This window comes from Cryptomeria japonica, chromosome 8 (assembly GCF_030272615.1).
Source record: "Cryptomeria japonica chromosome 8, Sugi_1.0, whole genome shotgun sequence".
NCBI lineage: Eukaryota > Viridiplantae > Streptophyta > Pinopsida > Cupressales > Cupressaceae > Cryptomeria > Cryptomeria japonica.
Window position 1 is genome coordinate 36,864,289 of NC_081412.1, and position 72,089 is coordinate 36,936,377.

General features: G+C 35.4%; 3 protein-coding genes across 4 annotated transcripts; 1 reads left to right on the forward strand and 2 right to left on the reverse strand.

The window, feature by feature from the left end:
* Positions 1 to 18,373: 18,373 nt before the first annotated feature.
* Positions 18,374 to 23,181, reverse strand: LOC131064584 (disease resistance protein L6). Of its 2 annotated transcripts, none has more exons than XM_059210006.1 (5): positions 22,543 to 23,181; positions 20,789 to 21,900; positions 20,437 to 20,661; positions 19,334 to 20,314; positions 18,374 to 19,163 (listed from the first exon to the last, which is right to left on the reverse strand). In XM_059210006.1, the coding sequence occupies exons 2-5, from the start codon at positions 21,197 to 21,199 to the stop codon at positions 18,525 to 18,527; spliced, it is 2,256 nt and encodes a 751-aa protein (XP_059065989.1). In that variant the 5' UTR covers positions 21,200 to 21,900; positions 22,543 to 23,181; the 3' UTR covers positions 18,374 to 18,524. The 2 variants fall into 2 exon arrangements, with proteins under 2 accessions (XP_059065989.1, XP_059065988.1); XM_059210005.1 differs by having other exon boundaries at positions 20,437 to 20,673.
* A 10,063-nt stretch (positions 23,182 to 33,244) lies between these two features.
* LOC131064564 (disease resistance protein Roq1) lies at positions 33,245 to 38,504 on the reverse strand. Its single transcript, XM_057998740.2, has 5 exons — positions 37,763 to 38,504; positions 35,707 to 36,829; positions 35,309 to 35,578; positions 34,203 to 35,189; positions 33,245 to 34,031 (listed from the first exon to the last, which is right to left on the reverse strand). The coding sequence occupies exons 1-5, from the start codon at positions 38,302 to 38,304 to the stop codon at positions 33,324 to 33,326; spliced, it is 3,630 nt and encodes a 1,209-aa protein (XP_057854723.2). The 5' UTR covers positions 38,305 to 38,504; the 3' UTR covers positions 33,245 to 33,323.
* A 3,953-nt stretch (positions 38,505 to 42,457) lies between these two features.
* LOC131064563 (pentatricopeptide repeat-containing protein At3g12770) lies at positions 42,458 to 45,737 on the forward strand. The gene is made up of 2 exons (XM_057998739.2): positions 42,458 to 43,464; positions 43,633 to 45,737. The coding sequence occupies exons 1-2, from the start codon at positions 42,591 to 42,593 to the stop codon at positions 44,526 to 44,528; spliced, it is 1,770 nt and encodes a 589-aa protein (XP_057854722.2). The 5' UTR covers positions 42,458 to 42,590; the 3' UTR covers positions 44,529 to 45,737.
* Positions 45,738 to 72,089: the final 26,352 nt, after the last annotated feature.

Genomic DNA, 72,089 nt, shown 5'->3' on the forward strand with positions numbered 1-72,089 from the left:
CACACACATGCTTGCAAATGAATGTTGTAATGTTGAATGAAGAAGACTTGAATGCTGGAATGCTTGATGATGACCTTGAAATCTTGTATCTTCTCCTTATGCCTATTATATCATATCATGTGTTCCCCTATCCTCCTTGACTAAGGGTATTGAATTCATTTTTATACATGCCTCAAGGATTAATTTTCAACCACCGAAGGCCAACAAAGAGTAATTACAAACCCCAAACATGAGAAATGCATAGGAGATCGGGCAGACCGAACATAGGGTCACCCTAAGGGGTGAGGACAAGGGCACCATGCCCCTATCCTAGGGGGATAGGGGCACCATGCCATTTTCCTAGAGGGGCCCTATTTTGGGGCCCAGACAGGGTCTAAAGTAGACACAAGACATGAAGGAGAAATAATGAAGGGTTGAAAATACAGAAAATAGGTCTCAGTTAGGGAAGGAGATGTCGTCGCCAAGGTGAGGACGCAATATGTGGTTAAAATTGCAGGGGTCGCAATTTTATGACACTATAGTATGTAAGAGTATTGATTCATATGATTTCCCCCATTACTAATATGTGTATCATTAACATTTTGTGTAGAGGTAGCCATAATGGAAGATGTATATGTAGGCGAATTAGGAAAAGACATAGGCTTAGGGATGGAATTGTTGACTTAATTTGTAGGATTGGAGTGATTAAGTACTTCAACACAACTTTTCATTGTCAAAACATTAGTGTCAACATAATTAGCAATGCCAAGTAACAATTCCACACCATGTTCATAACTTTGAATTATTCTCCTCAAACCTTGAATCAAGGGGCTTGTCAGACTATTGGAGTGTTCTTGACCCATCCATTGCTGAGGCCTATCAAACTCATGTTCATGCTTGTCCAATTGCTTAATAGTTACTCAAGTTAAGGAGTCATGATCCTTATAATTTTAGGTGTGTCTTGTGTAGGGATAGAGGATATACCCAAGTTCCCATGGAATAGGTTAGTTAACCCAGGCTCAAACCCCTTAGCATTTAGAATTTGGGAAGCCATATATGCCTATAACTTATTCTCACTAAGGTATTCAACGTAGGGGAAAGGGTAATGAAACTCATACACAATGAAGAAAAAGTTAATAAATATATTTGTACTCACAATGCCTCTCTTACAATTAATGATACAAGCAAAAGATGTGATTAAACAATGCAATTTACCCATAGAATGCTTGATTGACCAGTTAATTAAGAAAAATGAACAATAGATTTGAATAATAAATGCTTCTAAACTTGAAAATAATATGCAATAACAATCAGATCTAAGCATATAAATTAGAAATAATGCAACCCACAAGTCGATTTCATCAAAATATTTATGGTTTTTGTGAATTAGACTTTTAAATTTATGTAATTTAAATGCACAAATGATATATTTTAGAAATAATTACAAATACAAATCAATGTAACACATACAAAGAAGATCTATAAATTAAAATTCAGAATTTATGCAAACATTACGTCAAGTTTACCAAAAATGTAATGTTGAGAAATAGTGTTCACAAGTTTATGCATGCAAATTAGCAATTAAACCCATCTCCAATGATTAAATTTGAAAGGAGAAAGGTTCCACTTCCAAGTCAATCAAAAATTTGATTTAAAAGGGCTTAGCATAAGAAATATTTAGTGTTTCTTGAATTGAGTTGAAAATAAACTATGTAAATGGTGAGAATTGAATGTAAGATCTAGGGTTAACAATATAAAATTGATTAAAAAAAATGAATGTAGTATCAAGTTAGATTTGTAGATATAGAGTACATATTTGGAAATAGGAAGCAAAGAGGAACCCTTGTCTAATATCTGGACTAAAAAATGCCAAACAATAGTGCTAAGGGAATCCTTGTATAGTAGCTCAAATGCAGACAACACATGTCTTTTTATAATTAGGATGTTGTTCTGAGTGTTTCCTTGAATTTTTGGTGGAAAACTATTAGACAAAGTCACTTGGAGTGACCTTGTTGTCCAATTTTTGCCTTTGCAAAATTTGAATTTGTGTATCTCTAATTTCTCTTCTTGAATCTATAATTTTTGTCTCCTAAATCTGTCACCTTCACATAATAGAAGTAAAATTATGTTGTTGATAGGGTTTTCCTAGGTCAACCCTAGGTTTGGAATTAACCTAAGAATTGAATTGAAATTGTAATAAAAATAATGCCTCAAAAAAGGGTTAAAGGCTAGATCTAGAATTAAAATATTGAAATTGGAATGTTATACATTCACGAGTCTCCTTTGTATTTAAGTACTCATAGATATTTTCTCATGTAGGAATGAAAAAATGTCTTCATGATATCTTGATCGTGGGTGCCACTTTGAATGCTTTAAATTTTCATGCTTAACTTTTCCTTCACTACCTTGATAATGCTTGATTGCTTGTTCACTTGGATTTGAATTCAATCTTCAGAGGTGTAAGATGGAAGTGCAAGGATGTCTCAAATGAGGGGTTAAGGCTTTCTTTCACATCTCACCTCATGAAACATTTTTGAATTTAAGAAGCAGGTCAGCACAGGAAAGAAATTCCCACCTAATTTTTTTAACCATCAAAGGATCCTAAATTAGACCCTTTTAGCTTAGACAAGGGCCCTTGGGACACTCTTGTCTAGCCTATCAAGGCTAAACAAAGGACCAAACAACAAGGTTAAAATGAGGATTATAGATTTGAAGTATGTGTAAGAACAATCAAGCATAATCGAAGCAGAGAAGGCCAAAATACTAAATCGAGGCCTCAGTGAGTATGAAATTGTATAAGAATACAATTTATGATGCTACAATAATAAAACTCTTTGATTCCAAACACCATACACTTCCTCAATACCTACAAATGATGGTCTATAGCCCTCCAAAGAATTATATCATTATTAAATTTAATCGATTATTGAAAGCATTATAGGTTGAGACAATTTAAGATTTTATGATTTAGGTATTTTCTTGGTAACAATCCCACAATATATATCCCTTGCCCTTGAAAAGATCATATCTTTTATTGCATCTTCTGAACATCATTATCCAAGAATTTATTAGTAATAAAATGGTTTGGAAGATAAACCAAAAGGGGAAAGGATTGTAACATGTCTAATAAATTAGAGAAAAAAACAAAAAGCACCTATGAATGGAAGATGAGCCTTTGGGATTGTGGAAAAAAATTTCCTTATCAATGATATCTATGATACATTATTCTACACTGGGGCATTTCAAGATGAAAACTCCTTGCAATGAGCTCGATCAAAAGGCCCTTAGATGGGATTCTCCCAATTGTGAACAAGAATTTTGTTTTTGTAGTTGTGAGGCTGGTAGACCTGGAGGGTCTTAGGGTGAATTTTACTTGAGGGCACCATTGTTAGGGTAGTTGAATTCTCTCAAATCCTTGATAATCTTCAGAGTGAAATGATAAAATGAAAGGGGACCATGAATATATCAACCCATAATACATACAAAATCTCCATAGTATCCACATGAATGATGTAAGTAATGGTACTATTTGGTGCATTGAGAAGGTAATAATTTGGTGTCACCTTTTGAAGCATGTTAAAATAATGCCAGTGTTATAGATGTTGATGCAAGATGGTGCATAAAAAAAAAGTCCCTTTAACCTACAAGAAAATCAATGAGTTAGTACAAAAAACCTATATGGGTCTCTTTGTAAATGATGTTAGTTGCTTGTTGATGTAGGAGGATGGAAGAGTGGGAGAATAAATTGGCATTCTCTAAATAATCACAACCAAAGTTGGCAAGCTAGTCAGCAAGAAGATTATTTTCTCTATAACAATGAAGTAGTTCATAGGAACGAAACTCATCAAGTAAAATTTATGCTTGTGATTAAATGTATTTTATTCTCCAATTCAGAGAGTTGTTTGATATGTTGGCATTAATGGTATTGAGGGAGTCCCCTTCAACTTGTATTTTTTTAATGTTAGGGATTGGTGAGGGCTGAAAAATGTTTGGAAATGGGAAATATAGTGCACAACCTACAATCAATGAATTTGTAGGTATGGATATAGAGGGGAGGACAACCCTTGTAAAAAGAATAATAATTTTTTATTTGATTTTGAATAAAAATTTTACAACATGTAAATTTTTTTGTTAATAATTAAAAAAAAAAATTAAGAATAGATTCACATAATTTTTATTTTATTTTATAAAATCCATAAAAAATTCTCCAAAGCCCCAAAATTGATTTTCACCAAATATAGGCAAATTTATACTCGATTTTCATGAGAATGACCTCTTGGACTCAACAATGAGGTTGAAATCATTGTATGATGCCTCCAATACATGTATCTCCTCAGATCCAAAAAAGCATGCTCCAAAATGTCTCCAAATAGACTACTCAATAAAGCCCCAATGACTCTGATACTATGTAAGAATTTGTCAAATATAGCCAATATCTAGAGTATAATGAATAAAACAAAAGACATACAAAAGATTTGATAAGAATCAACTATATTTTAATCAAGATTCAAAATAAGATCAACCGGATCATTAAAATTAAATACAATATAGATGAGCCTATTTAAAAAGGCAAGGCCATATAGATATGTGATAACACAATAATGACATGTGGCTCAATGAGAAAAAAGGGTAGGTGGGAATAGGTAGGAGAAATAATAAAATATTCCACAAGAGGTGGATCACCCATTGAAGATGGAATTTAACAACAAGATAAGACCACAAAAGGTGGAATTTCTCCTACATGCAACTGAACCCTATGTGCACACTTCCCTAAGTGTCTCATATGCAAACTACTACGAAATGCATTATCCTAAGTCAACTTTAGTAAAGTGTAATTATGAGGCATAATTCACACCAACAAAGACTCATATTAATTATTTCAAATTTTTGTTTCATATTACAAGATTATCTAATTGACACTCTTTGCCATATTATTTCCCTTAAAGTTTGAGCATAAAGTTATCCAAGTAATTAATCCTTGATCATAGTAAATTATTGATTATAAATCTCTCATAATATGTTAAGCTCATATAAATTATTTAGTGTCAATTTAAATTTAGATGATATAAATATTTTCTTATAAAGATAAATTTGATGCATAGATGACATCAGTTGTCTTAGAATATTCTTAAAGTTGTTGTAAGGTCTCCATTTAGATTTGATTTTTATTCTTATAAGTTCTATTGAAATATCAAACCTCAATTAGAATGATAACAAGCTCTAGTATACATTAAAATGAGACAAATACAAGTTAACAATTCCACTATATTGTCAATCAATCCTTAACTTCAGGTTTGATACAACTTACTATTTCTTGTTAAATAACTCTAAATCTCTAAAGTTGATGATGTTTTATTTAACATACAATGAGATATTAAAATAAACTTAAATATCATATTTAATAGATCACTAGAGCTTGAAGATGAGTCAAGGTAACCAAGGTATTAAACATTGACAAAGCCTCCTGAGGTAAAAATGGTAGCATCACCAAATTCAAAGTGATAATATTTTTGCTACCCTTGGGATCTAATCCATGCATTTTCACCATGACTCCTGCTTTCCAAACACCCTCCTCCATTTTCCTTTATTCTATCTATATTACTTGTAGCATCATAAATTATAGCCTTATACAATTTTGTCCTCACCTAACCCTCACATTGGCATTTCAACCTTCAGTGCTCAGTGTCTGCTTTGGTTCTTCTCACACCCTCTTGAAGTTTTCATTTTCAACTCTTCCTCCATCCCTTGTCTCATTTTGAGCCCCGATTTATTAGACTAGGATGCCTTGGGCTAATTTATAAGACCAAGATGCCTTGGGAACCCTAGTCCTAGCTTAGGACCAAGATGCCTTGGGTATGTTTTCTTGTCATCTAACAATTTAAATCCCTAAGGCTCTCTCTCCATATTTCTCTTTCTCCCTCTCCTTTACCCCCCCCCTCTCTCTCTCTCTCTACTTTCCCCTTCCTCCTCTCCCTTCCCCCACCTCACTTCCCCTATCCATCGAGCTCTTTCTCAACATCTCTCCTTCTCTCTCTTTCTATCAACATATAATATTAACATATAATTTAATTAGTCACAATTCAAATGATATCCATATTCAATAAAAATCGTGAATGAGAGGTGTGCAAAACATAACATTGTATAGCATTGTAGGCCAAATGAAATGGTTGTAAGGGTGACATCATCAACTTGTGAAATCCAGACCACTGTCAACACCAATCAAACCCATCAAAAACATATATTACTAAGTTTTTTATTAGTGTAAAATGGGTTTTATAGGGAACTGAAACCGATACAAAAAAATAGTATTTAAAGACAAACTAGAAGGGAAACTATTGTGGGCCAGTAGGGTTAGTGCAAGAAGTTGAGTCCACTTTTTGGCCAAAAAGTGGAAGTGTTTTCCCTGATTTTCAGATTTTGTCTCATTTGAGCTTAAATTTTGAAACACTTGGAGATTGAATCTTGGAAAAAGTCAGTGATATAAAAGATAGCCCTATGAGTATAATTTCCAAATATTTAATTTATTTTAATACCCACATAATAAAAAATAACTTTTGGAATGGAGTTCTAAAAACTATGTTTTAAACATGCTTGTTTCAAGACCATACCATGCATGTGTACGACCCACACCTTTTGACACAATTAAAATTATTTTCTCAAACCGTTTTGGGAAATGGTTTGTGACACACTAAAGATTCATGAGCATATTTTTCTGTAATTTTTTTTAAAATATTTTATTTTTAATTAATTTTTTAATGACCGTAATTATCTTTTTTAAAATTTGACATGTACAACCCACATAATTTGACGTAAACTTAACATTTTATTATTATTATTTTTAAATAGAAAAGAATTTTGTGTAGATTGATGACATATAATTTTTTTTTTCAAAATTCATTAAAATAAAAAAGTTATTAAATTAACAAAATTAGTTAATATTTCAAGTTTATGGACCCGATTTAGTATAAATTCAATGAAAAATAGTTAAAATAATCAATTTTTAAATAAATTTACATATTTAGAATCTAGACAGTATAATCTGAAATGGGTTTTAATTTCGTTTAAAAATTCTCTAATTACAGGCACGTAAACTATTTCGGAAGTTCATATTTGTGCTTTCATTCATGGAGATTTGAATTTGTAGGTCCATGTCTTAGGTGTGGCCATCCCAGGCCTATCTCAGGCCTAATCCTGAGCCAAGTGGTGGGTTGTGGAATCGACATCCACAGAATGGGGCCTCGTTTTCAAACAAGGGCGGCTTGTGAAAAAAATGGTAAAATACGATTTAGAAACGAGGGCCCATTTTGTTTAAAAGCGGGCCCTCGTTTTAGAACAAAATGGGGGCCCATTTATTTTCCCTTCAGGCCCCTGTTACCTTTCGGCTCGGGAGCCCGAATCATAAACGGGGCCCTATTTTTTGAAAATGAGCCCCCGTTTTTAAGAGTGTGTTTTCCAACACGTGAACTTCCACGAATTTGTGACTCATTACCTTGCACTTGCCCAGTAGAAACATAAACAATAGAAAACAGGGTCTAAAACCCCAGAAATTAAACAGTTCATTTATAATTTTAGCAATCTTAACATTTTTCTCAATAAAATCCCTATTGATATCATCTAGCTCCTCCATATCAGTGGTTTTAGCCTGCTTACCTTTATCCCTACTTCGGGTATGAGTTGAAGGTCCCTAATTAGTTTGGGTCTTGCAAGTTCTTGGATGAGCTCCTTTATCTTTCCTTTGTCATAGAATGAGATTGAGGGAGAGGCATTACTGACCAAAGGACAAACATTAAGAGATTGAGCCTTTTTTATTTAGCCTCCAAGGGCCCTCTGTGCTATTGGTCATTGTAGTTCTGCTCACTACAATGACTACTCTTAGCTTCTCATTGATCCTATCCATAACCACCTCCAAGTTCAGTATTTTTTCTTCATGATCATTCTTCTTGGCTTTGACATTTATCACCAATTTTTAATTGAGTTCACGTAGGTTGATCGTGTCGTCTAAAGAAGGGAAGGAATTTTGTCTTGCAATGAGGTAATTGATCGTTCTTTTCAAACTAGAGATCTCTGCGACCACCCAATTGAAAAAACTAGTTTGGCCTTCCATAGCCACTTTCACTACAACTTCTCTAGCCCAAAATCGACTACAAAGGAGTTCATATCTTTACCCATAGGGTTTTCCTTGCACTACTCAACTAGGATTTCAATGTGAAAATCCAAATTTTTTTATCCCCAACAATCCTAGTCATGTTTTCAGTCACTTTGATCTTGGGCATTTTAAGTCCTTGAGGATTATTGGAGGGGAAAGGGAGTGGGGGGGTTGTTATTTTCACACTAGAGGTAGAGCCTAGCTCAAAAAACCTATTATTGTCTTAAGAGGTAGGAGGCCGTGGGGCTTTACCCTTTTTAGCAAAGCTTGAGCTATAGGAATGAGGAAAAAACTCATCTGAAAGGGTGTAGTCAGAATCATCCTTATTAGATAGATCCTTTTTAGAAACAAAACCCTTACCCTTAGAAGATTTGTTTTTATGGGTTCTTAGGTGGGAGGAATCTTCATAAAAGGTTTTAGACTCTGATGACTTATCTATGTAGTGCCAATCAACATTTTGGCTATTGAGAATATTTTTATTTCTAGAGGCCAAGGGATGGGGCTTAATCTCAAGGGATTTGGCATACTTGAAAATCAAAAGAATCAAGACCTAGTGGAGAAAAAGGGAGCTCTTGCTCTTTCTTAAAAAATATTATTTGAATGAATTCAAGGTCTTATTCTATTTTTACATGCTATAAAATGTTTACCTCTGATGAAGATGCAACTGCACCAATTGTCACAAGAATGGCCAGTGATGTACCAAAATTTGTTGTTACATCCTGAAATGCATAATGTTTCCATCAATTTAATTTGATCTATAATTAAAAAAATATTTGCATTCATGAATTTGAAGTATTTAATAAATAAAAAGATATAAATTCAATTCAATATACCTACATCTAAGTGGAGAAGATCCAATCCTTCAAGTCATTTGTAAGCACCACATCATCCAATGCACCAACCCGACAACTAGCTATGCAATGTGTACACTAATGGGAGGTCAAACCATCTCCATGTGAAATGTTATCTACCCCAAAAGCATACATGGTAATAGGTGGAGCACTGATGGGACCTAGGAACAATAGAGGTAGATGATCTAGCTACTACACCATCGTCTGTTGTTGCACCATCATCTAGGCCAAGAGGCTAGGATAACTAATGCATGTGTTGGATGATGGTGTCAGTCAAAGGTGCAACTATGAGAGTTGAGAAATACAACCCCACAAGAACTTAAAGATCTTCTACAAGCTAAATAATCTGTTACAAGGAGAAGCAAGGAATCAAATAATCTGAAAAACAAAAACACAGAAAAATATGCTCAAAAGATGAGAACTCAATATTCACCAAAAGTGTAATGTAATAATGATACAAGGAAAAGAAAATTAACCTCTAATAGGTCAAAAAACCCTAAAAGGGAAAACCTAGGCTTGCACATAATAATTAATTATTATGCACCTAATGTTAGCTTCAGTGTAAAAAGAGATAATAGGGAACTTAAAGAATTAAACAAATATTGTTTTATTAATCAAGTAAAGACCTGATTACTCTAACACCCCCCCTTAAGCTAGACTTAGGAAGAAGCTAAAACCTAGAATAGCTACTGAAAGCAGGAAAGATGGGTCCCAGCAACAAGGCCTGGTCAGGTACCCAAATACAATGAAATCTCTATGAAACAGAGAAAAAGGAGAAAACCCAGTGGGAAAAAGCTCCTCTCCAAAAAGAGATAAAAGAACATGCTAAAAGAAGAAGAAGGAATGAAGGCCTCATAAAGACCCCACAAGGAAAACTTCCTTCACCCCAAGCATAGGGCGCAAATGAAGATAGTGTGGTGATGCAAAAGGTTTCGTGAAGATGTCTGCAACCTGCTCGGCAGTGGGAATGTACTCCAGAATGAGAGAACCATCTTGAAGCTCAATGTGCTTCGTCCACTGATGCTCTACCGGGTTGCGGGAAATATGAATAGCACTTTGATTGTCACACCAAAGAACAGTGGGACTATCAAGAGGAAAACCAAACTCAGTCATCAACTGTCGAAGCCATAATATCTCTTGACTGGCAAGCACAACAGCTCTATACTCAACCTTTGTAGATGATAATGCATGAGAAGTCTTCTTCTTGCAAGACCATGTGATAGGACCAGAGCCAAGACAGAAAACAAAGCCAGAAGTGGACTTCTGATCAGTGACATCACCAACCCAATCGGAGTTAGTGTAGCCAACAATGTAAGGCTCCCCTGATGTGTAGTGAATGCCATGAGAACTAGAGCCCTGAATGTATCACAAAATGCGTTTGGCAGCTTGCCAATGACTCTCATGAGGATCATGGGAGAATCGAGAGACAAGGCCAACCACAAAGGAAAGATCAGGATGGGTGTGAGTCAAGTACAACAAACTAGCAACCAGCTTCCTGTAAAGTGTAGAATCTACTGAAGGAGTCGAACAAGTAGGAATCAAAACAACCCCTGACTGAAAAGGAGTGGGAGCAGGCTTGCAATCAAGCATACCAAAGCATCGAAGCATGTCAAGGGCATACTTCTGCTAGTAAATGTAGATCCCATCAGAATACTGAATCACCTGAAGACCAAGGAAATAGTGTAGAAGACCAAGGTCTGTCATCTCAAACTAGTCCATCAAGGCTCACTGAATATGCTAAATCATAGAGGATGAGCTACCTGTGATGAGGAGATCATCAATATAGAGCACAAGAATCAAGATCTCACCCTCAAGAAGATGAATATACATTGTGTGATCAGAATGACTATGGGTGAAACCAGTGGAGAGCAAGAAAGAATCCATCTTCTCATACCAAGCCCAAGGGGCCTGTTTGAGACCATACAACAAACGCCTAAGTCTGCAAACCAAAGAACTGTCCAACACAAATCCTTGAGGCTGCTCCATGTAGATTTCCTCCTGTAGGTCCCCATGCAAGAAGGAACTCTTCACATCCATCTAAAAAATAGGCCATCCCCGAGAAGCTGCAAGAGAGAGTAGTACAAAGTGAATAGAGTTCATCTTGGCGACATGGGCAAAGGTCTCAGAGTAATCAATACCCTCAACCTATGAGAAACCCTTCGCAACAAGATGTGCTTTATACTTATCAATTGAACCATCAACAACATGCTTAGTGCGATACAACCAGCGACACCTAACCATCTTTCTGCCCTTAGGAAGAGGAAAAAGATCCCAAGTATGATTCCTCATCAAAGAAGAATACTCCTCCTCCATAGCACAATCCCACTTAGGGTGTCCTATAGCCTCTAAAAACTTCTGAGGATCATCTAAAATGGCATGGCTCAAAAGACTAGAACCCATAGTATGAGAGTGGGTGCGACAAGTATCTGAAGGATCACCATCCATAGAACCTACCGCCTCAACAGTAAAGCGAGCCCACTTGGGCATCTGAGGTGGAGCAAGTGGAGGTGGGGATGGTGGATCATCAACACCATCATCTGAATCATCCTCAAAATAATCCTAAAGAGATGCTGTGGAAGGAGTAGGCAAAGGGGTAGACACTAGAGTCAGGGTATCCACTGTGAGAAGGCGCTCATCAAACTGAACATCCCGTCGAAACAAGACTTCTCTAGAATCGGGATCAAATAACCTGTACGCCTTAACATCCTCATAGTAGCTAACAAAAATGAGGGGTCGACTCTTTTTCTCCATGGCTTTCCTCTGAGCATCAGGAATAAAAGCCCATGCCTCACTGCCAAATACTCAAAAAAAAGAAACATCAAGCTTGTCATGAGACCAAGCCTCCTCAGGAGTCACACGTCAAATAGCCTTGTGAGGCATCCGATTCTGAATATAGTTGGCACAATTGAGTGCCTCACCCCAAAAAGATGAATCCATGGACCTAGACTAAATCATACAATTTGCCATCTCTCATAAAGTTTTGCTCTTGCGCTCAGTGGCACCATTCTGCTAAGGGGTGTAGGGAACAGTAAACTGATGCTGCAAACCATACTCAATGCAAGAATCTCTGAAATCCTGATTCACATACTCCCCCCCATTATCTGTACGTATCCGCCAAATAGAACAACCAGACTGCTTCTCTACAAATGTCTTGAAGATTCGAAATGAATCAAAGACATCAGACTTGTACTTAAGAAAGTACACCCATGTGCGTCTGGAGAAGTCATCAATAAAAGTGAGTACATACTTGGCCCCAGAAAAAGGAGTAGTGGGAAATGACATGAGATCACTGTGAATCGACTCCAAGGGTGCCAAAGCATGAGAGGCTCTTCCCTTCGGAAATGGATCTCTGTGATGCTTGCCAAGCACACAACCATGACAAACACCATTAGTGCAGGAAATCTGTGGGAGCCCAAGAACAAGTGCCTGTGTACTCATCTGCTAAAGATATTTGTAATTAACATGGCCCAAGTGCTCATGCCAAAGCTTATTCACTGAATCTGCATGTGCTATAAGAGACAAACCGACACCCACAAAGGGCTCAAATCCATCAAATTCGTATAGACGAGATGCAGTATCCACACTCCCAGTAGCCACAACTAAATCAGAGTCATGGAGGTCCTAAATAACCACATCATATGGTGAGAACTCAACTATCTTACCAGAGCCAAAACCAAAACATCCTACAGGGTACCCCCATCCAAAGAGATAGAACTTGAACCCATGACTGAAAGCTGAACTGAGTCACCCACTGCAATCTGTGAAGTGCCACAAGAGGCAAGAGAAGTAGCCAACTGCTGAGTGTGATTCATATGGCGAGAAGCATCAGAATCTAGTATCCATGTGGACCCATAGGTCGAAGCTTGAGCAATGAGATCATGACCTTTCCCTGTGGAAGGAGAAGACGCTTGAGGTGAGGAGATGTGATGTTGTTGCATGGCTTCCTCTAAAGCCTCTAACTGTTTCCAACACCTGGAAATTGGATGTCCTTCCTTGCCACAAAAATTGCAAGTGTCTCCTGATTTCTTCTTAGTCTTGGAGGAAGACTCACCAGACTGTGAAGATTTCCCATGTTTTGGAGGAAATGGTGGTTTAGAATCAGACTTAGGAGCACGCTTAGAGGGATGCTCACTACCTGCAGAAGGACTTCTTTGGCTTCAATTTCTTCTTTTGTTTCTCCTTAGAGGATTGAGTAACCAATGCTTTGTTTTTGGATCCTGAGAGCATATCCAGCTGAGAAAGATGAGACTGCTCACGAGATAGACACTCACAAAAAACATCAAAGGTAGGCATGGTGAAATGAGCACCCAAGCCATCCATGGTGGAGTAGAAAGAAAAGGTAAAAAAATGAAAATGACCCCGAAGGTTTGAAAGAATCAAGTGAATGCACTTTGTGTCTGTCTTGGTCTTGCCACATCCCTGAAGAACAGATCTGGTAGTCTTGAACTTGTTCAAAAAATCCTCAATGGTGGGAAAGGAATCAAGTGACAAAGAAACCAACTCAGCCTCAATTTGTAATGCCTGAATCTCATTCACCTTCCCGAAGAGAGACTCAAACTTCAACCACATAGCCCAAGGAGTAAGCAACTAATCAAGGTGAAATAGAAGACTGTCGGAGACATGCAAAGAGAGAAAACCCATGGCCCTATCCATCTTGTTTTTGTGCTGAAGAAGCTCATAAGGATGCTGCAAGAGAAGTCAAACCTCATCCAAACAAGACCACAACCCTCATGCTCGGAGAAGCCTCATGATGCAGGGCTTCCAGGTGTGATAGTTGTGTGAAGTCAACAACTCAACTAAAGGATCTGCCATGAAAAAAAAAATAACTGCACTTGCACTTGGTTGTTGGTTTTTTTATTATGGGATCTTTCAGAATAGACAAAAGATGTAGAAGGCTTTGTTTGTTTGGAGAGTTTTTGTGTTCTTAATTTCTGATATAAATGACAGAAAGCGAGAAAAAAACACCCCCCCCACAATAGATAAACCCAAACCCAAGTACATACTAATGAGAAGGAAGTAGTGCACAAGCAAAAATAATTCAAACTGAAATCTCATGTACCTGATAAAAATTATGAGAAATAAGATCACATATCTGAATAGATCATGCTGAGAGATTTCTGACGCCTATTCGTTTCGAAAAACGGAGTCCGTTTGCCCAAGCTACGACCCCAAAAGTGCAGAAAAGAGGCCCGACTTTGACTAGAAAAAGTACAGTCAAACAACAGATTCATAAAAGAAATCCAACACCATGAGGTCTAGCTCGGAACCATTTTTTTGATGCCTATTCGTTTTCCAAAAAATGACTTTGTATGCTCAAGATATAGCCAAAAAATGAACCCCCCCTCAGAAAAGCAAGAGGGTGGTGGTCCGGTGGAGAAGCTACGAGGAGGTGGCGCACGAGCAGCACTCCGGGGAGGAGCAGCGGAGTGGCGAGCTGCGGAGGAGGTGGTCAAGCAGCGGCGGCGCTGGTTGGGCCAGGTGGCAGTGTCAGCTGGGTCGGACGACAGAGGTGCTGGCTAGGCCGACGGGTGGCTGTAGGGTCGGCGAGGGCCGACGGGAGGCAGGAGGGCCGGTGGGGGCCGGGCCGACAGGGGTCAGCAGGGGCCAGACTGACAGGTCCGGTCTACTGTACAACGACTAGACTATTAGGTCCGGAACCCTGCAAAAACGATTCCCCAAACAATTTTTGAAACCCTTTTTTTCCTTTTTCACCTTTGACCTTTTTTTAATTTTTTTTTTATGATTTTTTTTAAAAAATCAAAAAATTGGTTTGCATGCTGTAAAAAGGCATAAAAATAATTTTTTTGAATTTTTTTCTCGATTTGCATGATAGGGTCGTACAACCTAGTTTTGGAGAAAAATTACCCTCAGATGCTTAGGATTCAAAACTAGGAAAGTGTTATATGACTATAGGGGTTTTTGGGCCTTCTAAGCACGATGGTGAGGTCCGTTTAGGCCCAAAGTGCTTAGAAAAAAGGCCTATCCCTAAGTACAAAAAAAAACTTCCTAAAACCCCAGATCTGCTTCTAATGCAAAAATTCTCAAAAACAAAAATAGATATCTGAACTCTGATACTATGTGAGAGTTGAGAAATACAACCCCACAGGAGTTTAAAGATCTTCTGCAAGCTGAATAATCTGTTACAAGGAGAAGCAAGGAAGCAAATAATTTGAAAAACAAAAACACAAAAAAATATGCTCAAAAGATGAGAGCTCAATATTCACCAAAAGCGTAATGTAATAATGATACAAGGAAAAGAAAATTAACCTCTAATAGGTCAAGAAACCCTAAAAGGGAAAACCTAGGCTTGCACATAATAATTAATAAAAGAATTAATTATTATGCACCTAATGTTAGCTTAAGTGTAAAAAGAGATAATAGGGAACTTACAGAATTAAACAAATATTGTTTAATTAATCAAGTAAAGACCCGATTACTCTAATAGAAACTACCTAAAGACTCCCCATCTCCATAGACTCCTTTAGGGCTACAAGGAGCGTGACATGAAAAATAGGTTTCACAGCTAGAGGTATACGATTAGGGTGGTTCTGTACCCATTGAGCCCTTGGTCTATCCTGGGTAGAGACTCCACCTCTACCCTAGAACTCCCTTATATCAAAATAATTAGGCATCTGATTAAGGATGAACTCATAGTATAGTTTTCTCAAAAAAATAAGGTATCTTATAATTATTGCAAGCAGGTTAGTCAAAGACCATCAATAACCTATCCCAAAAATTAGTTTTTATGGGCACATGATTACACCAATGTATAGGAAACCTCTCTATATTAAGAGTTATAGTCTCATTGGTTCGAGGATCAATGAAAATAACACATATTTTTGTTTTTCTTATTTCATTATTTTTTAATTCATCATATGTTAGACCATTTGCATAATAGTCATGACATGAATCCTAAAATATTTTCCAATAAGTTACATTGTTGGAGATTTTATTTGCACTTATATCATTGTTTCTAAGGCTATGGAAAGCAATGCATGGTGTTGGTGTTTTTAGGCCTTTAGCCTAGACACTAATTGAGATATGATCACTCAATTTTGTGCTAGATGACTTATAATTCCTCTTGTGTGTTTTGAGAGTGGTTTATTGGAGGATTTAGAGGGTTTCCCATTTAAGGGATATTATTGGGTGTTTCTTCAAGGATATTAGGAGGCAACTTTTGTTTAGGGGCATTGTTTTGAGCATTTGCTAACAATTTTTAAAAATAAAACAAAGTTAATCAAGAACAATAAAATTCAATGAAATTTTAAATAAAAACAACTAAAAATGTGAAAAGGAATTATGAATTATCTCTATGATGTCATGACATGATGAATTGGTTAATAGAAAGAACACGTACAAATTTCAATGGCTTTTTTGGAAGGGTTTTGAGAAAAATTGTTATGGTTGGAAGGGTTTTGAGAAAAATCATAATAAAAAAAATGCGATCTGGTTAATTTTTCTTTAAAAACTGATTGCGATTTTATTATAAGTTTAATGCATATAGGGTTTTAATTTTAAAACCCCATATGTGTGAAGGCTCGGATTTTCCAAACCATAACACAGTTGAGTTATTTGAAAAATCAAATAACCTGAATACATTACCTGCATTTTTTAGTTTTTTTGTGTGTAGCAAGTTTTTTGTTCACCATCTTGGTGCACATACCCACATCATGTAGTCATGTAAAACCTTTACCATGATATCGATAGATTATCAAAAGTACCAAATTGTAACATTAAAGATATGTTTAGTAAAGTGGGATTGTAATGACATTGAAATAAGTCACCACCATTACTTACCATATCATATGCACATATTAGTGAAGGCTTGTATTAAATATTTCTTACTTTTGTTTCATATTATAAGATTATTCTACAATGAAAAAATTTGACTTAACATTCTTTGCCATCTTGTTTCCCTTAAAGTTTGAATGTAATATCATTCAAATAATTAAACCTTGATTATAGTAAATCATTCATTGTAAATCCCTCCTGATGAGTTAAGATCATATAAACTCTTTAGTGTCAGTTCAAACTCAAAAGATCACATAAACATTTTCAAGATAAAGTTGATTCATAAATGACAATTATAAGAGTTCAATTGCCTTAGCATATTCTTAAATTTGTTGCAATTATAAGAGTTCAATTGCCTTAGCATATTCTTAAATTTGTTGCAATTATAAGAGTTCAATTGCCTTAGCTAATCTTCCTACATTTTCCTAAGGCCTCTTCAACAAATCTATTCAAATATATTCACTTTCTTGAGAATATTAGTCTTAATTAGACCTTGCATTACTAGAGGATGATATTGTGAGTCTATAATCATCTATGCTCAAGTTATTTTAATAGTTCAAGGTAAGTATAATTCAAAATCTTACTCTTGCAAGGAATCTCAATTGGGTCAATGAGTGAAATCTACTACATTTGTTTCAAAAATCAAATTAAATGTATTATAGATTTTGCCTAATGCAGGTGGTAAAATAAATGTGTAATTTACTGGGTTATCATATCTAGGGTTTTGAATGGTTCAATGAAGTTGGGAGTTAGGTTAGTAGTATTGTTAAATTTTATTGAGTTCTTAAATATGCTTTTAAGTTCAAATAAAATTGGTTTTGATCACAAACAGTTTAAAGATTTACATAAGTAATCCACACACCTTTTGAATATGTTGATGACATCTTTTCTTGTCTTATCAATTTGAATTCTTCAAAATATTTCTACTAGCAAAATACAAATAATGCTTTATTATATACTATTTAAAATTATCAAGATTTAAATAATATTACTTTATTATTCAAAAAAATAATAAATCTCATTAATAAAAATTTTATTGATTATAATAATAACTAATATAATGAAATATATTAATAATAGGATCTTGAATGATTCAACAAATTTGAAAGCAAGCTTGTTTGTCTTGTTAACTTTTATAAAACTCTTATATGATTTAAACTTCATCTTAATAAAAACTCTGTAAGAGTTTGCATCACTTATCTATGCACTTTTTAATTTCGTTGATTACTTCTTTTAATGTCTAAACTGGATGGTAAATTAAATTTATAAGTAATTGAGTTGATATTTTCTAAGATCTTGAAAGGTTCAACTATATTAGGAATAAGCTTGGTAGCCTTGCTAATTTTTATTAAACTCTTATATAATTTCAATCGAAGGAAAACTATATCGCTAAACTCAAACTCTCTTACAGTTTTCAACACTTATTTACACAACTTTAAATTGTATCAATAAATTCTTTTAATATGTATCTTTTTAGTTTAACTTCTTTCTCAAAATACCTCTAGTAATAAAACAAAATACAAAACAATAATTTATAACAATGATCAATATTTAAAAAAATAATTGAATAGAAAAAATTAATTTATTATGATAACGACTCATATAATTATATATATTAATACTACTTTTAAAAATATATAAAATTAACGAATTAATTTTTTTTTAAATACAATACCATCTTCTTCAATTTGAAATTTTTTTATTTAAGATTTCCATAATCTTATTTACAACAAAAAAGAGTGGGATCATGGTATTCTTCAATCTTCATTTTCCTCATCATACTCATCCCAATCATCATCATCAACATGCTTGTTGTGGAACAGACGACCGGAGAAATACTCATACTCACACACTTCCTCAATAAGCCGTTTTTTATCATATTTTCTTTTGCCAACGCATAGCTGAGCAAATAAGCTCTGCAATATGTGGACTGTTTTCCTTTCCTCGCCTTTCTTCACTCCCATTAAAAACGCCTTCTTTAAAGAACAATCACGTTCGTACGGACGACTAAATGGCATCCAGGCGTCAAATTTTGATAGATTTTCTTCATTAACCACGCATGTGTGTATCCACCATGCACGATCACTGGAGAGATTTGCAGGTCTTAGGCAAGGATGCTCCTCAACCATAATCCTACTACGTATGTGAGGACGCCCATAAAACGTAGCACAAAAGATGAATGTACTGGGTGATTGTTGGGTTCTACGAAATGAATCGATCATCTCCTCTATTTGAGTCTGACTCTTCTCCTCACAATCTATTTCACAGAAACTATCTGCCATAGTCAATGTGTTGCCAATTTTGTCTGCATTAAAATGTGATTTGGACCATCTCTTTGGGAAGCGAACTTCATCTCCAAATTCCCACATTAGAATTGTAAGCTCCCACGGCAATCTCTGAAATCACAGGGCGAATTATTTTTAGAATTATAGATGGGAAAACGAAAACACAATATTTAGAAACACTATGCAGCCGTTCCCGAAAACAAATATAAAAAATCGAAACAGACCGACTGAATTTAAAAGAGAAAAAATGGACAACTAATGAGAAAATGCACATATAATACCTGCAATCTTTCAACGCAACTTATTATAGGACTATCGGCAATAATCATCTCCTCCAGTCCTTTCAATTCTGCAATACCCCTTATACTCTGTAGCTTCGGGCATTCAGCAATGGTAATGCTCTCCAAGCTTATTAAAATTTCAATGCCTTGTATATCCAGCCGCCCTGCACAATGCCCAATGAAGATTCTCTTTAACTGCTTCAATTCTTTAAAACAAATCACACCCTGCAGCTGTGTACAGTGCTCGATCCAGATTCTCTTCAACCCCTTCAACTGTTCGATAGCTTTTATACTCCTCAGCTCTGGACAATAAGCAACCCAGATCCTCTTCAATCCCTTCAATCTTTCAATAGCTGATATATCCTGCAGCTTCCGGCAGCGGCTAATATAGATCCTCTTGAGAAAACTTACGCACCCAAAATTTGGCAACTCTCTCATAGTTAGACATAATTTTATGCGGAACAGTTCTAATTCTGGTAGATCATTGCCCAATACTTTGCTCAACTGTCTACATTTCAACAGCACCAAACATTCTAGTGTGGCCACCCCTGTTAAATCCACTTCAATTAGATCTGCCATAGAATAAAGCTTAAGAGATTTAAGGTTGGGACACAATTGTCCACTAATTGAGACCTTCCTTGTTTTGGATACATCATACAGAGTTATGGCTTCCAGGCTTCTCATACGAAACCAATCATTACTTGTCACTCCCCTGTTTTGTAAATTGAATTCCCCTTCTACCTCAGATGATGCCACTACTAAATTTTTCAGATTGGTGAGTTCTCTAATAGAATTTAGCAAGAAATTCCATTCTAAGATTTGAATGTCAGATCCAAATTGTAGTTGCAGACTTTCCAGATGTTTTAACATTCCAAACGAGCTCACTAGTTCACTTAAATCTGTCATTAACATGTCTTTACTAGAGTCTCGAAAATGACGACCCTTAAAGCAGCAAGATAGCTCTTTCAACTTGAGTGGAACCTGGAATTTACAATCATTTTGTTTCAAATTGCTATTTTTTTCAATGATAAAAAAATCTTAGAAGAACGAGCTATTTGCTGATGCTACCAAAATTAGATATTTGATCAAGAAAAAGCGTATACCTGCTCAGCCCTTTGCCACAATCTCGCGGGTGACACTCCTTCAAGTCTTAAAGTGCTCAAATTTTGTAGAGAGGTCCATTCAGGAATATTCCACTGACGGGAATTAGAGTGAAGTTCAAGCCATTGTAAATCAGTCGATTTCTTTGAGGTCTCCAGAAGATATGTCATCTGCTCAGTTTCATTGAAATATCTGAAAGTCTGTCCTTCGGACTTGCTGAAGATGTTCTGCATTTCAATCTGAATATAAATTTCTATGTTGTTAGAAAAGGTTAATTCCAAGTTTACGTGTAAATGTTTTAACAACATAGAAAATAAACTATTTCTACATGAATTTAAGGAAAGAAACACATACAAGATCTGTGTGACGCATTATCTGCCGACAAGGATGGTTCATTTCATTATCTGCCATTTCTCTCCCCAAGTCGCGGAGCTGGTCATGCATTCTCAAAACAAATGTTGGCTCATATTCATATTTTCTATTCTCATCAAAAACAAGTTTCACTTCAACAAGGCACTTGTCTTTGAGAGTCTGAAGTGCATGTTCAGCTCTCCAACTTGAAGCCTTCCATATACTTATGGCCCTGCCCACATCTTTTCCTATGAAAAAGTACGCTATATCCATAAAGATCTGTTTCTGATCCTCTTCCAAAGCATCATAGCTTATTTTAAGCGTATCTTTTATATCTTTATGTAGCCTTTCCTTAACAACATCTAATTGTAACTTCCAATAAGCCTTGTCACTACCAAAAACAAGCCCACCCATTACTCGAAGAGCAAGAGGTAAAACCTCCACACGCTTCAACAAATTTGTCTACCAAATTCTCAAATCCACTTTCACAGGATTGTTTGTGAAATGCATACCAGCAGAAGAGCTCTCTGCTATGCTTTGGATTCATTGCTTTCATCTTATAACGGACTCTTACTCCAGCCTGTATAAGAAGCCTCTCGTCACGAGTTGTGACAATAACCAAACTTTTGGGGTTGAGGGCATCTATGGGCACTAGGGCATCTAACTGCTTCTGATGATCAGCATCGTCAATAACTATAAGGAACCTTGATTCGCGGTTCCTTTGAAGGTTATCCTGGATATTGGCGATTCCTTCTTCTATACTACAAAATGAATGATGGTTTCCAAGAAACAGATCATTGAGAAGCTTATTTTGCAGAGACGTTAGCTTACCTTTGACATCATGTTCCCGCACATCAAATAGACAAGTTGATCCACTGAATTCTAAATATTTGCAATTGAACAAATATTTGGCAAGAGTAGTCTTGCCAGACCTTCCCATTCCAAAGATACCATTTATTTTATCTCTCATTTCCTCATTTCGCTGGCAATGGCAATAGAAGTCTTTCACAAGCTCATCAAGTCCCACAGCATATTTTGCAACTTGGAAAGGATTTTTTCTTCTTTCTTTCTCTTTAACCACGGCGAATATGACCTCCTGAAGCTTACTCAGATCACTGAAAATAAGAAAAAACAAAAAAATAAATCAAAATGAGGTTTTACGTACTTAATTGAATTTTTCTTCTCAAATTGAATAAAATTATTGAATAGAAAAGGTCTAATATGTAGCATAAGAAGTTGGAGCTCAGAAACGTAATGCACAGCAACAAGCACTTGTATACGAAAACGTACAATTAAAAGGAAGTTAACAACTGGTATTTTCTACCACAATACAACCACCCATATGTAATTTTCAAAGTGCACTAACTAAATCCCGAGAAATTTAGAATTATAGGAAACTTGAATGGAAACAGAGGAGGCTGGAGCCATTGGTAAGTGGCAAAAAGGCCAAAATCCCTCTCCAGACAAGAATAAAAGATATTCAAATCAAACAAGTAGAAGCTGTCTAAACCACGCCCCAAAATCTGGGAAAACACTCGACTTGAACTCATCAGAAAAGGAACTATGAAATACTTTGCAATAGTCAAATTTAGATGAGACCCAATATTTTTGACTCTGTCTACCCAACACTTTCTCTAGGATGAAGTATAAAACCTAAAATAATAAATATAAAAGGAGCTTTAGGCTAATTAAACTAGTTTGTAGAATAGATAATTTAGAAAACATATATCGATGGAAAGCATTTAATGATGTCTTACTCAATCTGCCCGTTGAGTTCGTAGCCCTTGATCCCTGAAACGCTCCGCAGGCATTCTTTCCACTGTTGAATATCATGATAAGGATATCTGCACTTTTCTTCATGTTTGGAAAATGCATCTGCAACTCCATTTTTCATGTAGCGAAAGTCTGAAGGGTGAACATGGTAAAACAGGGGAATAATTCTAGCCTTGGTTCGAAACATTAAAGTTAGCTCAGCCAAACACCAAGCAGACTCTGCGTATCGTGGTGAGAAGATGGGTATGTGCACTGTGGCAGAGAATACGGCATTCTTTATGGTGGAAGAAATTGAGTCTCCCAGTTCAGTCTCTGGATCATCTAGATATGCCCGGATCCCAGCTTGCTGTAGAGAATCATAAAGCTGCCGAGCCAGAGTAGTTTTGACATCTGGACCTCGATGGTTGATAAATACATCAAACTGTTTTGCAGTCAAGGGGGATTTTATCTTTTCGTGGGTAGTTTCAAGAACCAAAAATGGATCGCTTTCCTGTTCTCCTCGACCAGATGTCGAAGTGGAAGCCATTAACAGAAAACTGGTGCTCCGCTGAAAAGGAAAACAACTAAACAAATAATGCAAGAATCGAATACAGTAAAGTGGGTGGATGTGTAAAAAAGCCCTATAGTTGAAAACAAGAAATTTAGTTCTTCAACAGGTAGCAAGTATAGAGGAATAAATAACGGATGAACCAAGAACCCGCATGGGGCCTATGCTTTCCATAATTTAGAAAAAGAAAAGAATATTTTACCCTCAACTTTATTCTTGGTTTGAAATCGAAGGAAGGTATTTTTAAAATGGGTTTAAGGAATATAAATGAGAGCATCTTATAGAAATCACTGGCTTTAAAGTGCGAGAGAATATAAAAAAAATGCAGAAGGAAAGCTTTTGCCTCAAGTTAAAGAAAGGATACCCATGAACTGTATTGATGAGCAGACGCGTGTGCAGTGAATTTCTGTACCGTCCGTGAAGCAGAATTGACTTGCTCACAAAACAGAGGAGCAGTCGAAGAACGACAGAAATTTAATTTGTATGTGTGGAATATTAGGATATCTGAAAATATCAAACTTGAGAAGATAGATTCTTTAGATATAGAGCATTCGACAAGAAATAATATTTCTCTGTATTAACATATATTAGGTTAAAAGTTATCTAAAAGTTAAATTATGATTACTCATACTGTTCGAGATTTGAATTTTGATAGATATTGTAATTAAGAAATATATTATCATTCTTATTATTTGTTTTATAACATATTGATTATATGTATAAATTTGTTATTGTAGATTTTGAAATTTTAAAATACTAATGATATCAAATTTCCAAAATCTATATCAATAATTAGTAATATATTTTTGGATTTGATTGTGTCAAAGATTTTTTTGCATCAATGTTTTGGATCACACTTGTGATCAGTTTCTCCTTATGTTCTCTATTTTCATCTTGATGATAGATCATGGAGTCTGATCCGAAACGTTGATGCAAAAAAATCTTTGACACAATCAAATTTAGAAACATATTACTAATTTAAAATACCGATTATAAAATAAATTGTGATTTATAAAAATAAAGATGAAATAAAAGAAGATAAAATTGGTGGCTCATATTTCAACATTCTTGATAAGAAAATGATAATGATAAAGGTGAAGTTCATATAGTATGCACTTCCATGTTATTGCCTTACAATTTTACAACAATAAAGAAAAGATTAAAATCAACCATTGGTTCAATGAGGATATAATTGGTTAATTGTGCTTACACATTCTTGTAGATAAAAGTCAATTAGATTTGAATTTGTGATAGAGAACATGCATCACTAAATATTAGTGACTCATATATTTGAAAAGGGAAAAAGAATAATCCCTATCTATATGTTAGTCTAGGCTAATCCAATGAAATAAAAATATGAGCATTAATTTATAGACATTATATTGAATAAGGTTCCATAGAAGTGGGTAATTTAAGTGATCTTAACAATATAATCAAAAGTAAATGATAAAAAACAGGTTACACAATTTAGGCAGATTTTTTATATACATATATTTGAGAGGTTTTTTGATTCAAATACTTTCTTATGCTAATTTATTAATTGAGTAAATCTAAATATTATTTAACAATTGATTTGCAATAGGCTACATATGTAATTGAAGATGAAGGCAAAATCTATAGCTCAAAGGTTAATCCCCCTTTTTTTCCTTATCTCATGTACAATTTGGCAACCCAACATACACAATTCTCCATAGATGGATAACAAAATGCAATCTCTCAAAAGATTTAGTAGAGGTCTACATCACTAAATAGTGCATACTAGTATAATCTAACCTAAACTAACCTACAAGATACAATAGGAGAAAAATTTATTAAAAAATTGATCATTTTACCAAAAAAGAATTGATGTCTTCGTCTATCAAGTGACAAAGCCAGTATTTTAAGAAATATGGAAACATCTAAGTAAATTTGAAATAGAGAATCACAAATGTACCTAAAAATTCATCATCTAACTACAATCTTATTTACATGAAATACAAATATTTCAAAAATTTCACACAACCAAATCTATTAGAAAAGATATCTTCAGAAACTTTAAAATGCTTTTAGTTCTACTATGATAGTTAAATAATAAAAATAGCCAATTTATATTACCAAATATAGCCATACAGATACATATATCATCCTTTGATATTCTCAAGTAATTATTGAGATATCTAGATCATGGAGAGGATTTTTACTAGAATTTACCTCTAGATTTCACTGAAAACGAGTGTTATAGAACATAGAGTTTCTGTTTCATTTTTGAGTTCCCATTTTGTGCAGGACCCGTTTGGTGTGAGGATTGAATTCTATCTAGGGTTTGGTAAAATCTGTGCAGGTAGTCCTGGTATCCACCACAATGGCAGAGATGAGGGGTTTCTGATTTTGATTTCTGATGACAATATTAATGAGATTTCTGATGGATCTTTGATAATGAGATGCTTGAGGAGATACTCCGGTTTGGATGCTGTTGTCGAGTGGATTAAATCTACTTGGAGTAACCTTACTACTCCCGTGATTGAGGCTTTGGATTTTGGCCTCTTTCTACTCACTTTTCACTCTGTGGCTGATTGTTCATTCGTGGTGGAGAATGGTCCTTGGTTTTTCGGGCAATCTGGCCTCTTTCTGGCTCCTTGGGCCCCCTTCGTTGACCCAGCTACTATCAGGATTACTAGGATTCCTATTTGGATTAGACTTTACAATCTACCCTTGGTCATGCGGAATGAGGATCTCATCAGACTGTTGATTAATCAGGTGGGCACCTTTGTTAAGTTTGATTTGGAAGATGTTACTTCTCCTCGTTTCGAGTGTGTGCTATGATTAATTTATCTCACCTTCTTTACCATTCTATCTGAATTCAATCTTCCTTTGGTTCTTGGACTCAGTTTTTAATTTACGAAGGGCTTCCTTTTTTTGTTGTTTTCATTGCAATTAGTTAGGACACAAAATTGAGGCCTGCACTCTTCAAAGAGTTGCTGGTTTTAGGAAGGTGTACCTTAAAAAATGGTTTAGAAAGGCTAGATCGCCAGACACTAACTTCATTTGGAGAAATCATGGTAAGCTTATGGATCCTTAGCCTGTGATGGCCCCGGATCCTTCTCAGCCTTTAGTTTCATCTCTTCATGAGCACCCTTCGATACCATCTTCCCTTGTGCTGGTTAATACGGTTGGCATTCCTTCTAGGACCGAGGGGGGGGAGGATGGTTGTGAGCCAGAAGGTACTTTTCCTTTCATGGAGGATATGGATGATATGGATACAGAATTTTTTTATGATGATTTTGTGGTGGCTCTCCCCAGGATATTGGAGATTTCCCAGATGGACAGCAAGAAGTGTAAAGCTGATTATGGGATCCCAAAAAAGAGAAAAGGGAGAAATTCTAAGGCTGAAAAAATTTGTGTTGAATGAAAGGAAACGGTGGAGGAGGGTTCTCAATGGACAATGGAAGCCCTCCTTTCGCGAAAGAGTAAAAACTAGTCTGGCTTTGGTCTATTGTTTTGTGCATGTTGCTAATGTTTGCACCTTGGCAAGGCTTATGTATTCATCTCTAGCTTTCCTTTTAGATTTTGTTACCCTCTTATTAATCTTCTATTCTTTCTTGTTTCTTCTTTTTTGCTTATTGTTTGATAGGCTTTTTGTATCATTTCTATTTATGTGAATAAAGGGAGTGGGCCCTCCTCCCACAATTTATCTAGAAAATAAAAATAAAAATTATATGGATTTTCGTAAGGCCTAATATTTATATACATTATAGAATTTGGCAAAATATCTTTCTGAGTTTAAGAAAAAATTATTTTCTCTAGATTTTGCATGAAATCATAATTTTTCAAATGTGCATGGTTATATTAAAAACATATTATTGAACAATAACCTCTCTACTCAAGAATTACTCTTATAAATTATGTTGCAAACTCAATCAAATAAAATATTCTTGCGAAGAAAGGGAAGATTATTCAACTTTGTATGAATAATATCCCCAAGCACCTAATTATACCAGCTTGTAGCAATAATTTATGGCTAGAAAGTTTCCCATGTACTTCAAGTATTAAAGTTTATCCTTATCTCTAGAAATGGCATAAGCATTGCCAAGATCTTAATTGAATTTCTATCTCCTTCTCAAATAGTAGCATAATACTCAAGTTATATCTACCTATATAGATATCAATCTTGTTACTACTTGGTCAATCAATGCCTCCAACCTCTTAATCTGATCTACTATAGAATATTACCTTTACCAATTTTTATACACTATTATATTGGATTCAAATACTAGGAGACACTTCTATTATCTTAAAAAATCTTATCTCTACCTCAAATAAATGGATATAATAGATCCCTTATACATTGATGGTCATGGGTAAAAGAGATATCCTCAAGATATTGACTTTATAAAGGGTCAATGCATCACTATTGACTAGATGACAAATTACGCCCAAAAATGGAAGATAGATTGTAAACTTTGTACTTATACTAAATCAATCTACAATATAGCACAATTCACTACTACAACTATAACCTTAATTTGGAAATACAATGCTTAATATTTTGTATTAAATGAGTTAGAAATACATTATGATACATGGTATTACAATTTATACAACACAACAAATTATAATGCTTAAACTTATGACCAAAAATTATTTATATGAACTTGATATTTCTAACACCCATTGCCATGAATCTCACTCGTGACATGTTGATAGGTTATTTGACACACTTGCAAACATATATCCAAATTCAAACAAACTCAAATATCTCTTGAAAGGAAATCAAGTCTTTGATTAAATGATGACTACCCCAATATTTTGGGACATTTTGGTTCACACAGTTGTTTGTTGTTTTGCTGCTTTAAAAAGGGACTAATATATTTGTATTTTAAAATTTACACTAATATTTTTTTAGTGATAAGACAATTTAAAACATTCAAAAACCTAACATTGTGTTTCTTGATCTCATAATTGATTCACTGTAAGTTTTCAAAACATTGGGTGGCAAATAATTTTCAGTAGTTGTTTCTTTTATATCTTATTTCTAAATAATTTGTAAAAGAAAGATTGAAAGTGAAAGGGATAAAAAGAGAAATTCTAAATCTGGAACTATTCTTAAATGATAACATGCATCAATGGATCAATATGATAAGCTAAACCAATTTTTTCTTAACCCGATCCCATCATAGCATCACAAAGTCATTGCAATCTTTTGAAGAACTTGATTCATTTGAAATTGTACAAAATCATTAAATAATCCAATTTTGGTGTAGCTTTAACAATTTTTCTCTATTAATGCACAATAATATAGATTAAAAACATTATCATGCATGTGATCATAACATAAATTTCTCTATGAAAAAAAAACCATGAAATCTAAAAAAAATTATTGAAAAAGTTTCATAATGATAACCAACAATTTCTCCTCCCTTTTCAAAGCATAATGAATTACCTTTTATAGAGAAAGTATCAATGACTAGACAAAAAATTAAACATTAGGATCAATTTGGCATGCATTGTTTATATTTATTTTGCATTTACTATTTATATTGACATAAGAAGAGATGATCGATGATCTTAATATTGGATATACAAGGATTCTAGGGGTATATCCTCGATATACTACAAGGGTACATCAGGCCTAATTCATGAAAATAGAAGTGAAATATGTCAAAATTTTAGAAGGAGAGGGTAACCTAATCTTCTCCTTTACTTCCAAGAGGTATAAATTTCTTATAAGGGGGTTTGCCTAAATGAAAAATTTTAACTTCCAAGGGGTCTGTATTTGTATTCACCCCCACTATTTATACTTTTCTAGAGTTTTATCTCTTCAATATTATCCCCTTGGGATGAAATCCAAGGAAATCCCCTTAAAGAAAGGAAAAAATGTGTGTTTTAATTATCGAGATCATGTAACCATGCAAGAGAAGAGCATATGCACCCAACTTATTTTAGATAAAAATAAAAATAAAAATAAATTGTATGGTTTTGATTTGCAAGATAATCTAGCGGTGTGTGAAGAGAGCACATGCACAATTAGGTCCATGAAGAAATGAAAAAATAAAGTTAATCTAGTTCTTTAAGAAATAAGTGCTTAACTAGATTGGTGATGGAAATTATCTTTGACATATAGTGTTGCATATGATGCATTACTAATTTTGATTAAAATCTTCGACAAATAACAATGCGGTCACAAGGTATTAGTAGTTCAAATTTTTGTCTTTGGTATGCTAGAATAACTATAAATAGGGTGTTAGCAATGATAATAAAGCCCCCTAAAAGACTAATAAAATATGTTAAATATAATTGTAAAATATATGTCACCATGATGTTGCTTACATATTTTTTGATAAATTTAAAAATAAAATTGTAGAAAGAATTTTGTCACAAAATACATGAGCATATAAAGTTTAGAGAATAGTTTAACTTCAAATTATGATAGTTGAAATTGGATCATGTTCCTTAACTATTTAGCATAATTTGTTTTAATTATTTTCTTAGACCCTCATAGAAAAATGTAAAATTTAATTTTGGGGTCTACATCTTTTAGAAATAAATGTAACTTTTAAATCTAAGGTTTTAAAACATTATTAAGTGCAGAAACTCTTGGAAAGGAAGCAAACTATTGAATATTTAGTGAAGGAAATCTTTCTTGATTTTGTGATTTTCTTATTACAAATCATTCAAAGGATCATGTGTACTTTATTTTAAATATCATCTCTATTGTTGTTGATGTATTATGTGATTTAGGACCTTTAATTTAATAAATTAGTGAAATGTTAGTAATTACTTAAAATTAGTGGATACTAAACATGTAGAAGGAATCACAACAATACCACCCTTCAAAAGAGGGGAAGAAGCCAAAAACCTAAAGTGGAGGCACACCTCCCTACCAACTAAATGAGGCTCCAAAACCATTGAATCTAAATTTGAAACATCAACTATAAAATATCCACAAGAGGAATCTTTCCATGAAGAGTAAGATCTAGGGACCTTAAGGCATGGGATAAAAGAAGCCAAATACCCCATGGAATTTTAGTGCCTAAAAAAAATTAATGCCCTTATTGAATAGCACCAAGAATGATCCAATGACTGCAAAATGACCCCGGATTGGAGAGGTATAGATAAATCCAATTGAACCAAAATATGGGTAAAGGTGATATATGTGTGAAGTTATACATCTCCTTTACCCATATTTCGATTCAATTGGATTTGTCTATACCTATCCTAGATGAGGTTATTTTATAGTCATTGGATCATTCTTGGTGCTATTCAATAAGAGAGATCATTCAATTAACATTTATAAATTCATGCTTAAGATAAAAATATCCAATGTAATAAAAGTATTACACTAACACCCACCCTCCTTAAGTGCACTTGACATAAAAAAAAGGTTCCTGACAACATAACCATATGTACATACCCATGTACAATCTAAAATAACTCCAAATTACATAGAGAATGTACCCCTCTACTAATGTAATAGGACAAAAGTTCATCTAGGGCAAAAATGTGAAGGAGGACAAGGTAGACCTCCCAAAAGTGAGTGTTTTGAAATCCCATCAAGACAAGGCACATTTGTCACTACAAAGAGGAGATAGAAGAGAAATGTAGAATATCACTTGATGAATATTGGAGTATGTCCCTCTATAACAAATAATTTATAGTAACTATTCTATACATTTCTCATGTATCTTGATGCAAAACTATGAATTTAAAATACAAGATACTCTAAATATAGACCACTTTAGTGTGAAACCTAGACCAATTTGAATGTAGATATGTCAAGTTAGTAGCATGATTTGGAAAAAAGATCAGGAGTATCTAGAATGGGAGATGACGTAACTTGATGAGATCTATTGTCAAAGAGGAGGAAAATGTCTTGAATACTCTTATTAAGATTCGAAAAGTGAGAGTCCATAAATATATGTGAAATTTCTAGTAGGTAGACCTCCCATTGAAGTGGATCATGTAGACATGAAGAACTATATTACAAGGAATATATAGAAGCTCTTATAGAAAAAAATTTAAACTTCGATAAATCAATAGGTGAGGAGGTGTCAAAATGTTTTTCAAATAAGAAAGCCACATATCCTCAACCTTACATGGGCTATCAAGAGGAGGAGAATTAATAGAACTGTCATACATATGTAAAAGATAATCCTAGGAAACATTGCATTTATATGAAGAATCATAATCTCCATATAGTTATTAGATGAAGGTCCAAGAAGTAAAAAAGATCTTAGTGTACTCAATATGATGTATAACTGTTAGACAATTCAAATAACCGGAAGACAATTGAGAGGGGGGGGGGGGTAAATCAGTTGTCACAGATTACCAAAACCATTAGCAATTTAAACTTTAATACCTGAATCCAAAACATTAATATCGGAATGGCAGATAAACCAATTAAGAATAAACAATAATCACAGAATAAATACCATCCACATAACACCAAGATTTGTACATGGAAAACTTGGTAAAGGCAAAAACCATGGTGGGAAGCCTACCCACAGTCAAATAATACTTCTGCAATAAGTATGTGAATGTGAATTACAATGAAGGGGCTTGCACTTGCAAGAAGGCCAACAACCTAGAGCACACTGCTCATCACAAAAGGAGCCTCACTGACTACATAAAAATCCAGACTAGAATTTGGAGGTGTTGAACTGCAAAAGATAGCATCTCCTATGCCTAAGTACAGTTCCGGTTAAGCTCAATATCAGATGACTAAATCCTCTTACATGAACCCAATTTGATCTCCAATGATTGACCAACTCCTATGCCTGAATGATATTACATTATTCGCACATTACATTCCTTGACCATGACCTCTAACAATAACCATGATGATCTACAGTGAGATCTTACATCTATATATACAAACCCTCGACCATAAACAATCAGGTCGACCACCAGATAATAAACCAATTACATAATTATAAAACATGTTGTCCTTAGACCAAACAAATAATATCAACACATAAGACATCCAAGAAATACATCAATAGGTCTTATCCACACTTTATATTAAAGTCGGTCCATAACCTAGATCAACCAGGACCCAGTATAGGTCAAAACGCTTCAGCAATGATCTCCATCCACCAAGTCTCGAACATGATCACCAACAGCATCCTGAAACTCCATCAGAAGCAACACCAACACCACTTATTTAATTCATCAAATATCCCCACCAAAAGCTCTGTCAGTGAAACCCTTGCGGGAACCAGAAACCAAGCTTCTAAGTGAACAGGATAGCATCCGATCACCAGACCAAAACCAACTAACCAAATATGAGCATGAGTATCATGAACAAGCTAATTCCATCACCAGACTATACCAGAGCCTATTGGATCATGTAGGATCCAAGTTAACTAGAAACCACTCAACCTACCGGGACCAGAAGGGTGTCGATAAAGCATCCAAGCATCTAGTGTTGGCATCAATGACAAAACACCAATGTAACACATAATCAATTCCACCAAATGGCCAACAATAACATCCTTAGAGAAAACACTTGTCACTAACCATATAATTCTTAAACCATGCACAGCTCTATTCACAACCACTTGGTTTATGATAAAGTTCAAGGGGATAGGCTAATAGAGCCTAAAAAATGAAATGATATGGCATACCTTACTTCTCGAACAAATAGTCTCTATATTTAGGCTAAAAAATATATGGTTAAACCCCCCAAAATGAAACTTTATCTTTAGTTCATTGTTACACATTTCCTATGTATAATCTCCCTAAGACTAGTACATTAGATTTATACTTTATAATTTTAGGACACAAACATTAGAAACCCCCTAAATTAATCAATTTTAGCACTTTAGTTGCTCAAGAACTCTCCAACATGTATAATGTTTAGTTGTTTATGTTAGTACCATTGGAATGTAATATTCTAGATTTAATTCATTTTTATAGGGGACAAAAGTAGCCAAAGTATTAGAAATATTTTAAGATTATGAAATAGAAATGAATAATCTACAAACTATGTACAACTAAAATAATGACATTTAAAAAAAAAAATATCACTTAAAAAAAACTCATTTATGAAAATTATAAATAATTGATGATCCAAAAACCATTTTAGCTAGAAAAATCACTTGAAAAATTAAAGTTTTCAAATCAATATGCATCAAATTAAGAAGCCACTAAAGAACATGAAATTCTACTTCAAATAAAAAATTTACATGACTAAGAATGGGCCTCAAAAATCACTTACATTATCTTTTACAGTATTTTCAATTAGAATTCGCTCACATTATCATTGTAATCACCATCATCATATTCTTCCTCGTCATCAACATAGTCAACCAGATCATCATAATCAATACTATCACTGTCCTCAAAATCATCGTCCAAAAACTCATTATTGTTAACAAGCATACCATGCCGCAATTCTTGAGCATATTCACTATTGTCAACGTATAGTTGAGCAGATAGGCTTTGCATTATGTGGAGGGTTTTCCTTTCTTCTCCTGCTTTCACTCCTATTAAATACGCCTTCCTTATTTTACAGGATTTGGGCATCCAGGACTCATATTTTGAGAGCCTTTCTTCATTAACCACGCACGTATATATCATGGAATATATCAACGTATTTTCAAAACAGAGAGATAGATGTCTTAGGCAAAAATACGAATCAAGGATAATATTGCTCCCATTACAAATATCGCTCCTTGTGTGAGGAGACCCATAAAGCAAAGCGAAAAAGATGAAGGTGGTGAGAGAATGTTGGGTTTTATGAAAGGAATGGATCATCTCCTCTACTTGTTCCTTACTATTTCCCTCCCAATCTGTTTCACAAAAAGCATCCGCCATAGACAATGCGTTGCCAATTTTATCTGTGCTAAAATATGACATGGGTGATCTGAATCTGACGCCTTCCTCATCTTCGATTAAATTAGGCATCTTCGATCTCCCCACTAGGATTGTAAGCTCCCACGGCAATCTCTGAAAACACAGTACTCTCGCTAAATTATTTTCAACATTATATATGAAAAACAGGAAACAGAAACTTTAGAAATAGTTTTGCAAAAGTTCCAAAAAATCGCAAAAGAACAACTAAATGTAAAGGAAATAATAGACAACTAATGAGTAAGAATACATGTTTTCATTGAATACCTGCAACCTGTTAACGCAACTCATAATAGGACTATCTGCAATAATCATCTCCTTCAGTCCTTTCAATTTTTCAATGCCCTTTATATTCTGCAGTTTGAGACAATTAGCAATGATAATGCTCTCCAGGCATATCAAAAATTCAATGCCTTTTATGTTCTGCAGACTTGGACAATCCCCAATGAAGATTCTCTTCAACCTCCTCAATTCTTTCCAACAAATTACACCCCGCAGCTGTGTACATTCCTGAATCCAGATTCTCTTCAATCCCTTCAAGTTTTCAATAGCTTTTACACTCTTTAGCTCTGGACAATAAGAAATCCAGATCCTCTTCAATCCCTTCAATGTTTCAATAGCTGATATATCCTGCAGATTCCGACAGCGGCTAATGTAGATCCTCTTGAGACAACTGAAACACCCAAAATTTGGCAACTCTCTCATATTCCAGCATAATTTTATGCGGAACATTTCAAGTTTTGACAGATCATTACCCAATACTTTTCTCAACCTTCTACATTTCAACAACACCAGACATTCCAGTGTGGTTACCCCTGTTAGATTCACTTCAATTAGATCTTTCATAGAATAAAGCTTAAGAGACTTAAGGGTGGGACAGAACTGTCCACTAATTGAGACCTTTGTTGTTTCCAATGCACCACACAGAGCTATGGCTTCAAGGCTTCTCATATGGAACCGATCATCAGTTGTCTCTCCCCTGTTGCTTAAAACAATTTCCCCTTCTATCTTAAAGGATGTCAACTCTAAAGTTTTCAGATTGGTAAGTTCCCTTACAGATTTTAGCAAGGAGTTCCATTCAATATTCCACTCTAAGAATTTAGATCCAAATTCTAAGCGCAGACTTTTCACATGCTTGAACCTTCCAAGCGAACTCACCAGCTCATTTAAATCGTTCACAAACATATCGTGATTGGAGTCTGAAAAACACGTCTCCTGGAAGCTGCAATATAGCTCTTTAAACTTGAGTGGAACCTGGAATTTAGAGTCACTTTGTTTCAAATTGTTGTTTTTGATTGATAACAAGTCATGAAAAAATTAACTATTTGCTGATGCTAACAAAATTTGATTTTTGACGAACAGGAAGCATATACCTGGTCTTCCCTTTGCGACAATCCCGCAGGTGATACTCCTTCAAGACTTAAGGTGTGCAAATTTTGTAGAGGAATCCATTCAGGAATAAACGGATGATATCCATGATAAGAGTGAAGTTGAATCCATTGTAAATTAGTTGATGTCTTTGAACTCTCTAGAAAATATGCCATATAAAGACCAGATTCCTCAATATGACTGGAACATCTGAAACTTATTGCTACGGGCTCCGTTAGGATGTTTTGCAATCCCTTGATGTTCTGGATTCCAACCTAAAATCAAAATTTCTTTATAGTTAGAAAATGTTCATTCTAGGATAATCGTAAATGTTCTATCAGCTTACAGAAAATAAACCAGATCCAACTAGGAGAATGAATTCAAGGCCACAGAAGAAACATACAAGATCTTCAGGACGCCACAGCCGACGAGGATGAGTCATTTCATTATCTGCCATTTCTCTTCCCAAGTCTTGGAGGTGGTCATGCATTACCAATACAAATGCTGGCTCAAATGCATATTTTTGATAGGTATTTCCCAAATCAAGACAAAATTGCTCTTCAACAAGGCACTTGTCTTTGAGGGTCTGAAGTCCATATTCGGCTCTCCAGCCCGAAGCCTTCCATATACTGATGGCCTGGCTTACCTTTTTTCCTATGAAAAAGCACGCTATATCCATAAAGATCTGCTTTTCATCCTCTTCTAGAGCATCATAGCTTATTTTAAGCGTGTGTTTTATGTCTCTGTGTAGTTTTGCCTCCTTAACAACATCTAATTGTATGCTCCAATAAGCCTTGTCACTACCAAAAACATGCCCGCCCATAACTTGAAGAGCAAGAGGTAAACCTCTGCACTCTTGGACAAAGCTGTCCACCATATTCTCAAATCCGCTTTTACAAGATTGTCTATGAAACGCATGCCAGCAGAAGAGCTCTCTGCTATGCTCTGCATTCATTGCTTTCATCTTATAACGGACTCTAACTCCAGCTTGTATAAGAAGCCTCTCGTCACGAGTTGTGACAATAATCAAACTGTTCTGATTGAGAGAATCTATGGATAACAGGGCATCTAACTGCTTCTGATGATCAACATCATCTATAACTACAAGGAACTTTGATTCTGGACTCTTTTCAAGGTTATCCTTGATAGCAGCGATTCCATCTTCTATGCTTAGAAATTTATGATGATTTTCATGGAACAAATCATGGAGAAGTTTACCTTGCAATGAAGTCAGTTCATCTTTGACATCATTTTCCCGCACATCAAACAGAATAGTTGATCCACTAAATTTTGAATGTTTGTGATTGAACAAATATTTGGCGAGAGTGGTCTTGCCAGACCCTCCCATTCCAAAGATGCCAATTATTTTATCTCTCATCTGCCCATTTCTTTGACAATGGCTGTGGAAATCTTTCACAATCTCATCAAGTCCCACCTCATATTTTGCAACTTGAAAAGGATTTTTTCTCTTTTGCTTCTCCTTAATCACAGCGTACACAACGTCATCACACAGCTTGTTCGGATCGCTGAAAAGAGGAAAAGAATAAAAATGTAATTAAAATGAGGGTGTAAGTAATTGAGGTTATTTTTTAATTTATAAAATTAAAAACTTTTATTGAACCAAAAAAAAACCCTAGAGGCCGGAGTACAAAACAGCATAAGATGCCGGAGCCTAGAAAGCAATGCATAGCAAGAAGCACATATATGAAAAGACTTGTACGATTAAAAAGAAGAGAACAAGTGGTATATTTGTCAGTTGCCACAACAGAACCAAAGGTAATTTCGAAAGTGGACTGCCTGTAATCCGAGTTATTTCCAATTAATCTTCAGAAAATGTAGGAAACTTTCAACCAGAAATCCCTGTGCAAGAGTGAAGAATCAGAAAAGGATGGGAAGTTGGCCAACAAGGGTGGCTCAAGCCTCAGGCTATAATGCCATGTAGAGGGAGATATGGGATGCATAAGGTAAATGCCTAAAGCTACTCCTTGCCCAAAGACAGCAATTCCAATGCTAAAAGGCAGAAAATCTCCACCCCAACTAAGAAAATAAAACCCAAAATCAATCTCTTCAGATCTGAATGGAAGCAATTGAATTCGTTCTAGTGCAAGCTATCAAAGTCGTGCTCAAGATAGAAGTAGAACTTAAAGACAGAAATAACCCTGCTCAAAGTAAGAAAATCAAGGTAATGTTTTGAAATCGAACTATAAGGACGCAAATATCTTTGGTGTCTACTCGCCAAAACAAGGGCAGGAATTTAGAAACAACACCACAAACAATCCCTTTAAACCAGTTCAGAGCCATTGCTAAGTGGCCAAAAGGCCAAAAAACCTCTTCAGATATAAAAGCTTAAATAATAAATACAAAACGATTTTCAAACTCCATAAAGTAGTTTTCTAGGAAAGAAAATTTAACAAACTATAGAAAAACATATGGACGGAAAGCACATGATAATGTCTTACTCATTCTGCCCATTGAGTTCGTAGCCCTTGATCCCTGAAACGTTCTGCAGGCATTCTTTCCACTGTTGAATGTCATGACGAGGATATCTGCCCTTCTCTTCATGTTTGGAAAATGCATCTGCAACTCCATTTTTGATGTAGCGGAAGTCTGAAGGCTGAACATGGTAAAACAGGGGAATGATTCTAGCCCTGGTTTGAAACATTAAAACCAACTCAGCTAAGCACCAAGCAGACTCTGCATATCGTGGCGATAAGATGGCTATGTGCACTGTGGCAGAGGATATGGCATTCTTTATGGCAGAAGGAAAATAATCTCCTAGTTCAGTCTCTGGATCATCTAGATAACCTTGGATCCCAGCTTGCTGTAGAGAATCGTAGAGCTGTCGAGCCAGAGTTGTTTTGACGTCTGGGCCTCGATGGTTGATGAATACATCATACCGTTTTGGAGTAACTGAGGATTTTATCTTTTCGTTGGGAGGTTCAAGTGCCAAAAATGGATTGCGTTTTTGTTCTCCTTGACCAAATGCTGAAGTGGAAGCCATTAACAGAAAACTGATGCTTTGATGACTGATGAAAAATCAAGTAAATCAAGAATGGAAAGTATAAGCAAAGAATAGATGGAGAGGGAGCGTATATGTTGAAAACAAGGAATTCAGTGCTTCAACGGCTAACAATGCGCAGGGGGACTGTGCTTTCCATGATTTAAAGAAAAAAAAGAAAGAAAAAGAAAAGGATTCTTTCTCCAACTTCATTCGTTTTTTGTAAGCGAAGGAAAGGATTTTTTTTAATGGGTTTTAAAGGATATAAATGACAACGACCTCCATTTGAATTAAGAGAGTATATTACAGAAATCGGTGGCTTTAAAGTGTGAGAGAATATAAAATATGCATAAGGAAAGCTTTTGTCTTAAGTAAAAGAATGGATGCCCATGCACTGTATGCAAATTTCTGTAGCGGCTATGAAGCAGAATTGACCTGAGCAATCCATCAACCAATCAAGTGGTTATATTGTGTTAACTTTTTTAGATATTGAGTATACGACAAGAGAAAAATATATTAATTTATATAGTGTGTTAACTTTTTTGTCACATCCTCGTGTCAAGGGTTAGTCTTAAACTACACACTCAGCGACATTTTAAGTCTAGAAAATAATAGTCAATTATGAGTGTTTAATACTTTTAAGCCTAGAAGGGTAAGTGCACCAAGACGGTGAACAAAAAGGGGTATAAGTGAACACCTTTTTTTCTAAGATTAGCTAAACCTGAACTTAGAGGAGCAATTTGACATTCATCCACTCAAAATTTGAAGATACCCAAAAAACAAAGATTGTAGTACTCTGAAACTAATTTCCAAAATACTAAAGGTTTTTAAAATTGGATAAGATTAAGTGGGTCAAATCTCGCACGCACACAAAAGTGTTCCTATTTTTTTCAGCAAATCATAACATAGTGTCTGATGTGCGCATCAAAAAAGTTATAGTTGCATTTAATATTTTTAAAAACCCTTTAGTAGAAAGATAGTTAAGAGAGAGCACTAGAATTTGTGTATTTTTTTGTAATTTTTTGTGTAGTATTTTTTTTTTATGATTTTCAAAGTCAACGCATCTTGAAAAACAAGTACCTGTTCGTGCACGTCACATAACTTGCATGAAACTAATCAAAAATTCATTTTTTTTAAGTATAAAGAATGAAGTGTAGAACAATAATATATTTATTTTTTCAAATTTGGACAAGTACTTCAAAATTTATTAAAAAAATGGTACACGTCTATCTTTGAGAATTCTGGAGACACTGGTAAAAGAAATTCAAGATTAATATGTTAACATTGTCCAAATTTTAAGGAAATTATATGGCTAGAAAGCTCAGAAGATGGATGAAAATTATGGTGGCAAATTTTACAAATACCCATTTGATAACGAGTAAACCTAATGGCGATGAAGTTGAGAAACCAAATTGGAGGAAGAAAACACATAAAAAGGAGGGAAATAAGGCACCCAAGCCTCAACATTGTTATCCAAGGCTAAGTACACGGCAAAACACATACGAGTTTTTATAAATAATAATAACTCGTAAGCAGTTTTATTTCCATAATAATGTGTACGAGTTATGTTCTTTAAAATTCACATATGTTAACATAGAATATATTCATATAAGTACACATAATTTGATATAAGTACACATACATATATTCATATATCTACACAGAGAAAGAGGGAAAGAGATAGAGAAAGAGGGGGAAGGGAGGTTGAGAGAGAGAGAGGGATAGAGGGAGAGAAATAGAGAAAGAGGGAGAGAGGGAAAGTGAGGGAGAGAGATGGAGAAAGAGGGTGAAGGGAGTTTGATAGAGAGAGATACACACACAAATAGAGAGAGAGAGAGGGGGGTGGAAGGGAGGTTGATGGAGAGAGAGATGGAGAAAGAGGAGGAAGGGAGGTTGATGGAGAGAGAGAGATACACACACATACACATAGGGAGATCTCTCTCCCTCTTTCTCAATCTATCTCCCTCTCTCCCTCTCTCTCTCCCTCATTTTCTATCTCCCTCGGTCTTTCTTTCTCTCTTCCTCTCTCTCCCACTTTCTATCTCTCCCTCTCTCCTTCTTTCTCTATCTATCTCCCTCTCTCTCTCATTCTCTATATCCTCTCCCTCTTTCTCTCTCCTCCTCTCCCTCTTTTTCTATCTCTCTTCCTCGCTCTCCCTCTTTATCTCTCTCCCTTGTTCTCTACCTCCTTCTCTCCCTCTTTCTCCATTTCCTCCTCTCTCTCTCTCTCTCTCTCTCTCTCTCTCTCTCTCTCTCTCTCTCTCTCTCCTCCTCCTATCCCTCTTTCTCTATCTATCTTCCTCGCTTCCCTTTCTCCCTCTCTCCCTCATTCTCTAGATCTCCCTCTTTCTCTATCCCTCTCTCCTTTTTTTCTCTATCTCACTCTCCTTCCCTCCACCCCCCTCTCTCTCCCTCTCTCCCTGTTTCTCAATCTCTCTCCCTCTCTTCCTCTTTCTTAATCTCTCTACCTCTCTCTCTCCCTCTCTCCCTCTTTCTCTATCTCTCTTCCTCGCTTTCCATTTCCCCCTTGTTCTATATCTATCTCCCTCTCTCCATCGTTCTCTATATTCATAGTACACAACATGACCCCTTAGGACAATATGATGTCCTAATGGATCATGTGGTGTCCTAAGGGTTCATATGGTGTTCTAACACATGTGTGGCCCCTTAGGACCACATATGAACCCTAATGACACCATATCACCCAAGCTTAGGACACCATATGACCCCTAACGACCCCATATGACCCAATAGGACATCATATTGTCTTAAGGGCTCATATGGTGTCTTGAGAGGTCATGTGGTTTCATTAGGGGTCATATGACCCCTAATGACACCATATGACCTCTTTTAGCATCCTAGTAGACAACATGACCCCTTATGACACCATATGACCCCTTAGGGAAATATGATGTCTTAATGGGTCATGTGGTGTCCTAAGGGGTCATATGGTATTCTAACACATGCAAGGCCCCTTAGGACCCCATATGACCCCCCTCTCTCTCTCTCTCTCTCTCTCTCTCTCTCTCTCTCTCTCTCTCTCTCCTATCTATCTTTGTCTCTTCCTCTCTCCCTCTCTCCCTCTCACCCTCATTTTATGATAATTGAATGAGATAATTTTATCCAATTAGCAATATTCCAAGAGAGATTAACTTCTTTTTTAAGACATTGGATAATATTTTTTGAGTCCCTTTCACGCCATAACTTAGTACAATTCATCTGTTTGGCAGTCAAGAGGGCTTGATAGGCTCCTATGGCGTTGACAAGGTGGTTAGTCTAGATACCCTACCATTATTCATAGTTGATTGTTATAAATCTTTGTGAAACTCATGTGAAAATTTGTTGCTGATAAAAATTATTAGAGGATTATATAATGTTATATTTTTGGATTAATGATGTTATAAGGAACCATTAAGAATATGCATATAGGGGTTATTGGCCAATTTTTCTTCTTATGTTGCATCGATTAACTCAAAAACCTTAAGTAAGAGATTTGTGATTTGTATGTCTAAGAAATCCTAGATAAAGAAATGCTAGATGAAAGCTAGTTTCAGAGTTATCTTTGTAAATGAGTTCATTTTAGTCCTCTTATCTATATTAGTGTTTTAAATATATTTGAGAATACCCTCTTGAGCTTGGTAAAGCTCAAAGTGTAAAAGAGATTTGCCAACCTCTTGTTCGTTGACCTTTTTCAATCATAAGTTTGAGCATATAATTAGGTTTCTTTCTCGTGAGAACAAAGTTTGATCACCTTATTATATATATTGATAAGAACCCTAAAACTAGAATTACTCCCAAAAAAAAGTACCAACAAACCCCATAAATGATATCTATACTATTTTAAAATTAAAATGATATGAAAATTCAAAACATTTCACGAAAATTATATTTTAAAACAAAATCCCTAATTTACATTAGCATAAACTAAAAATGGTTTAGCTAAAATCAATGAATAGATCCTAAAGGACGCATTTAGAGTTCCTTGATGGTTCTCTATACTACATTTTGATTTTTTGGAAAATTAAAATCAAAATAAGAAAAATTTGATTGATTTAAAAATATAATACATATGCATCACCAAAACAAAAAAAATTAAATCTTGTAATTTGCAAACTTATGGTCAATTCCATGAGGCTGACGTAAGGTAGTATCTCCAAATCTTGAATGAAAAAAGAGACAAATCAACTGGGTTATTGTCCTGAGTTGCGAGTGGAGTTCTGCATTGTCGTTGTGTCAGGAATAGATTGAATAACAATGCACATTTCCAGTGCTTCGAGTATAACCAGAAAATGCCAATGCCATCCACAACCAATCTCAATCTCAATCTCACAGCATTATGTAGAGAGGGTCGGTTGAAGGAGGCGTTTCGCATTCTCCTTACTGCACATAACCCGCACGTAGAATCTTGTACATATCTTGAACTATTGCAGGCTTGCGTTTCCAAGAAATCACTTTCGGAGGGTAAGCAAATCCACTCCTACATCTCTCACAGGGGATTTGCATACTTTGCAACCGCATTTTTCCAAAATAAACTCATCAGCATGTATATTAAGTGCGGAAGTTTACTTGATGCACGCCAAGTGTTTGACCAAATGATTGAACGAGACGCTTTCTCATGGAATATTTTAATCAGAGGTTACAGAAGAGATGGATTTCCTCACGAGGCATTAACGATGTTTCAGCAAATGAAACAAACAGGTGTCCAACCCAATTTGTTCACCTTTTCCAGCGTACTTCCTGCCTGTGCGAAACTAAGAGCTCTGGAACAGGGTGTGAAGATTCATCAGAGTATAATAGAAAGCGGAATTTTGTCAGATGTACTAGCAAATGCCCTCGTAGACATGTATGCAAAATGTGGATATATACAAATGGCACGTAAGCTGTTTGAAAAAATGCCTCAAAGAAATTTGATCTCGTGGACTACAATGATAGCAGGGTATGCACAAAATGGTGTTATTGACGAGGCTATAAAGCTTTTCGAAGAAATGCCTCAAAAAGACGTGTTTTCATGGACTACGATGATTACGGGATATACACAAAATGGTTTTGTAGAAAAGTCACTCGAAACTTTTAAGCAAATGCAATTAGCAGGTGTAAAGCCAGTCTCTGTAACATTTATCAGCATCCTCCCAGCCTGTGCCAAACTGGGAGCGTTACAACAAGGTATGGACATCCATCAAAGCGTAATTGAAAATGGATTATTGTCAAATATTGTAGTTGCAAGTGCCCTGGTAGACATGTATGCAAAATGCGGAAGCATACACATGGCACGTAAACTGTTTGACAAAATTCCTCAAAGAAATTTGATCTCATGGACTGCCATGATCGCAGGGTATGCACAAAATGGCTTTTGCGATGATGCTCTCAAACTCTTTGAATTGATGAAGCTCTCTGGCACATACACTGATCATATAAGCTTCGCTTGCGTTCTAATAGCATGCAGCAATGCAGGTTTGGTGAGTGAGGGTTGTAAATACTTCAACAGCATGAGTGACTTGTATTGCATTACGCCTACAATGGATCATTATGTGTGCATGGTTGACCTTCTTGCCCGTGCTGGCTATCTTGAGGAATCTTTAAACTTTATTATCAAAATGCCATCCAAACCTGTGGTGGGTGTGTGGACATGTTTGCTTGGGGTCTGTAGAAGACATAAGAATACAAGATTAGGAGTATTTACAGCAAATATACTTTTTGAGCTGGATCCTGAAAATGCTGAGACTTATGTTCTTCTGTCAAACATGTATGCGGAAGTTGGCAGGCGGGATGAAGTTCAAATGGTAAGGAGAGTGATGGAAGATAGAGGAATTAAGAAGATACCTGGATGTAGCTGGATTGAAGACCATAAAATGGTACATGCTTTTACCATCGGCGACAGATCACATCCACAGACACAGGAAATTTATAGTATATTGGAGAAATTGTCTTGGGAGATGAAAGCAGCGGGTTATTTTCTGGACTCAAGACATGTACTGAATGATGTGGAAGAGGAGGAAAAAGAATTATTCCTATGCCACCATAGTGAGAAGCTGGCAATTGCATTTGGATTGTTAAACACAGCCGCCGGAACAACTATTAGAGTTGTCAAGAACCTTCGGGTCTGTGTTGACTGTCATACGGCAACCAAGTTTATCTCCAAGATTGTTGAAAGACAAATTGTTGTGAGAGATGCAAACCGATTCCATCATTTCAAAGGAGGACAATGTTCTTGCGGAGATTATTGGTGATGTTAAAGGAAACAATTTATAAACTAACAAGAAGCACAGATTTTAGGCTTGCAATCATAAGGAAGGGACCGGGTTTTATATTCAGTTTCCAAAAATGAGTTTTATTCAGAATTTGAAGATCTAGACCGTGCTGTTGACTTCATAGAATAATATGTTTGCAATGCCTATTTATACTGATGGGATGTTTGTGGAAGCCCTGGTTTATGATACCATGGAGATATGTTTCATGACACTCTACTTTTTATTGGGGAAATCTGGAACGAAAAGCTCAAGGAGGGATAGAGATTGGAGAAAAGCAAATGAATGCTGGAAGGAAATGAAAAGATATTTGGCCAAAAGAAAATGTGATAGAAGGGTTTCCGATCAATCCAATGCTTGGAGATAATGAGGAAAGCATCTCTTAATGGTTTCTTGTTCAACCGTTGTCATTTTTGTCTGGTCCTTGTCTGGACTGGTTTTATTATCTTGTGCCTATGTGAGGTCTGCCATTTGAAATTGAAATTTGAATCACAAATATCTGATCATGTACATAAATTTATAAATATTACATGTATATTTTGTCTCATAGTTAAGAGATTTTAATGTTTTTTCAAATTGGAAAAACGAAGAAAGAATTACAGAGAAGAACAGAGAAACAAACGGGGAACAGCTACAATGCTGTAAAGCATCAAAACAGTCCAACCACCCAACCAAAATACAAACTAATACCCTTAGCTGCAAAACAGAGCATCAGTAAGAGTCTAATATCTTAGATCTTGTGTAATGCAGAGTCTGTCATCCCAGGCCAGCAGAGTAGCCAAGAGAAAGGTATCCAAACACCCCCAGAACGCTAGGCCAAGAGGCCATGTCAACAGAGCTTTATTGTTACATGACTTTCAATACATTTTTTTGCATATACAGAATCAATGCAGCAATGCTGCCATTTCAGCAATACAGGATATAACAGCAATAAACAACACATACAATTCCATGAGTAACAAACAGCTCAGTATCAGAGTTCAGCAGAAAACAGCTCTGTGCCAAGAAATCTCAGCCAAGATTTTAATGTTGCTTCATATATTGTTTTTGTTTTTGGAAGAGACATTATATATTTATGAACTCGATTTTAGTAGTTAAAATATATAAAAGTTTAATTTACTAGTTTAAGGAGAAAAGAAGCTAGAATGAAAAATGGTTGAATGAGTTTGATGTTTTGAGAGGGCAAGATGGAGAGAGACTAGTTTGGCTTGATCTATATTTTTCTTGTCACTAATTTTCAAGTTATAGAGCTTTTCAATATTGTAGCAGGATATTTATCTTTTTTGTATGCATTTCTAAGATTTATTGCTCTCTGGGCATCGTGTCACTTGCAAAGAAACCTTGCATATTTTTTTACAAGATATAAGCTCTAAAACTGCCTAGATGTCGTTCTTCTAGTTCTGAATTTTAATAATGCAAGAAATTAGTTAGCAATTTAATTTATAAGTTATTTTGTAATAAGATTTTGTTTCAAAGTGTGAAGCATAGAATTAAAACAAAATTAAATTAAAAAATAAAGTACAAACCATTAAAACCTATTTATTTTAAAACCAAACAAACTTCAAATAGAGCATTTAAAGTTGGTTTGACTATGTTGTGGAGTGTGGATGCTTAAATGTTCATGTAAGATTTATGTAGCATATTTCTATGCATTTTTACATATGATTGATTAAAAAAGGAGGTGAATCTATAGGTTTGAGATCAATTTACTTCATTTAGTAATCTTGAGTTACAATTTTGCACGAGTTTAAAGTTATTTGATTTATTTCATTTGGGAATATGCATGTATAAGCTGTAATTTATGAATTTGCATGAATAGAAGAAGTTGACTTTTAAAAATAGAATATGAAGATCATTAATCAATTGTCGAGATTCTATAATTAATTAATTATGAATACGTGAAGCCTTATGTAAGGATAACTAATTAGTGAATGGAATGTCATGACATGGTGCGACCAATTAATTAATCAATATTAGTGATGTTATAGAGAATTGGCTAAGATGAACTAATGCATAGGATTGACAATAGAAGGTGGTGTCATTTAGGTTTCTACTTTTGTGCATCTTTGAATGGGTGTTGTGACTAGAAGAAGTAGTGGTCTCCATGTAATCAAGGTGAAGGAAAATCAAGGGTTTCAAAGGGATATGATGAGAGGAGAACGAGGAGACATCACTTTTGCATAGGTATTTTTTTTGGTGTTGGGCTAAGGAATTGGTATGTAATTTGAATTCAACGGCCTCTTTTACAAGATAATGGAACATATTTCTTCAATAATTGTAGAAATTTCTTGGTTTTGGGTGATTATGTTGTTATGGCTTTTTAACATTGTTGTAAGTTAATTGGTGTTTTCAGGCTTCAAAGAAATTCATGCATTGAGTATAGTCAAACCTTATCGATCTTGTCTATTATTTTATTAATTTTCAAGACTGGAATTAGGATTGGGTACACTCCATCAAGCTATTTAAACCATTTGGTCGAGCAATTCTTCCATGCATGCATAAGTTTCTACAATGTAAAAGACCTAATAGGTTTGTGTGTTACCTTGTTTAGAAACCTATGTAATGTGTCTTGTGAAAGTATTGACTAGATGAGTTGCACTATACAGGTATATGAATATTGTTTGAATGGGGCTCACATAATGAACCATCTTGTCTATTGTTTAAATGGGTTTTCATCATAAACCATTGTGTTATTGTTTGGTTGGGCTTGCATTATAAATCACAGTTCTAATTTTCGATTGGGTTTACATTATAAACCAATGTTTAATCATCGAAGGAGTTTGTATTATAAACCACTATGTTTAATGTTTGATTAGGCTCACATTACATGTATGTTTTTATTGTGGGTTTATGTTTAGTACGAGTTGCATTATAATTTTTTGTGATTACTTTGGGCATGAAGATCTATGAATATTGTTGAAATGGTTAGGCACATGAAGGGCTTGAAATAATGCTCAAATGAGTCTTTTTTATGAAGAATATGAAATATTTGAATAAGTATTCTCAATTTTCATAACATGTTAAACAAGGTTATAAATTGTCTTGTCTATACACATGATATTGTGTAGACCTTGTCGATATGTTATTGAAACTCGTACCTATGTTACCTTGAATGTGATACAATTGCAAGGCTTGTGGCCTTGTAAATCTTCAAGAGAAATGATGGTGTGGAATGAGGGTAAGTCTGTATCGTTCTTGGAGATATGAACCATTGAATGTTATGTGTTGAATTCAATAGCCTGGTATGTTGAGAAACAAGGTGAAGAAATCTTGTAATATTAACTTTCTTATGTGATTACAAATCGAAAAAGATTATCAAATATAAAATGAAAATGTGATTGCACCATTCAACATAAATACAATTTAAACCATACCAAAAGAGACACCATATTTACGTGGAGAAACCCTTTCAGGGAATGAACTCCACTAGAGAACAAGGGTGAGTATATTATTAATCTTCAAAAGATAGACTACAACAATAATACACTTAACGTCACTTCTCCAAATGATCCAGGAACTACTTGGAAACCTTGAAGAAAATATGATCAACTGATGATTAAACAATTATGCCTTAGCTCCAATTTATAACCAAATGGGAGAGGAAAAACCAATGTTGTTTTCCCAAAACAAGGGGCCAAAACTACTTGCAAAAACCCACACCTTAGAGAAAAAATAGCTAATAGACATAATAAAATAATAAATAACTCTTCAAGTGACTCATCTTGGGCCTGCCAAACCAAAAGCTACTTAGTCTTTAGACATTTTGAGTTCTTTGTAACTTTTGATGACTATTTGGATCCCCAAACAGACACCTTTTCTCTTTCCAAACTTGGTCTCCTTATAAATCATGACCCCTCATTCCTTAATATGGACATGGGAAAGAGTGTATTTTGTCCAATTTGATTTATCTTTATCACCTCTTCATGTTCACCTCTTGAAAATGCAATTACAAATAGCCATAAAGTTCATATATTTAATATTTTTCTCACATGCCCTAGAGAACAATTTCCAAGAAACATGGAGATATATGAATGGCTTAAGATTGCAATTTTAATGTCACGTTATCCAAACATTCTCCCACTTAAAATTAAACATTGAAATCATATTCAAGAGATACATAAAAATAAAATCAAGTACATTGATCAAGGCACGTGCCTTCCTGCACCAAAAGAACTTTTTCGTGGTCACTAGCTTCATAATAGAATCTACATTATCTAAAGTATAAATTTTTTATATCAATACCTTACCATTCTCAACTATTTCTCACATAAAGTAATAATGAACATCAACATGCTTAGTACGAGCATGATACATCACTCCAACTGTCACATTTGATCCTCACCATCCTACAATCAAAGCCAATGCCTATACCAAGTATTTTAAGCATATTGACTCCTTAGAGGCATGAGTGGCATCCATATTCTCTTCTTCGATGGTGGACAAAGCAACCATGGGCTTGCTCTTACTCATCCAACTCACTACTCCTCCAAACAAAGTAGATGCATAGCCAATAGTGGATCTTCGACTATCCAAGTCTCCTACCCAATTTGCATCAAAAAATACTTGTATGTCCAATGACTTAACCATATCATCAGTATCATGATAAGTCAAACAGTAATTACGGGTACCTTGCAAATATCTAAACACCCACTTAACAAAAGTCCAATTATCTTTACCAGGATTAGACATAAATGTGCTCAAAACTCTGACTCCTTGGTCTATATTTGGTCTAATGGAAGTCATTTCATAAATTAAACTTTCAAAGACACTAGCATAAAGGAACCTTAGAATTATTCTCATAAACATCATAAAAAATTGGACGCATTTCCAAACTCAACTTAATATCAACTAGAAATGGAATATTAATTGGCTTACAGTCATGCATAGTAAACCTCTACAAAATAGTATCAACATACTTACTCTAGCTTAACCAAAGCCTGCTTTGAACCCAATCTTCTTTGATCTTCATCCCAAGGATAAACTATGCAACCCCCAACTCTTTCATATCAAATGTACTAGAAAGTTGAGCCTTGAGTTCTCTAATCATCACCTTGTTGTTACTAATAAACAAAATGTCATCCGCATATAAGACAATGATTAGTATCTGATCATAAATGACATTAATATAAACAAAATGTTCTTCATAAATGTTGTAGACACCTAAAATTAATATTTAATTAATTTAAGCCTATCAACATAATTAATTAACTCAATTGTGTTATCCTTATTCCTCTTAGAATCAATTAAATCTAATATAATTAATCCTGTCACTATAGTCCAATAATTAATTTATCAAATAAATTAAACATTCCCCTATTCTTCTAAAGTCCTCTCAATAATCATTTCCTCTAAACTCACTCAGTTAATTAATTTTAATTAATTAACCTAGTCATGTGATTCCTACAAATTTCTTTTCCTAATCCCACTTAGCCTAATTAATTCTTCTAGAATCTCTCATAATCATGATTATCATTATCCCTCAATTTTTAATTCCCACTCATGTCACATCAACATTGAGCCTCTCAAAGAAATTCAAATTTCTTTGAATCCCTCGATGCATCCTTATTTTCGAATTTTTAATTCCTCAAGTTTGAAATTCAAATTTCTCCCCCCTTTTCCAAGGGAATTTTATATTCCTGTTTATTTTCCCAAGGCACCCTTGATCCATGCCTTCTATCTAAAATCAATTTCAACCCTTCATAATCAAATCAATCTTGGCCCTCCATTGGCCTTCTCCAATCTATAAATTGGAGTCTATTCTCCTCACAAATGGATCCACTTCTCATGCGTTTTCATGTTACTCTATTCTCCTCTCATCTTCTAATTCAAATTCTCATCTATCTATCATAATCCAAATATCAATCCACCTATCTTGTTGAGCACAAGGAGAGCAATCCACATTCACCCCACCTCTCTCCAACTCTCCATTAGTCAAACTTTGGAGCTAGCAAATTTTGTGGAGGCAAGGAGTACAAGGAAGAGCTACTTGCAATGGGAGCTTCATGAGTATTCTTTGTCTTTTTTCCATGATGTTCTTATTCAATCTTTCTTGATATCTCATTTAAATGGTTTTTAGGTTTATTGAATATCAATCATGCACTAAACCATTTTATTGTGAGACAAATGTCATTCACATATAAGACAATAATTAGTATCTGATCATAAATGACATTAATATAAACACAATGTTCTTCATCACTCCTATTATAACCCAGCTTCAATAAAAAAATGTATCAAAATTTTGGTACATCATCTTGGGTGACAAACATCTCTCAAACCTACAAACCAATAGTTCTTTTACTTTCACAACAAAACCGTCAGGTTGTCACATATAAATCTCCTCCTCAAGATCTCCATAGAAGAAAGAATTTTTAACATCTATTTTCTCTACCTCAAAATCACAAGCAATAGCAATAGATAATAGGAATCTAATAGATGTCAATTTTACAACAAGAGAGAAAATATCTAAGGCCATTGGCCACCAATATGGCTTTGTACCACTCTAACCATCTAATCCAAACTTCCTTTTAAATAACCACTTGCATCCAATGGGCTTCTTTCCTTTGGGAAAAATTACAAGATCCAAGGTGTCACAATTATCTAAGGCCATTGTCTCATACTACATGACCTACATCGAAGACTCACTTTCCTTCAAAGAGGGAGTCTCCTTGAAAGATCTAGGTTCACCATTAGTACTCAACAATAAAAATATACAATGAAAATATGGTGGGCTATAAAAGTGCAATATCTTTGTCTTTTCCTTTTGTTATTCTTCACCTAGTAAGCTCTAAAATCCCTAAAGATAACATCTCTAGAAAAGATCATTTTTTCAAGTTAGAGGATTCAAAATCTTATAATCTTTTACATTCTCACCATAACCAATGAAGATGCATTTCTAAGCTTTTGGATCCAACTTAGATCGCTTCTTGTAAGGAAAATGAGAAAAAGATTCACAACCAAAGACCCTTAAGTGAGAAATTGAAGGCTTTATACTTGCCCACATTTAAAGTTTTGTCAATAAGAGTTGAACAAGGAGATCTATTAATCAAATAACAAATAGTATCAACAACGTTTGCCCAAAAGCATCTATCAAACTTAGCACCACTCAACATGCTCCTAGCTCTTTCCATTATGGTTTAATTCCTTCCTTTGCTAACCCATTTTGTTGGGGAGTGTAAGGAGTAGTCATCTTCCAAACAATACCTACATGCTTACAAAACTCATCAAATTCCTTGGAACAATATTTACCCCCATTGTCAGTCCTCAACACTTTTATCTTATAAGATTATTGCTTTTCCACTAAGGCCTTAAATTCCTTAAACTTGTTGAAAACTTCAAATTTAGAATGCATAAAATAAACCCAAGTGTATCTCGAGAAATCATAAATGAAGGAAACATAATTTCAAGATTTACCCAAAGAAACACAATCCATTGGACCACACACATCTAAATCAATAATTTCTAACGATCTCTTTACCTTATAGATTCCTTTAGGAAACGATCATCTATTATGTTTACCAAACACACAATGCTCACATAAATCATTTTTGCAAACAAAATAATTAGAAAGATCATCAACCAAATTTTTATATAGAATGACCAGTCCCAAGACCTTTTTAACCAATGTGACCCAATCTCTAGTGCCACATCACAAATGCATTTTCATTTCTAGTTGCATTGGCAGAGTTACAAAAAGTAGAGGCATTAAGCTTAAACAAAGTCCCTATTTGATATCCTTTAGCTATCACCAAACTCCATCTTACCAACCTACAACTGAGCTTGTCAAATATCACATGCACTCTTGAATCATTCAACTTGGATATGGAAAGAATATTTCTCACAAGTACTGGAATATGCAAAACATTATCAATGGTTTTTAATCTTCCATCATAAAAACATAATTTTACCTTTCCTTTACAACAAAATTATTTGTATTATTTTTTCCAACGAAAACATCTCCTCCATTGTATACTTTGTAAGAGGAAAACCACCCCTTGTGAAGAGTAATGTGGTAGGAGGCTCCTAAATCAATCATCCAAGCATCATCACTAACAATGTTAGCAAAAATAAACAAAGCATCAAAATCATCATGAGAAGACTTTTATGTGGAAGAATCAACACTCTTTTTCTTAGCTCTAAATTCCTTATTCACATGCCCTCTTTTCACATAATTCCAACACTTTAATCTACTCTTTCTGAGAAGTTTAGGTCGTCCTTTAAACTTCTCTTTTTATCCCCTTTAGGTTATTTTCCTTTGGACCTTCCTCACATATGAAAGGCATCTTGGGAGCCAACATTAATAGGCTTTCTTCTCACCTCTTTTGAAAGAAGTATGGCAATCAAGTTGTCCGTCTTTGTCTCTATACTATCACTACTAATACAAACAATTAGATTTTCCCAACATTTGGGTAAAGAGAAAAGAAATAAGATACATTGGTCTTGATCTTCTAATTTAACATCTATCGATGCAAGTTGACTTATAATCAGATTGAAAGCATCAAATGGTTTATAATATATTCATCCTCGTTCATTTTCGAAGACCATAACCTTCTCTTGAAATATAACTTATTAGACAAACTTTTAGATTGATAAATGTCACCAATCCTCTTTCACAACTTGTATGTGGTGTCTTCTATGGAGACATTCAAGAGGACGAAATTGGTAAGGCACAACTAAATGGTTCCTCATGCCTTCGTGCCCAACTTCTTCCAAGCATCATCCAACATTATAGAGTCCTTTGATTTATTTTCATGTGAATTTTGTAAACATTGATTTCTTTCTTCCAAAATATTAGTTTTCACATCTCATAGCTAGTGTCATTTAATTTCTGAATATTTATGTGAGAAGTAGAAGCCATGGCTTTCAATCCTTTTCTCAAATCTATAAAACCACTTAAAAAGATCTCATCACAAAAAAAAACCTTCAACACTTGGAAAGAAAAGTATCTCCCTCTCAGTAGAACCATTACCTCTAATACCAAATGTTGAGAAACAAGGTGAAGAGAGCTTGCGATATTAACTTTCTTATATGAGTACAAATTTGAAAAGGTTACCAGATCTGAAAAACTAAATCTGAAATGAACATGTGATTGTGTCATTCAACATAAATATAAAAATAATCATAACAAAAGAGATACCAGATTTGTGTGGAGAAACTCTTTCGAGAAAAAAAAAATTCCACAAAAGAATGAGAGAAAATATATTATTGATCTTCAAAAGAGAGACTACAAAAATAATACACTTCACTTCACTTCTCCAAATGCTCTCAAAACTACTTGGAAACCTCAAAGAAACTATAATCAAATGATGATTAAACAACTATTCCTTGGCTCCAATTTATAGCCAAATGGGAGAAGAAAAACTAGTTCTGTTTTCCCAAAACAAGGGTTCAAAACCACTTGCAAAAACCCATGCCTTTGAGAATGAATAGCCAATATAAATAATTAAATAATAAATAACTCTTCAAATGACTCCTCTTGGGTGCTAAACCCAAAGCCACTTAGTCTTTAGACTGTTGGGAAAATGGTGTCTCTACCTTACATTTACATGAGGTTACTATTTATAGTAAGTTTTGATTTGAGCATGAAATGGTGTGAAATTCTCCCTGAAGCTTATGGTTGTCTAGATAAGGATTCCGGTAAAGTTACGTGACAAGATCACAACTGGTTTTGAAGATATTAATTTTTTTATTTTGGAGTGGTCCAATGAAAGGTTTAAATTTGATTTTGAGGACTTTAGAGGCCCCAAAACATCCTAAAAAGTAGGCATAAGCAGTGTAGTGTCTTACAAGACAATAGAGCATTGCACGATCTTTTTGGCGCTTCAAACAGTTCATCAATCGGACACACGGTTCACAAGTTATGGCCTCCAGAAGTTTGTACTCCTGAAATAGGAAATATAAAATACATCGGACACATAAATGAGTTGTAAAAAGGGAGGGACACGTCATAGGGCATCTAGAAGGGAGATAAGGTTGGCTACACCCTATTGGGTGGTTTTTAGCCCATGGTTTTGTAATACCGCTTGACGGTTTCTTGTATTGTATCTCCTATATATGAGGTGCGTGAGATAGAGGTGTGTAAGAGTCGTATGGCTATTAAATTACCTCTGAGTCTCTAATTAGTGGTACTCCTACGAAGAGCTTGCTCTGCAAGTATATTGTAATCTATTTTGATTGTTGAATAATATATTGGGCAGATTTCAGAGTGTGGGGTTTTTCTCCCGAAAGGGTTTTCCCCACGTAAATCACTGTGTTATGGTTTGAATGTTGTTATATCATTTCTATTTTTTGTAACTATTGTGATGATTTGTAAAAGTTTTTGCATTACCCTCCTCTCAAAGTTAGTGTAGGAAGTTATTCTGCTACTTAACTTCTTACATAGACATTCTAAGTGCTTCATAACTTTCAATGACTATTCAGATCCCCAAATTGACGCATTTTCTCTTCCCAAACTTGGTCTACTTATGCATTACCTTTCATGTCTTAATATGGGTCCTCATGTGCTTCCTAAATCTATCACCAATAGAATTGTATTTTTAGAGATTATCTAGCAGATGAATGAGACAGATAAAACTCACCTCGAGATTCTAAAGAAGGGTTCTTTCTTGCCTAACACATTGTGTTTTTTTTAATTTTTAATTATTAGCCAAAGAAGCTCTTAAATAAAAGAGGGCTAAAAATTTATTCAAACAAGAAGAAATAAGAAAATATAAAAAGAAGGTGCATCAAACAACTCAATCAAGTTCCACTAAGAGATCTAACTGTTGCCACAGATCCAGGGGTAATTGACTCTTATCCACAATATTCCTATTTAACTTTTGTTCGGAAGCCCATTTGGCTAAACAATTTTCTACACCATTCCACTCTCAAGGAATATGAGTAAAAGTAACATAATCCAAAGATGCACACAAATTAAGAATCTGGTTAACACTCAAAACTAACTGCCAACTAGCATTTGTAGATTGTTGTCGAGTCAACAAATGCACCACCACCTGCGAATCTAATTCACAAATGAGCATGCTCCATCCAAGAGCACAAGCACGCTCCACAACATATAAGATAGCAAGAGCCTCCATCAAATTATTAGTATAATGACCTTTATAAACAGAAAAAATAAATTGAACAATCCTCGAGATATCTCTACCAATTCCACCAATTCTAGTAGGACCAAGATTTCCCTAAGAAGACCCATTCGTGTTGATTTTGAGAATGCCCTGTGGAGGAGGCCTCCACCTCCCCACCTTATTTATCTTCAGAGGAGGGTGTCAGCATCTATTTCTCAAGAGATGGCCTTGTGAAGGAGGAAGATGGATACAATTGTAGCAAATAAAATCACCAGGATTGACAGCCTCCATCAAGTCACATTTAGCCGAAATAGTCTCTCCCAAAGAGTGTAGAATTTTCCACCACAAATGATGGGCCCCCAATAACACATCTTGAAAGTTCCGACGATTCATCTCTAGCTAGATACACCAGATAATAAAAGAAGGGCCAATTGTCCAAGCAACTTGCAAAAAAGAGGTTTGGACAGGAGCCTTGCTCCATCAAGCAAAAAACTTAACCAAAGAAGAGACAAGCCAACAAGCTTGCTTCCACACATCCCACCAAAAATGCCAAATATGTCTAGTGAAGGAACATTGGAAAAAGAAATGAGATACACTCTCTTCACTATTACAACACAACACACACATCGAGGGCCCCTGAAAACCACGTTTTCATAAATTATCCCAAGTAAGACACCAATTGTAGACCACCAACCACATGAAAAAATTGCACTTAGACCATGAGAACTTGTACCAAACTTGCTTCCACCAAGAAACCTGCATGTCCCCAAAAGTTTGTTGCACCCGCTCAACATAACTTGTAGAAATAGAAAACTTTCCAGACATATCACTACTTGCCCATGCCAAAACATCAGGCCCAGCCAAGGAGGTGCACTCACGAGACTCCAGAATTTGAGCCAACTCTTTTATGTCTTCCTCGGATCCTCTTGGCAGCCATTCAAAATGATGTTTCTAATAGAATATATGGTAAGAAATGAGAAGAAGCTAAAATAATTAAATCAAACATATGGTGCTCTATTTTTCAACACTCAATACATGGCTAATATATAGCCACTTACATAGCCAAACAACTTCCTACTTAACAGGGAGGTGTTATAACAAATATCCTGAAATACCATTCACATATATAACACATTAATCACTAACTATTGCTATATATTGTTATTTCAAGAATATATACAGCTAACCATCCAAACCAATATTAGTGAATTGTTTATTAATAACATCACTATTACAATAGCAATTACCTTTCTATAATTTACATAATTACTAACACCACAAATATAGTGTAAACATTAATTTTCCTAACATTCCCCCCCCCACCCCCCTTAATGTTTACATGGTAGAAAAAAATTCACACTCTCTACTACAGTATGCTCACCTTTGTGGCATGTCCAACTATGTGACTCGTGACCTTGATCCAAAAGAAAGGCTCTCTCCTCCCATGGTTTTAAACAGGCTTACCACAAACCTTGGCATGAACAAGAACCTCCACTCATTTGTTCACCTCATGTAGTTTTCTAGATCCTCCCACAAACCCTTTCAAGATCCATGAACTAACTTACTTTGGTGCTTTTGTTCGCCACTATGCTTGCACATCAAGGAAGTTACATAGAAATGCGTATACATATCAAAGATGGGAATGGAACTGTAGACACTTAAATCAATTATTTTAAATAATTCATTTAATTTCCTCGCATAATTACTTTATTAATTATGTCAATCAATATAGTTTCTCAATATTAATTAAATATAATTAATATTGTCACTATAGTCTACTGATTGATTTATTTATCTACCTTTTATACTTCCAAAAATCCCTAAAATTAATTCTCTACAAATCCCCCCTCTAATTAATTAATTGATCCAGGTGATTCCTACAAACCACCTTTTCCTAATCTATCATTAACCTAATGAATTATTCTAGAAGCTCCCCTAATCTCACTGATCATTATTCTTCTAATTTTTAATTTCCTCCGCTCATTCTCTCTCCTAGTCAAATCCTCCTACAAATCCCATTTGTCCTAATCCCACCTAATCATTATTTTAATCCCTCTCCTAATGAGTTGCTACTGGCTAATCCTCATGATTAGCCACAAAGTCAACTCCTTGTCTCTTTCATTCAACCACCTTCCTTAAATGCTCATTTCCTAGGTGAATGTGAGAATTTTAAAAATCTCACATTCCTCTAGACATCTCTTCCTCCGAGGAATTTTTAATTTCTCTTTAGTCCTTCAATCCCCATGATTATCCTTTTTGGGGAATTTTTAATTCGTTGTCCCCATCTCCCAAGGAATATAAAGTCTTCCCAATTAACCTTGAGGAGTGTGGAGAAAAGAAAGTCCTTTATGGCATATCTCTTAGTCTCCACACTTGTCTTGTCATTCTCCATTGGTCCATGTGTGGGCTCACATGAAACCTGGACCCTTCATCTTGGATCAATCCTAGCCCTCCATTTCTTCTCCTCTTCTCCTATAAATTGAGGACACCATCCCCTTATTACACATCTCCAAGTTATCTAAGTTTATGTTGTCCAATTGAGTCTAAGAAATCATCCATAGCACCCAAACTCTACTCAAATTCCTATTTATCCATCACTCATCCAAATATCTCATCCATTCCATCTCATCATTAAACATCTTGTGCACAATCTTGGAGAGCCATCCACATTCAACAAGGGAGCCAATCCAATCAAGTCAAGGAAGGGCGCATCTTTGACTTCATCAAAGGCTCAATCCGAAGGAAAAGGTAAAAATTGGCAAGGTATAAATAGTCATTTTATATTTTTATGTGTTTTATTTTAATATTATCATTGAATCTTGCCTTGCTCATTTTCCCCCTTCTTCAAGAACATTGATTATATTCCCCCCACAATGTGAAATTCCACTTTTTCACACAACCAAAACACTGAAAAACAAAACATATCATGATGCATATTAGAAAATAAATTGTCACCAAAGCTGATAAGTGGCCCCGTCATTCGTGACTAACAAGAGGTCGCCAAAATTCCTCCTGCCTCATGTGCCTCCAACCTCCAAATTTGAAGTTATGTAAAGCGCATATTCTTCATCACTAGGATATGATAGCTCTTCATCCTTCGCATGGTTTTCACAATCAATTTCTTCAACTAAGGAAGCAAGATGATCCAATTTATCATCTAATAGATCTTGTGCCCTCTTCTTGCAATTCAAGACTACATGTCCCATTTCATTACAATAGAAACATTTAATTTTTCCTTTTGAAGGAATAGTTTGAGATGTGTAGTTTACTTTTTGCTTTATTTCATACAAATAAAACCTGTTCAGATTTTGAGTCTTCATTATGATCGAGTAGAGTAGATATTACTCCTTCAAGACTGATAGTTACCATGCTTAATGTGAACACCATTCTAGACATATGTTTAAGCAAACTATTACGAATTATTGATTTAGCATCATCATCTTTTACCTTTTCATTAATCCCAGCTAGCTGATTGAGAAGAGAATGAAACTTGCTGATATGATCTGCCATTTTTGTACCTTTCTCCATCTTCAGTCCATACAATCTCTGCTTCAATGTTGTCTTGGAACTTTCTGCTTTAGATCCAAATAGCTTGTTTAATGACTCCCAAATCTCTTTTGCTGACTTCGCAAAATCCACATGGTGTAAATATGTCTTTCATAAGCCAAGACCAATAGTTCCCAAAGCTTTTTGATTTTTTATATTCCACTTAGCAAGTTCACCTACATCAGTTGATGTTACTGAGTTTTGTTTGACATCCCACAGATCTTTTTCAATCAAATGTAATTGCATCTGTATCTGCCAAGTATGAAAGTCTCTTCAAATTTATCAATAAAAGTTAATTTGTCCATGATTACTCTTTTAATCAAAGGTGTCAGGCTCAATCGATAATGCATCTTGACTATAATACTGACACAAGGACAATTAATGGACCCAATTCCAAAAGAATGCAAATTGACTTTGACTTTCTTTGACAACATAGAAGATTTGATTTGACTTTTAGACTATGAAAAACTTATACTTGACATTTCTAGATACTAAATTGACATAACTAATAAATAATAACAATTTAAATTCTATTTAAAATATATCATTAAATACTTAATCTATAGATGAAGACTTTCAAAGCCTAAACTAAACAATATAAAACTAGTGATTTAATATAATAGACTCAACCATGGGATCTCTTGTCATGTTCGACTTATCATGACACATGATATCAATATAGTTACTGCTAACTGCTTAAAAGATGGCTAACATTTTATATGTACACCCTGCTAGAAGGATGAACATCCCAACATTACCAACTCTAGCTTCATACATTGATAAAGGCGCATTAGAGGAAGAACCTTGTGTTTCAACAAACCGCCAATGCTAACATTTTCCTAAGGATAAATCTTGTCGGTGTAGCTTATGATGGCCCCGAACTTGCAGTCAAAAAAAGTATCTTCAACAAACATGATTTGCAAAACAAGTCCATGAACACAAAGACACCCAAATAGATTACTTTGAGCACGCACATCACACGGTAGCAATTCTAGAATATTATGATATATTTTTATTTCAACAACATATACAACTAACCATCCAAACCAATATTAGTGAATTGTTTATTAACAACATCACTATTACAACAGTAATTACCTTTCTACATTTACATAATTACTAACACCACAAATATAGTGTAAATATTAATTTTCCTAACAATTTACACCAGAAACGAGCCACCAACCCACAATTATGAGCAATCTTATAATGGTCAACAATGTCCCAACCAACAACAGTAAAAGTATCACAAAGGGGTTGAAGGTGAGGATGAGTAGAAAGGATAGAAGGATGACCATCCCAAGAATCTAGCCAAAAAAGAGCCTATGAACCCATATGATAGATTCAAAAGAGACCATTCTTTACTAATTGAGCTACCAATTTCAAAGCCTTCCAGATCATAGAGCCTCGTCCCACCAAAGGAAAGCAGGGAACATCAAACACATTAACATCTTTAAGTTACTTATGGGTGAGAATACAAGCCCATAGTTGATCTTGGCTAGTACACCAACGCCAATATTAATTAGCAACAAGAACTTGCCCATTCAAAATAGCAGAATGTAAGCCAAGGCCACCCTCTTTCTTAGGTCTACACATCATTTCCCACTTCACAAGGACCCATTTAGCAGACAAAACATTACCATTCCAAAGAAATTGACGAGAGAGGGCATCAAATTCCCAAAGAAAATACATAGGAGCAGCTTGAACAAAACACCTATAGATAGGAAAAGCTTGAATAACATATTTTAAAAGAGTCAATCGGGTGGTAGTAGATAACCAACAGTGAGTCCAATGATTAACCTTCTAAAGGAACTTGTCAAGCAGTATCTGCCAAGAGGACCTGGGATGTCTACCAACGGTAAGAGGAATGCCCAAATAAATAAAAGGTAGAGACCCTATATGAAACTGCATAATATCAGCAATACGCCTTTGAATGGCCTAAGGGGTATTAAAGAAGAAAATGAAGGATTTATGTTCATTGACTTTTTGACTTGAAGCACCAAGATAAATATCCAAGGCTTCCCAAAAATATTCAGCTTCTCAAACACGAGCCAATCCCATAAAAGTAGTGTGATCCACAAATTGGAGATGTGAAAGTTGTGGCAAACCATTGCCCCATTGCCACCTATGAATAAAGCCCTGAGAACCTTGAAATTTTTGAAAATGGCCCATACCCTCAACCATAATAATAAACAAGGGGAGAGAGGATCCCCCTGACGAAAGCCACTGGAAGCACCAAAAGGCTCTAAAGGTTCTCCATTCACAATAACTAAGAAAGATGAAGAAGTAACACAACTCATAGTCCAACTCACCCATGTTGGACTAAAAACTAAAGGCTAAGAGTATTTTCTGAAGAAAACTCCAATTAACTTTATTGTAAGCCTTGGCCATGTCCAATTTTATGAACATAGATCTCTCCTTTGAAGTTTCAATAGAGTGAATTACCTCATAAGCCACCACCACCCCATCCAGAATTTATTTACCTGCCACAAAAACCCCATTGTTCCTCAAAGATCACAACAAGAAGACAAGTTTTCAACCTCTCTACAATCAAATTATTGATAATCTTATACACCAAATTACAAAGGGCAATAGGACCAAAAAATTTAAGCTTACTAGCTCCTTCCTTTCTGAGAATGAAAACCAAGAAAGTAGAGTTCAAGGCTAAAAGCATCTGCTTATTATGAAGACATTCCCGAACAACCTCCAACAGATCCGAATTAATAATATCCCAAAACTCTTGAAAAAAATCAATAGGAAAACCATCTAGGCCTAGAGCTTTACCTTTGTTCATCCCAAACACCACCTCTTCCAACTCAAGTAGTGAAATTGGATGAATGAGAGAATCATTCATTGCACTGGTGACCAAAGAGGGAATGCAAGAAAGGATCAAATTATCCTCCTCAACAACAGGTGGGGAATATTTAGCAAAAAGAGCAGAGTAAAATTGACGGTTCATCCCAAACACCACCTCTTCCAACTCAAGTAGCGAAATTGGATGAATGAGAGAATCATTCATCGCACTGGTGACCAAAGAGGGAATGAAAGAAAGGATCAAATTATCCTCCTCAACAACAGGTGGGGAATCTTTAGCGAAAAAATAAGTAAAACTGACGGACCTCACGAGACATAACCGACAAGGAAGAAATTTGAAGTCTGTCGGAGGTAACTAGAGAGTAAATGTACCCCTTATTGTGACGAGCCTGAACAAAACGACGAAAGAAAGCAGCATTTCTATCCCCTTCATAAAGCCAATCATCCTGAGCCTTATATTTCCAATAAATCTCCTCACAAAGCTCCCATGCCTCCACATTTCGCACAGCCAGGGATTCAGATTTTTCAAGAGCATCCAAAAAACCATTATCCTGAATCTGGTGAGTAATCATAGCAAGACGATCCAAAGAATTCCTCTTCCTAGACTTAAGGTGATATTTGACATAATCAAGTTTCTTAACAAAGAAATACATAGATGTGCCATAAGAAAAGCCTCCCTCTCTCAACCACTTAGGAACTAAGTCATGCAATGAAGAGTCCCGAAGCTAGATAAGTTGAAATTTAAAAGGAGGATTCTTTGGAAAAACAAAAGAAGAAGCAAAAATTTTAATTGGCCAATGATCAGAACCTCTCCAATCAAGAATTTTAGAACTAGTAACCAAGCCACTGCCTACCCAAAAACAAGAAACAAGAAACCTATCCAAATGTTCAAAGATTTCTTCCTCTCCACTCTGTTTATTATTCCAAGTGAAAGTCCCATTAGAAGGTTTAACATCCTCTAAAGCAAGAGAATCCACCTAAGCCCAAAAAAGATTAGAAGTTGGACCTAACCTAGGCAACCCACTTCTTTTCTCTTCCAAACTCAACACCAAATTAAAATCACCTCCTAAAATCCAAGGAAGATAAGGAGCACATGAATGGACATACCTAATATGTGCCCAAAGTTGGTTTTTACCATGGATATCAATAGGAGCATAAACATTAGTAACTAGAATAGTCTCACCAAAATCCAAAGCGGAAGCAACCATGGAGATAGAAGAATGACTGGAAACCCACCAAAGGGGAGCAACCTTGCGTGGATCCCAAAAAAGAGCCAAGCCTCCAGAATTACCTTGAGACCCAATACACTGACACTCACCAAAATACCAAATACAAGAAACATGTTGAAGCATAACATTAATAGAAATCTTAGTCTCCTGAACACAAAAGATATCTGGTGAGTGAACTGCTACCAAGTCATGAATACCTTTTTGATGGGAGGTGCTATTTAACCCCCTTACATTCCAGGAGAGAATAATCGTGGAGGGGACTGAGAAAATTGAACGTCAATGGCTTTAACAGACCCTTATTCCACCAATAAATATCTAGTAATCTTAATCTTCTCGAGATCCTTCTTATGCCCTTTAGAATAGTTGTCAGAAGGACCTTTCTTAAGGACTCGTTGTTGCACCCCTAAACCCTAAGGAGATCCCTTACTCTTATGAGAAGTTAAAACCTCTTTAGCCAAATCATCCAAAACAATATCATCTTGCATAGGATCATTCAAGGTCGTCTGTTGATCTTGCACGCCATGTAGATCAGGACCTGACCCTGGAGCAAGCACAACTTCCATACCCACAACAGCAACTACAAAGGTGATCTTTGGTGGAATCCCTTCCTCCAAGGCTAAAGTATCTAACACTTCAAATTGGTTAAAGCCCTCATCAACTTTATAATCTCTTAAATTCCTCTTCTGGCCCTGACCCTTATCTCTAGTTTTGATTGGCACAAAACCATCCTTATCCTTACCCAGATCTCCCTCTCTCATGGGAACTTTCCCCTTGTCCTCATTACCCATAGGCTTGGACAATGACAAAGGGGAAGTAGTTAATCGTTCCTTATGAATCTTAAGAAATTTCTGCTAAAGATGGCCATACTCATGACAGATCCAACATCGAAAAGGAAGAGATTCATAATCCAACTGTTGTATCCATGATGCAGAGCCAAGACAAATTTCCAACGAATCCTGCCGGGGATTATTCAGATCAATCTCCACACAGATTCGAGCAAAATAAATCACCTTCTTATCTAGGGTTTGTTGTGCGACCGCAATAGGCTTCCCTAGAAGAGCAGTAATTCATTGTAAAATATCTTCCTTCGAAAACTCCAAGGGGAGCCAAGGAAAACAAACCCAAACAGGAACCCGAGAAGGCAGCTCTTCAGCCGAATTAAAACCCATATGCCATGGTTTAATAAACAACCCCACATGATTGTAAAAATTTTCATCGGCCATATTGGAGAAAACAACCATAAAGTAATTGTTAGCAGCGAGCATAATGTCCATATCTCCTTCAATCTACCACGATCGCCTAATCCAAGCTTCTAATGTGGACAAAGGAATACGAATTCTGAGAAACTTGTAGATAAGAGCATGTCAGCTCCAATACGAAACATTTTCAATAACTGAATCAGGAGAAATGACCAAAACTGGTCAATCCTGGCTTCTAGGCAAACAACCATTTACTTTCTTCATTTTCAAACCTTCGCTCTCATAGAACATCTCTATCTGTTGTGCATGCATGCCTGATGAAGAGCCATTAATATTCTTATCACCTCCAGCCACCACCAGACTGGAAGACAAAGAAATCCCTACCATGCAAAAACCCCTTCACAAAAACCCAGACCCAAACCACAACAACAACCACGATCCACAAACCACGCTGCAAGAGAGACCTCAAAACCCCACCACACTCGACAATCCCCAAAATAAACCCGTAAACAAGCCTCAAAACATCCATTCCCCACATAGAAAGAAAACTCAAACTTGATCTGCAGCAAAACAAGCACATACAAAAAGAAAACAAGACGTGTAACTCAACCCTAGTGGGCATGAGCCTGCAGGTCGGCCAAAGAAGCTCTTGAGCTTATATTAAATGAAGGAGTAACCCTAGACCATTTGACCCTAAGGGTTTCATCAAAGGGATTAGAGCCTCCTACAAAATGTCAACCTTTTTTCTTCGGTATGAGGAGTCAGAAGATGTAATTAGAAATTATCATACCTATGCAGAGGTGACAAAGAAAAGAGAGGGCTAGCTCAAGGTCAAATTTGTTGAATCATAAAATATAAAGAAAAATCTTGACTATAGAGAGCATTAGGAAGATATCAAGGATCCTCTCTTGATGATGAAGTCGATGTTTATTTCATACCAGTATGATTTAGACAGAAGTCAGCTCACATAAAGCACCTCAATTGCACCTCATGCTCCATAAACCTCTTTTATTTCTATGTCATTATCTTCACAACCATTGTTATCATCGGTACAAATGCAAATCCCAAAGATTACTAGATCAGTAACTCCAATTCAAAGGGTATCTCATGGGAAATATCCTTCAATTGAATTCACTAAGAATGGATTTGAGGCTAGCTCGAGTGGCCAAGATGAACTAAGTGAGTTTGATACTCAAGGAAAATTTGAAACAAAAGCTTCACTCCTAAAAAAACATTGGTCACATCTAGACAAAGAGGAGATATTGTTATGATGTCAGTGAATTCGCATGTACCCAATTTGTCGAAGATGACATTTCATCTAGACAAAGGAGTTCAAATAATTTTTCATCAAAATCATTGGTGAGAAATATAAAAAAGAAATAAATATAAATGGACAAATGAGAATAGAAAGGCCAGTTTTTAAGAAATAGGGAAGAGTTACCAAAGAAATGGCAAATATGACCCCTAAAAAAGGCAAGCAGATAGTCAAGCAGAGTAGCATTTTATTGCTTGAAGAATGAGATGTCTCCTTTGCCATTATTTTGATTCTTTAAGGGATCATGAATGCATTGAGGTCATTGCAAATGAAGACAATTCAAAGTGTCGTGCATGTGAAGTGTGTACCTGTTATACATGTAGCTGCAACACAAAACACTCAATAGATCATTACAAGCATGGTTAATGAATTTAAAACAAAGAAAGATAAAACCATAGCTAATTGATTTATTGCCTCCTAGTAAATGCGAGTGTGAATTTTTATCTTAGATCTGGTTATGCAAATTCTAGTGACTTGACTACACTTAAATGGATGATTTAAATGATGAAGATGCATAAGCTAGCAATGATAGCATGATTAAGCTACATGATTTCATGATTATTCTAGAAAATAAGCTAGAATGAAGATGCAATTAAGCTAAAATTGAACATGATAACAATGCTAAGAATGATTTGCTAAGAGCTATATGCCTATAGTAACAATGCTTGAATGCAAATGAGATGGGTTCATTCAGGGCCTTTTGTGCTCCAAAATGGGGTCTATTTATAGGATTTCCAAGGCTAGGGGTGAGGTGGCAGGAATCAACGGTCAAGATTAAGTCTAAAGATATCAATGGTGAAATTGGAGGAGGTTGACAAAGAGGTTGGATTAAAGGGAACATCTGTCATCTCTATGGTGACAAGTGTCAAGAGGCTTCTAGAAGAGGTTGGATGAAAGGGAACACTTAGTGACAAGTGTCACAAAACTTCTAGAAGAGGTTAGATGAAAGGGAACACTTAGTGACAAGTGTCACAAAGCTTTTAGAAGAGTTTGGATGAAAGGGAACACTTAGTGACAAGTGTCACAAAGCTTCTAGAAGAGGTTGGATGAAAGGGAACACTTAGTGACAAGTGTCACAAAGCTTTGCTCATGAGAGGCTAAGTGTTCAAGGAAAGGGGACATGTGGTTAGATGAAATGGGTTAGGTTAGGTGGTTAAAACTTAGGAGAATTGAATTTAAAAATTCAAATAATAAGAAAAGGCTGATTAATTTCAACAACTCATAATTGATTTGTTTTAATTAATTAGAGATTAGAAGAAATGATTTTGATGGGGAAGAATTAATTAATTTCAATTAATTAATCAAAGGGGATTATTGAAATGAATCTATTAAATAAATCCTTAGATTTATTAATAAGTAGATGAAAAGAGAGGATTTAATCAAATTGTTGATGAATTCAATTAAATTGGGGAGAGAAATTAATTAAATAATTGCTTATTCAATTAATTATCTTCAGACCATTTTTAGGTGTATACATTTTGCCCCTCTTTGAAGCAAGGTGTGATGACGCATTGATTCAAAGAATAATCTCATTTTGATGATGATATTGGTTTGATAGAATGCCCCAGCTCTTGATTGCTAAATTCCAGTACGAGGATGCCCCCTTGGGAGATCAATTGAGATAATTGATCTTTGGAGTGTTTTCAACTTTGCGAAATCGATATCCCAATAGATTTGATTTGATTTCTGCAACTGTGGTTGATGAAAATGTGAGTTCTTTGATTAGCTTGATTGATTAGATTGATAAGATTGAGATTCAGTCTGGTTTCAAGAATGACACCTCCTGTATAAGACAAAGATGATCAAAAGCGTCTGGTTTCAGGAAGGATACATCCTGTATAAGACATAGATCAGAATGTTTGGTTTCAAGAAGGATACATCCTGTATAAGACATGAATCAGATTGTCTAGTTTCAGGAAAGATACATCCTGTATAAGACATGATAGAATCGATTAGGTTTGATTGATTGATTTGAATTGATAAGGTTTATTAGATAAAGAACTGACAGTTTGTTGATATCAAGTTGCAGACAAATTCGGATATGCTGATGTTGATTCTGTTGAGGGAGATAGCATAAGATTTTTGCTGGGTCGACAATATCTGAAGAGATATGAGTCATTATTTTGATTGCGTATACACTTGTGATGATACTTTGATGATTCTTGTGATAGATTTAACCTTGGATAAAAGGAGCATGCAGGATCTCATGCAAGAATGAAATGAAAGCTAAAATGCAAATGAAAATGCAAGGCTACGACCGGACCAGTCACTGGATTATTTTGTGTTTTTGTCATCATTGAGCTTTTGAAATGTGGGAAGTGAGTGCAAACATCGATGGTATAATTAAACCATGATGAACGGAGCACTATTTTCCTGGATTTTGATATAGGAAGTTAGCACAAGCATCGAGGTATAATTGAACTGCAATGACCCGAGTGTTGCTTGCATAAAACAGGCAGTATTAATCATTTCAATCTGCAAATCGAAAATGTCTTCAATGATATTCCGATGATCATGTCTCGAGACAAATTTGCACATATAAATGATTAATTTTCAAACAGTAAACAAGAAAAATATCATGTTCCTTCCTTGTTCCTCTAGTCAAAGACATCCTGGAGTTACTCAGAAATCATGATAGCGAAAATCAATATAGAAAAGTTGAAACAATCATGTTAAAATCATTATCCAAAAAGATATTATCCATTGAAAAAGTGTGTGATGTGCTTAGACTGACTTTGTGATAGCTTGATAGTTGACAATTTGATCTCGTGTTCACCGTTGGATGTGTCTCAGTTTTCGCTTGATAAGAGTTGTCTAACTGTTGTTCTACCTATTTGATTAAGCTCAAAATGATCAAGAGTTTTGCCCCCAGCTAAGTGTAGGATTTTGCCCCAAGCCTAGAAACAAAGTCGTTATGATATATCCAATGATCCAAACCATGGCAAGAAGCCACCTGGGATGTCTGCGTATGTACAAAGGCTTTATGATGGCCAATGCTGATGGAAAATGAGTGAATGCAAGCAGAAAAATGCATGAACTAATATATGGAAGAGCTAGCAGACAAATAGCGCCTATTTGCCAGGTTTTCACCATTTGTTTTTATTGCACTTTTTCTGATTTTTTATTTTTTTTATTTTTTTTTGCTTTTTTTAAATTTTTCACTGTTTTTTATTTTTCTACTTTTTTAGACATAAAACTTTTTTCAGATGCATGTTATTGATAGGTTCCTCGAGTTGATCTCCATCTTGTGTTGATAGCTGATATGATCCTGATCCAAATATTGTTGTGACAACAAATGGACCTAACCAGTTTGGTTCAAACTTTCCTTTTGTTTCTCTATCTGCCTGGTTGCGTGGATTTTCCTTTAGTACTAGTTCTCCAACTTGAAAGACTCGTGGTTTAACCTTATGATTATAACTTTGGCACATTCTTTGTTGATATACCTTTAAATGATCAAAGGCATTTTGTCTTCGTTCATGAATCAATTATAACTCTTGTAGTCTAGATACTCATTGTTCTTCATCTGGGACGAGACCTTTTAGTGATACACGTAGAGAGGGTATCTCTACTTCGATTAGCAATATTGCTTCTGATCCGTATACAAGAGAGAAAGGTGTGGCACTTATTGATGTGTAGATACTGGTACGGTAGGCCCATAAAGAAGAGTTCAGTTGAATATGTCAATCTCTTCCAGCATCGTTCACTGTCTTTTTGAGGATTTTCAGAATAGTTTTGTTAGATGCTTCTGCCTGCCCATTCCCCTATGCATAATAGGGTGTGGAGAATCTATGCTGGATTTTAAACTTCTCACATAGCTCTTGTACATCCTGATTTTTGAATGGTCGCCCATTATTAGTGATAATGGTTATTGGTATTTCATAGTGACAGATGATGTAGTTCAAGATAAATGCAGCAATTTGTTTTCCTATGATGTTTGTGAGAGGTACTGCCTCAATCCATTTTGTAAAATATTTTATAGCTACAAGGATGAATTTGTGACCATTAGATGAAGAAGGGTTTATCTTTCCTACCAGATCTAGACCCCATTGACAAAAAGGCCAAGATGTTGCTAAAGCATGAAGTTTTTAATGCTAGTGCATGGATCGAATTCCCATGGATCTGACATTGTTTTCATGTTCTAGCTATCTGAAAAGAATCTCATTCCATGGTCAACCAATAATAGCCCAAGCGTATGAGTTTTTTTGAAAGGGTAAGACCACTTGAATGAGTGCCACAAATGTCGTTATGGACTTCATGTAAGGCCTTCTTAGATTCTTCTTGTTCGAGACATCTTAAGAGAGTACCGTCTAGACCTCATTTAAATAGGGTATCCGCTACAATGGTAAAATGGGAGAATTGGCGAATAAAGTTTCTCTTTTGGTTCTTCGATAAATCAAGAGGTAGAGTGTTATCTTTCAGGTATGTGTAAGTTTGGCCATAGCGGGATGAATCATGCCCAACAAGGTAACAGATAGTTTGGGAATCAGGACAATTATGAGCAGGGTAAAACAATTCTTCCACCAGGAATTCATAACGTTGTTGATTTTCATATGTTTGAAGGAGAGAAGAAAGTGTAGCCATGGCATCTTCTGCTTTGTTGTCATTTCTTGGAATCTGCTGAAAAGTTATTTCTGTAAAGTACTTCTTGATATCATCAACCATCTTTTTATAAGGCATCAATTTTTTGTCTTTTGTTTGATAATCATCATTAATTTGATTGATAACGAGATGAGAGTCTCCCAAGACTTGAAGTTGTGTAATGTTCCGTTCTATAGCCATTTTGATACCTGTAACCAAAGCTTCATATTATGTTATATTGTTGGTGCATGGAAAGCTTAATTTGTATGCTTTTGGGATTGTATGACCTTGTGGTGTGATGAATAGAATACCTGCTCTTGATCCATGATGTGTTTCATTAGTGATGCTTGCTCCTGGACTAATATTTGGGTGATGTATTGTAAGATATGGATCAAACCCTGAATGTCTGTATATGACCAGGCAAAATTGATTTGCCTCCTTTTGAAGGGTTCCAAATATTTTTGCCTTGCTAGTTCTAATAGAGAGATTGTTGGATGTAGATCAGTTGTGCCAATAAAAACTGCCTCTGTTGGTTCTATTAGGATAGATGACCTCTTTTGATAGGATTCAAGTAAGGTGTCAAATCTCCCATCTTCTGATGCCTCAATGAGGTTTTCATCGTTAGATGCGTCCTTTATTTTTACTTTTTCTCGATCTAATGTTGCCAATGAATGGTTTTCAGCATTAGACCTGATATTGTTTTCTTGATTTTCATTTTTGTGACTAGGAGATTTAACACCCACTTGACATGAAGATACGTTAGCGGAATCCCTAGTGAAAGTTGTTGTGGGTTTGATTTCATTAAGATATAAGGATATGGCCTGGTCATTTGGTAAGGTATCAATGGCAGCATGTCCTTCATTTTCCCAGTCCATAGGTTCAGGAGGGATTAAGGATAAAGGATCCTCATATGGGATTATGTCAAAGATATTAGGGGTCATGATAGAGATGTTAGAGCTTTCAATATATATTTTTATGTCTAGAATGATACTCTCATCAGAATGACCTCGCATAAGAAACTTGTGATCATCCTCGGTTAAGTCCATGTCAACCGAATGTGATTCTGATTCAAGTAGGCTAGTTCCTAATGTTTGTCCTGCATACGTGTGAACTACATCAATTTCTACATCTTCTTCTTCCCTTTCAATTTCAAGTTGCTCTTGTTTGTTTTTCCATGATAGCCAATATTCTTTGGTCCCTTAGTCTCTTAGCTGCATTTGTTTTTCCATGTTTGACAAAATTGATGCAAATGATTGTTCCTTGGATTGTGTGCTTGAATATGATGCCTCTTTTTTATGTGAAACAATGACCTCTTGAGCTGATTTCAGATTATTACACTACAATGGATTTGAGTCTGTTGATATTATAATTTCCTATCCATTGTATGGAAATTTTAAGCACTGATGACATGTAGATGTAATAGCTTGTATGTCTTGTATCCATGGTCTTCCCAAGAGTATGTTATATGGTAAGTCTAAATCTAGAACTTGGCATGATGTGTCTTTCTATAAAGGTCCCACTCTGAGGGGTAACATCACAATTCCTTAAGAGGAATGCTCTTCTTCATCATAGGCTTTGATTTTTATCTTTTTTTCGGGGATCAACTGCATCTTCTGAATAACCTATAGCATGGACAAGACTCAAAGAGAAAATGTTTAGGCCAGCTCCCCCATCTATTAGGACACGTTTAACAAGCGTTCTATGAATGAGGACTTCAATTTGCAAGGAAGCAATGCTTGGATATGAAGAAGATGATATTTGAATAGGATCCTCTGAAATAAGTTTGATGGGTATATTGT

Coding starts and splice junctions, on each gene's coding strand:
- LOC131064584 (XM_059210005.1), bottom strand. CDS start 21,199: ATGGGTGGGCTTGTTTTTGGTAGTGACAAGGCTTATTGGAAGTTACAA. Junction 20,674..20,788: donor TAATGCGTCACACAGATCTT/GTATGTGTTTCT, acceptor ATTTATATTCAG/ATTGAAATGCAGAACATCTT. Junction 19,164..19,333: donor GTTGCGTTGAAAGATTGCAG/GTATTATATGTG, acceptor CTGTGATTTCAG/AGATTGCCGTGGGAGCTTAC.
- LOC131064564 (XM_057998740.2), bottom strand. CDS start 38,304: ATGGCTTCCACTTCAGCATTTGGTCAAGGAGAACAAAAACGCAATCCA. Junction 35,579..35,706: donor TGTGGCGTCCTGAAGATCTT/GTATGTTTCTTC, acceptor TTTTGATTTTAG/GTTGGAATCCAGAACATCAA. Junction 34,032..34,202: donor GTTGCGTTAACAGGTTGCAG/GTATTCAATGAA, acceptor CTGTGTTTTCAG/AGATTGCCGTGGGAGCTTAC.
- LOC131064563 (XM_057998739.2), top strand. CDS start 42,591: ATGCCAATGCCATCCACAACCAATCTCAATCTCAATCTCACAGCATTA. Junction 43,465..43,632: donor ACTGGGAGCGTTACAACAAG/GTATGGACATCC, acceptor CCATGATCGCAG/GGTATGCACAAAATGGCTTT.